The sequence below is a fragment of the Aethalodelphis obliquidens genome, unplaced genomic scaffold (assembly GCF_003676395.1).
Source record: "Aethalodelphis obliquidens isolate GAN/ISIS:26980383/991018 unplaced genomic scaffold, ASM367639v1 scaffold8, whole genome shotgun sequence".
Taxonomy (NCBI): domain Eukaryota; kingdom Metazoa; phylum Chordata; class Mammalia; order Artiodactyla; family Delphinidae; genus Aethalodelphis; species Aethalodelphis obliquidens.
In genome coordinates this window covers 22,376,918-22,449,006 of record NW_020837952.1, presented here as the reverse complement: position 1 = coordinate 22,449,006, position 72,089 = coordinate 22,376,918, and the positions used below count along the sequence as shown (strand labels likewise).

The following is a 72,089-nucleotide window of genomic DNA, read 5'->3' as shown; positions in this document are numbered from 1 at the left end:
CTGATGATTTTGCTTCATGAATATTTATCAGTTCTATTCCCTCCACCTTTATCTTCATTGCTACAGCACTTTATATAGACTGGGAACATTCTTGCCTAAAATGTTACAATAGCCTCTTAACTGGTTTCCTTATTCTTAGGTTTGACTCCTCAGATTTATCATCTACCTAAAATGAAATCTGACCACATCACTCCCCTGCCTAAAATTTTTCAATGGCTTTCCACCATCTCTAGGATAAAATGTGAAAATTTTCACATGGAATTCAAGGTTGTTCTCCATGACCCAGCCTGTCTTTCCTACCATTCCCCACTTCATACTCCAGGCTGAATGGTACTGAATTCTTCTAGTCCCTCACTCATTAGCCTTCAAAAATATAGCTTAAGCATGATATTCTGATGAAGTCTTCCACAGAATCATCCTCTTCCTCTAAGAGCCCATGACTCTTGATCATGTACCTCTAGTGTTACATCTGTCAAAACATAATCATTTGTTTACGTGTTTGTTTCTATGATTGGGCCATTCTTTGATCAAGAGAACTGTCATTTATTCTTGTGTTCCTGCAGTGAGTGGCACAAGGACAGTTACATATTTTATGATATAAAAAGAAAGGATTTTAAATAACAAAATTATATCAGTATTTTTAGGAGTCTTTACATTAAATAGACAATTGTGGAAATTAGAATTTTTTTTAAAACCTATTATTTTTAATGAGATAGACACTTTATCAGTGAAAGCAGGAGAAAATCTTGTCTGTCTCTTATTTACAAATGATATTCAACCAAAACCATTTATTCTCCTGGAAATAATGACGTGTTGGAAGCAATCCTTATTGGTTTACTTATTTTACTTCCAGTTACCTAAGACCTATGTTTCAAATATCTTCATAAGATGAACAGCTACTATAATGTATTATCAATACTTGTAGTATTACAATATAAATAGCCTTTCTAACACATTTATTTATGAAGAAACTTTGAGCCTTTTTTAGCTGAGAACCAGGATTTAGAGATGAACCTATAGGTCTGGACAGTTATTAATAAGCACGTGGTTGAGACTCTGCTTGTGTATACAAGTTATCTTAGCACTGTGGGAGAACTACAAAAAGTTTCACAAATGGAATGTTCTATGTAGTCTAAGTTTCCCTGTCTTTAAAAAGTTGTCAGCAATGCAGACCAACCTAGTATGGAACCCCTGTTGTTAAAAATAGATGGAAACGCTAGACAAAATATAACACAACCTACAGACAAGTCTGTGCACATACACTAATAAATACCTGATTTTTTTAAATTGAAAGGGAAATTCTAAGTCATCAGACGAGAAAACTTACATCTAGTGTGACAGCCTTGGGATCGGATACCTCAGGGGATCCTAGCTGGCAGTTAGGATTGTTCGTGTCCACATTATGACATATAGTAAATTTGATCTTTTGTTGTGAACTGAGATACTGTAACTGAAAATGCCTTGACATTTATATGGAACATTGGCAAGGCTGCTAGATGAGTGACAGGGAAGTTTGTACTAGCCTAAAGCTGAGTGGGAAGAAGGGTCTATTGGAAAAACTAAGAGCCTGTTTCAGACACAGACATGGAAGCCAAATATATGTTACTAGCTTTGTGTAGGATTCTTTAGGTTGAAGAATAATAATGATGTGATTCTGGACCAATGAACACCTTGAGGTAACCAGTAGAGACAAATATAAATCTTCTTGGAACCAACAGTTCAAAAACACGGAATGCTCAAGACTCCCAGAGGAGAAAAAAAAATTCCTTAATTGAAAATGAGTCCACAATAGGAAAAAATTACTAACTATACAAGTAACATTTGTTATGAGGGAAAGTTCGTAGATAACAACCATTAAGAGGATTAATACCTTGTAAGAATTTGAACCACTAGAACAATCTAAAAAGACAGTAAAATAAATATTTAATATATTTAAGAGATAAAAGAAGGACTAGAGACCAAAAGCAAAACATGAGATACTTAAAAGAGAGAGAAAAAAATAACTAAATAATACTTATAAAAATGATACAGCTAAAAAGGGAAATAGTGAATTGGAAGACATTTCTAAGGAACTGGTTTAGAATGAAGAATAGAGACACATAGAGATACCAAATATGAAAAAGTAGTTAAGAGAAATGGAGTACATAATGACAACCACAAAACTCTAATGGGAATTCCAGAAAGAGAAAAGAAGCAGTGGGGAAGAGATAATATTTAAGGAGAAAATAGAAGAAGAGGTTCAGTATTAATGAAAATATGAGTTTACAGACTGAAAACACACAGGTCTTAAGTTGAATAAAGAAAAATAATCCATATATAGATACACTGTAGTGAAACTACAAAATTCTAATGATAAAGAGAAAAATTTAAAAGCAACCAGAGGAAAGAGCACAGATTAGCTACAGAGAAACAATTATTAGCCTGAGAGCCGTATTGCTATCAGCAACAATAAAGGCAGATCTTACATTTAGGTCTTTAATCCTATTTACAACAGGCAGGACATAGAAGCAACCTAAATGTCCATTGACAGATGAATGGATAAAGAAGATGTGGTACATATATACAGTGGAATATTACTCAACCATTAAAAGGAATAAAATTGGGTCATTTGTAGAGATGTGGATGGACCTAGAGAGTGTCATACAGAGTGAAGTAAGTCAGAAAGAGAAAAACAAATATCGTATATTAACACGTATATGTGGAATCTAGAAAAATGGTACAGATTAACTTATTTGCAAAGCAGAAATAGAGACACAGATGTAGAGAACAAACGTATGGACACCAAGGGAGGAAAGGGGGGTGGGATGAATTGGGAGATTGGGATTGACATACATATAAAATGGATAATTAATGAGAACCTGCTCTATAGCACAGGGAACTCTACTCAGTGCTCTGTGGTAACCTAAATGGGAAGGAAATCCAAAAAAGAGGGGATATATGTATACATATAGCTGATTCATTTAGCCCTACAGCAGAAACTAACACAACGTTGTAAAGCAACTATATCCCAATTAAAAAAGAATAAAGGCAGAAAGACAATTGAAAAATATCCACAAAATGCTGAAGTATGTAAACCTAGAATTCTATACCCAAGGGAGTTTCGTCAAGGGTGAGAATAAAATAAAGACATTATCTAAAAAGGCTAAGAGGTGGGGTTTAGCGCTCACACACCCACACTGAAAGAATTACTCAGAGCTCTACTTCAGTGAGAAAGGAATTGAATCTGGAATGTGAGTGTGGCAGTAGTGAGCAAAGGAATGGTAAACATGTAATTAAATCTAAATGGGTAATGACTTTAAAATAAATATATATGTATGTATGTGTGTGGTGTATTTGGATAATTGGAGGATATTATAAAACAATGTGTGATACCTCTATTCAACATTATATTGGATGTCCACTCCAGCATGGTGAGAAAAAGAAATAGAAGGTTAAGGATTGGAAAGAAAGAAACAAAACTACCATTATAAAGAGATTACCTTATTGATTATGTAAAAATCCCATGAGAATCTACAAATAAAATGTATGAGTGTCTTGAATGCTTGCTACATACAATATTAATATGTTAAAATTAATTACATTCCTAACTATCTGCAATACAGAAAATGTAACTTTAAAAGATATTTAAAATAACACAGGGCTTCCCTGGTGGTGCAGTGGTTAAGAATCCGCCTGCCGATGCAGGGAACACAGGTTTGAGCCCTGGTCCAGGAAGGTCCCACATGCTGTGGAGCAACTAAGCCCGTGCGCCACAACTACTGAGCCTGCACTCTAGAGCTCATGAGCCACAACTATTAGGTGAGCCCACACTCCTAGAGCCCATGGTCTGCAACAAGAGAAGCCACCACAGTGAGAAGCCCGTGCACCGCAACAAAGACCCAATGCAGCCAAAAATAAATAAATAAACAAATTAACAAACAAATAAATTTAAATAAATAAATAAAATAACACAATTGCTAGATACCTTGGAATACCTCTTTAAATATGTAGAAGTGTAGGAAATATTATGCAAAGACCTTAAAGAAGACTTAAGTGGGAAGATTATACCATGCTTATGGATAAAAATTTCAATACATAAAGATGTCAGTCCCTTCCATTATTTTTAAATTCACTTCGATCACAATAAAATCCCAATATGTGTGTGTGTGTCTGTAACTAGAGAACTGATTCTAAAACATTTAATTTTTAGAATTAAAATGTGGCTAGCAGGAATAGCCCAGGCAAATTTTTTTTAAGGATTAAGATGCAGAAAATCTCACTACTACATATTGTTATTTATATATTTTTAAAAAGTACAGTGTTAGTACAGAGATAGCTAAGTAAACCAGTGAAACAGACTTGAAAGCCCGTATGTGGAAATTTGATTTATGACAGAGAAGGCATTGCAAAGCCACAGGAAAGGATAGTGGAATCAGTAGTCTTAGGACAAATGGTTTTCCATTTGGAAATAATACAATTTGATTCCCACTTTACATCACACAGAAAAATCAATTCAAGGTGAATTAAGACCAAAGTGTAAAAATAAAACCCGGAAAGCTATAGGAGAAAAAAATGAGAATATTTTATAATCATATTTTATGGAGAGAAAATTTTTAAACAAGACACAAAAATTGCAAATCATAAAGGAAGAGTGTTACAAATTAGATTGTATTAAAATTTAAATGTCTGTTCATCAAAGGATGACACAAAAAAGTGAAAAGAAAAGCTGTATACTGGGAGAAGTTGTTTGCAATGCAATGTAATACTATTTTGAGACTGTCTGATTGGTAAAATGGTGATGAGGATGCATATTGAGAAAAAAAGCGTGCTGTAAAATATGTTCAGTACAATACTTATGTTCATTAAAATTGCACTAAACAATACTGTATGATATTATGGGTGTATTTATATGTTATAAAAGTGTAAAGACATGCATGGAGAAGACACTTGCCAGCCTTAGGACAGTGATAATCATTGGGCGTGAAGGATTAGGAATTCCAAAAACCAATATGACAAAATGTTATTCTAGGTAGTGGCTAGTAGGTGACAATTTTATTTTTTCTGTATTTTTCTGCGTGTCTAAAACATTTCATAATTAAACAAAATCTAAACAGACATTGACTTTTAAATGAAATACATTTATACACATGTGTGCATATATTTGATTAATCAGAGGATGTTTAAAAACTGTGTGATACTTCTATTCAACATTATATTGGATTTTTTAAAGAAAGAATGGAAAAAATTATTCTTATAAAAGAGTCTTATGCCTTATTCTGGACATATTACATACATTACCCAAGAGTTAAAGCTATATTTGGTAAAGAGCTTTGATCAGTAGAAGAATAAGCAAACCATGTTTTCAGCCTGGGTGCACATCTGTGTCCCTGTGTAATGCTGTCTCTGAAGGTGATGAGGGTATGGAAAATCGTCAGAATGGAATTGAAAATTGGAGGTAGATAAATCTAGTTTCCTAATAAATTGAATTAGTGAAAATGTCAAAGGACACAGACAACTTATTGATATTAGCAAATTCAGGGTAAAGCAGAGAGTTATGAATGGCTGAGTTGAATTTATCTTTGGAGAGTTTTCAGTTTACTTTCTTCTTTTAAATGAGGATGCAGACGAGGGCATGAAGAACAGGGCTATTTCAGTATTTTTGTCTCTCTTGGTCACACCCTGCTGCCTCTCGTTTGGCAGTGAGGCTCCAGCCTTGCATGCTTGCTAAAGAGATGTTTGGCTGCTAAGCACTGATGGGCTTTTCCTATTCACTCCCCATAAGCCAGATTTAGGAATTCTTTCCTTGGGGGTGGCTGAACTGCCTCAAAGGTGCTGCTGGCAAAGCTGATTAAAGACGTGATCTGGCTGAATAAAAATTATGGCTGCAAGGTGCTCTGCCATTTGGCCCAAGACTCTCAAGCTCTGCCAGATCCCCTTCTCTGCAGCCCTTGTCTCTCTCCTATCACCTGGCAAAGAAAGCCACAAGCCCCTCTGGATTCCCCTACCAACCACCCCCCAATCCGTGTTTACTTCTGGGATAGCCCTTGCCACTTGGAACATAGCTTATGTCTTTGGAATTCTATGTTTATGATTTAGAGCTCCTTTAAGGCCAGTACTACATCTTAAAAAATATGCAGGTGGGGCTTCCCTGGTGGCGCAGTGGTTGGGAGTCCGCCTGCCGATGCAGGGGACACGGGTTTGTGCCCCGGTCCGGGAGGATCCCGCGTGCCGCGGAGTGGCTGGGCCAGTGAGCCATGGCCGCTGAGCCTGCGCGTCCGGAGCCTGTGCTCCACAGCGGGAGAGGCCGCAGCAGTGAGAGGCCCGCGTACCGCAAAAAAAAAAAAAAAAAAAAAAAATATATATATATATATATATATATATGCAGGTGACTTGCTCATTGCAGACCTAGGATGTTTGAAGGCAAATATATCTGTTGAATGGATACAATAAAAAAGAAATTGTAGGATCATATATAAAAAAATGTCTTTGTCTATTCCAATTTGTGGTCCAGGAACACACACACACACACACACACACACACACACACACACACACGCGCATGTGTGTGTCTGAACATATTTTTGAACCTGCTTTCTTTTTATATTAATGTCTCTGTTACATCTTCCCTAAATTGATATAGTATTCTATATTACTTTTTAAAAATATTCTAAATTGTGACAAAGTTTTGTTATTTCAGGGTGAATGTGAGTTTTGGAATTAGCTAAGAGCCACATAGAGTTCATTGGAATCAAAACATAGCAAAACCATCACATGGGATCACCCTGATCTGCCAAAATTCTATTTAAAATACACGAGTCTCTCCCTAGCCTTGGAGATAAATGTTTATCAAGAATATCTACTCCAATCGAGGAATGCTTGCTCTGGACCCCTTTACATGAAAGAGAAATTAACTATCTAGTTTAAGCTGTGACTATTTGGGGTTAATTTAAACTTGTAACCAAACAAAATTAATGCAATTAGGAATGTATATAGAGTACCTAAGAATATGTCCTATGTCAACAAAGTGGCAGACATCAACTTTTTATCTAATCTGAAGTTCAGAAAATTGTAATTCAGTATCTTCAGGAATTTCTGTTTTCTTCCTGTTCCGTAGTGACAGAATCTGAAATCATCATTTTATTGTCTCTTTGCAAGTTTCTGGCTAACCCCTGCATGACTAGGGTAATCAGGGTCAACAGTTGAACTCAGTCCTCTTAGTTTATATTTTCATCTACAATTTTAGACTGTGTTCATGAACAATGAATACCAACAAATATAGCCTAAAAACTTCATAGAAGGCCTGTGGCTAACCAAATAATTTTTCATGATTTTTGTTTAATTTTACCTTCAAGAGTTTCTGTTCAGGTTATTCTTATCTAAAGTATTAATCTATTGTTAATTAGGTGCCTAGGTTCTATGTATGGTGTCAGCAGAAACCCAAAAATAGCTTACTGAGAGTTGATGCAATTTGTCTCTTGTTTTGTGTTTCTGTTCTTCCCTGCATGAGAACATTAGATTTTAATGAATAATTCAGTGGCTTAAAGTTAATTCCCACACCACTGCTATCCCACTTGAACAAACCAAACAATGCTAATAAATAAATAACAAAGAGAACCCAGGCAATTTGAGGTCTTTTCATAATGCTAATAATACTGTAGCTGAAAACAAGTTCTGGGAACTCAGAAATTAGTACACAGAGACATTGCGGGCTTGATGCTTTAATGATAGCTCTTGTATTTGGCCCTTCAAAAATGTAATGTGATAAAAAGTTGCCCATGGGAATTCCTCTTACCTTCTTTCCTAGCATTCATTCAGTTGATTATTTAACAAATGTTTGTTACACGCCTACTATATGCCAGACACTATGTTTGACACTGGACAAAAATATTTTTTGCCTCCAAGGAGTTCCAATGACTTCAACAAGTGTAGTGGGCTTATATTTCATCTATTAAAAATATAACTGATGACCACATAAAGACTGATATACATTAAACACACACAAAGAAATTTTATATCAACTAAAATGAAATATAAACCTTCAAAGTAAAGCTTCTATCCTGACAATTATAATAATAGATAATACTTGGAAATTTACCTGCATACAATATGGCTTTGCCAGTTTGTCCTGCTGTAACAAACTACCATAGACTGGGTGGCTCAGAAACAACAGGAATTTATTTATTGACGTTCTGGAAGCTGGAAGATCAAGAACAGGATGTCAACATGGGTGAGGTTCTGGTGAGGACCCTCTTCTAGGCTGCAGATGGCCATCTTCTTGTTGTATCCTCATTTGATGGAAAGAGGGTTGAGAGAGCTCTCTGGGGTCCCTTTTATGAGGGCACTAATCCTCCTGAGGGCTTCACCCTAATGACCTAATTACCTCCCAAAGACCCACCTCCTAATACCATCACATTTAGGAGTGGGATTTCAACATATGAATTTTGGAGGGACACAAACATTCAGTTCACTGCACAATGTATACAATCTTAGGAGGTAATTGCTGTTATTACTCTTTTATACAAATGAGGAAACTGAGCATTGCTGAAGTTCCATTACTTGTCCAAAATCACACCACCAGTAAAAATTTAAGCAAGGATTTGAGCCAGGTAGTCTGACTCTAGAGCCTAGAGTGGAGATATTAATATTTTCAAAACACATTTTGTTTAATAAGACACAAGGAACTGCTCATATTCCTCAAATGTTTAAAGACCTGAGAAATGTCTTCTCCAGAGTGGAAACTTGTATTTAATATTTCCCATAATATGCAACTTGTGGCAGCCTTGCATTTTTAAAAACACATATTTCAAGCTCAGACTCTTCCTCAAAATGGGGCACAACACCTCACCGTTGAATTCAGAGTGGTCACAACTCTGAGCTTCTCAAAATTAAAAGTATTTTTATCTTCTTGTTGAGATAGGTTGGTGCTGGTAGCTTTGTTTCCATTCAGTTCAGATAATCCAATTTTTATTGACTAAAATCTCATACATAAAAGATAAAGTGCTATGAAAGAACCAAGATAATTTTACACCACCCAAACACATGCAAGCATGTTCTGATCAATTTCAGGCTCTTGCTAAGTACACCAGGCCGCTCTGAAGTTTCTATATATGACCCTTCTGTATATAATCGGCATTATTAGTAGATGTTGGTAAGTTAGGATGATATTAATATGTGAGAAACGGAACCCAAAAGACATTTAAAATATCAGGTTTAGTGCAGACTGTCCAAGGCTGAGGCAGCATCTCTAAATGTCAGCAAAGAACTAACTTTGTTCTCTTTCTGCTCCATCAACCTTAGTGATGACTTTCATCTTCATGGTTTCATGATGGCTGCTATACTTCCAGCCATCACAGGCATGTTTCGAGCAGGAAAAATAGGGGAAAGTAAAGCAACAAGAAGCCGTCAGTCCCCAGGGACTTCCATCTACATCTCATAAGCCAGAATTGAGCTACATAGCTACTCTTAGGTGAGAGAAAGGTTGAGAGTTGAACATTTTTGTTTTCTAGCCTCAACAATGGAGAAAACAAGAGAGAAGGGTTGGAAAAGGTATTGGAAGAGCCATACGATGGCGTTGACTACAGAAGTTATTTGCATGTTTACCTCAGAAACGATGGAGAGCATAGGGATGTTTCTTTGTCTCTGTTTGTGTGTATGACTCATTACATATTTTGGTAAATGAAAGGTCTAAGAAGATAATTTGGGTTCTTGCTAATCCATTTGGTTACTTCAGGGAGAAAATGATAGGGTGCAACCTTTTGAGGTGGCACCTTTGGGGCATGTGACAGCTCACTATGAACAGAAGAGAGTAGTGTCCCCACCCAGCTTGGTACATATACAGAAAAGGAGTCCTTTGAGAAACAGGAAGTAAAACCGTATGGGGTACCACAGGGACCTTATTCCCGGAACATTTCCACAAGAGGTTGTTGAGCATCTCAGGATTCTGAATTGGAGCTTCACAACTGCCACTCTAGGGATGACCAAAGACATAACTATTGTCTGTCGTTAGTCCCCAGGAAGTTCTCAAATTATTCTTTAAGAGAAAGACCTTGAGTATGCCGTTGGGATTGAAGAGATTTGAATAGAATTCTAGCACCTTTTCACTGGAAGGAACCTTTAGAATTCATTTAGTCCAAGCCCTCTTACTTTCATCTGAAGAAATTGATTGAATCCCATGAAATTATTTGCACCAGGATACCCAGACGAGGGTAACTTTGGTGTCCTTTTCTACTCTACCAGTTGGAAGAAGTGGGAACACTTCCACAGTGTATATGCAACACTTAACTGCAAACATCTGTTTAGTACCCAGGCACAGACTATGTCCATCTTATTAAATGCAGTATTTTTCTAGGGGCTGGTACAACTTTGGGGATAAAGTAAATACTTGATGTATTTTTTATGGAGTCAGTAAATGGAAGACTAGATGGTCTGAAGGGGCTAAGCAACACCTGATAGAGGTTGAAATCTTTTTTTCCCAAACACCAGTATTTTCAAGGACATTGTGATTCAGCTCATTAGCAGAAATTGGGTAAAGAGCCGACACAGTGTTAGACTAGGGAAGATTTTTCTACCTATTCCATTCCTGACCTTCCTTATCACCCACTTTCCCAGGACTGAGGAGCATTTAAGTACCCCCTGTTTGTGAATCTGTGAGTGAAGGGAAATAGAGAGATCTTCAGTAAAATGTTCCATTCTCTGAGAAGGTACTAGTTACCTGACAATGACACAGACCCAGGAATTCTGGGTAGAAATTGAGCCAAACATATACTTTTAAGTGCAGAGTTAAAGAGATTATAATAATGACTGTCACGGTAAATCCTAAGGGATCGTCATTGATCTGTGTGGTGTGGTACAGAACGCATGACCAGTTCACGAACTCTTCTAGCTTATACCCTGTATCCAGCTGGAGCCCAGTGACAAAAACACCTCATTTTATTTTTGCCATATCCTTGGGGTCTGTTGTTTATCTTATGTTTTTAACGGCTTGCTTTTGGAAGATGGCAAAGTGTTTTTAAGGTTACAGAGGTAATCGTTCTAATTTCATCCCAAACAGAGATGCCATCTAGAATACTGAGAGCCAGAGAAAACTCTCAGAGTGCAGATTGCCTAGTCAGCAAGGCATGCGAGTCGTTGGAAATCTTTCAGTCATTTGTTACCCAAGTAAGAATGCGTTATAGGAAGACAAATCACTTGTTGCGATCTCACTTTTTTTTAGCTTACATTTATTTAAAATTTTTATTTTATATTGGAGTATAGTTGATTAACAGTGTGTTAGTTTCAGGTGTACAGCGTAGTGATTCAGTTATACATATACATGTATCTATTCTTCTTCAAATTCTTTTCCCATTTAGGTTATTACAGAATACTGGGCAGAGTTCCTTTGCTATACAGTAGGTCCTTGTTGGTTACTTATTTATTGGCCATGCCACGTGGCTTGCAGGATCTTAGTTCCTTGACCAGGGATCGAACCCGCGCCCTCAGCAGTGGGCAGTGAAAGCATGGAGTCCTAACCACTGGACTGCCAGGGAATTCCCTGTTTATCTATTTTAAATATAGCAGTGTGTATATGTCAATCCCCAAATCCCAATCTATCCCTGCCCCCCACCCTTCCCCCCTGGTAACCGTAAGTTCATTCTCTAAGGCTGTGAGTCTATTTCTATTTTGTAAATAAGTTCATTTATATCATTTTCTTTTTAGATTCCACATATAAGCAATATCATGGGATGTTTGTCTTTCTCTGTCTGACTTACTTCACTTAGTATGATAATCTCCAGGTCCATCCATGTTGCTGCAAATGGTATTATATCATTATTTTTTAATGGCTGAGTAATATTCCATTATATATATGTGTGTGTGTGTATATATATATATATATATATATATATATATATATACCACATCTTCTTTATCCATTCATCTGTCGCTGGACATTTAGGTTGCTTCCATGTCTTGGCTATTGTAAATAGTGCTGCTATGAACATTGGGGTGCATGTATCCTTTTGAACCATGTTTTTCTCTGGATATACGCCCAGGAGTGGGATTGCTGAATCATATGGTAGCTCTGTTTTTAGTTTTTTTTATCTCTAAATCTATTTACAAACCTTTATGTTCATGCAGGATGAAGCACCATGGAATTAGCAATCATACAGATTTTGAAAGATCAGAATGCTTATTTCAGTAATTCCTGAGAACAGATAAGTCTTTCCCTAGTAGTTAGAGAAGAAAAGGTTTGAATCTTCTTAAAGGCTATAGTTTCTGCCACTTAGAGAGATTATGCCATAAATTGAATATCATCATTTTGTTTCCTGTTAAGTTACAGTCTAAAACAAGTGGCTTTTAATGTTAAGCTGATTGTCCTAGTCATAATTTTTTCTCATTATCATTCATTTTAAAATACTGGTGAATCTCAGCTCTTGTATGTTCTCACCTTGCCAAATAAAGCTTATAATTTAAAAATTATAATAATCACCTCATTTGAAATTTTCAAATTTTATATCAATAATTCCATTTTCACGTATTCCACAAATATGAGATAAACAAAAAAGTGACAAAAACTATTTATTTGTGTCATTTTTTCTCTTTAGGTAATAGCCTTTAATCGAAGACACATATTTCCAAAATATCTAGCTGGGTGTCTTTTTGGCAAGGATATATTGCTTATCCCATTAACATCATGGGACTTTACAGTGAGTTTCCTATGAACAGACATTTCAAGATTAGCTCTTCTGGTGTTAGACTGTAGTTTGTAAAAGGAGTCAAGTTTGCTGCTTTGTTTTTCTGTCCTTCCAACTCTTTTGCCTTAGCAAACTTTGATCACTACATGGTCAATTTAAAGCTTAATATTATTGTTTCCAAAATAGTGACTTGATAAATTATAATAGATACTCATATATTGCAAGTAGTAGCGGCCAAATAAGAAATTTATCTTAGGTGAAAGCAGAGTTTGAAAAGTCACCATTTAAATAAAAAAAAACCTCAAATTGAATTCTAGCAATAGTGATCCTTCTAGTCCATTTGGGCTGCCATAACAATATACCATAGACCGAATGGTTCATAACAACAGTAATTGATTCCTCACAGTTGCGGACGTTGGGAGATTCAAGATCAAGGCGCTTGCAGATTCAGTGTCTGGTGAGAGCCGGCTTTTTTGGTTCAAAGACAGATGTCTTTTTGCTGTGTCCTCACATGGCAGAAGGGGACAGGGGAGCTTTCTCTGGCCTCTTTTAGAAGGGCACTAATCCCATCCACCTGGTTAGACCTAATCACATCCCAAAGGCCTCACCTCTAATACCATCAACTTGGGGGTTAGGATTCAATGTATAAACTTGGGGGGTGGGGAACAGAAACATTCAGATCATAGCAGTGATCTCCACTTTTCCCAGATTTTATCTAAAGGCAAATACCCTCTTTGGGGAGGAACTACATTTAATTAGCTTCAACCACATGTAACCTCTGCATTAATTGCATTATGTATGTATTATATGTATGTGAGTAGTTAATTTTTATTACAACCAGTCATGTAAATATTATGTTTCCTACTTTACAATTGAGAAAATGGAAATATAGAAAACTTAAGTAACTTGACCAAGGTCACACTGCTAGTACGTTGCAGAGCTAGGATTCAAATGCAGATACTGGTCTCTTTATCCAATATCTGCTCGTTCAACAAATATTTATTAAGCATGTGCTATGGGAGGGATATTGCGTGAAAGGCTGAAGAAGCAAAGAAAGTAAGTCAGAATCACTGCTTTCGAAGGAGTCACTGCTAATTTTAAAAGAATAAGGAAGTGCCCGAGAGCAGACTCACAGGATAGCAGAGAGCCATGTTATGTATGAGAGAAGAGTGGTTTTTCCACTTGAATTCTCTCATGAAAAGTACCCTTCCTTTAGAAGAAAATCAGTAAGTTAAACCTTCCAGAAATTTTGGACTATCAAATATCTAGCTCCTTGTTTCTTTCCTAATTCAAACTTATTTTCTTTGAGCACAGAAGTGGCCATGGCTCAGATTGTGTTAATAGACCCGGCCTGGGCTTCACAGCACCTATTCCTTCAATGTTAGCACATCCCACCTGCACCTCCCCCAAAGTGATAAGGTAGCAGAAAAAACCCTTTCTTATCAGATCTATCTCAGTGTTAGCCAAGCTACAGACGTGAGGTCTAAAATGGGAAGGCCCTAAATTGTGAGTGTGTACCCACACCAAGAAACTGCTAATTAGGCTGCAGATAAACTGTATTACAAGCTTAGGGGGAACTTTTTCTTTATTTCTGTTTATTGCAGATACATGAGGAAGTGACCCTTGGAAAGATTATGATAATGCTATCACATTACCCCCTCTCAGATGCATTATCATTGGCTGCAATAATCTTATTTTGTAGTTGTTGTTTGTCTTCTCCAATTAGGATGTCAGCACTATATGTGTCTCATTTAGCACTATGTACTCCATGCCCAGAACTGTACCAGATATACAACAGACAATAAATTTATTCAACAAATATTTATTGAGTGAATGAATGCAGAAAGGAATAAATGCTCTATTATAACAGAACTTTTATGAGGCCAAAATCTATCCTCTAAAAAGGAATTACTCCCCTCCATTTTACCCAACTGAAACTTTTCTCATTGCATTTCTCTGAAAGAATATTCTATTTCCTTTAGCAAAGAGAGTATCAAGAGGTATATAACCCTATTTTAAATGGTGATAGGTGTTTCAAATATCTATCGCCAGGTGACAAACATCCTGAGAACAAAGTGGCTTCCCAGTACCAAATATGTATTTTTTTGTTGTTGTTAGGTCCCTCTCAGCTTTAGTTATTTATTTAAATTTATTTATTTATTTTTTTGGCTGCGTTGGGTCTTTGTTGCTGTGCGCAGGCTTTCTCTAGTTGCGGGGAGCGGGGGCTACTCTTTGTTGCGGTGTGCAGGCTTCTCATTGCAGTGGCTTCTCTTGGTTGTGGGGCACAGGCTCTAGGCACGCGGGCTGCAGTAGTTGTGGCATGCAGGCTCAGCAGTTGTGGCGCACTGGCTTAGTTGCTCCGCGGCATGTGGGATCTTCCCGGACCAGGGCTCGAACCCGTGTCCCCTGCATTGGCAGGCGGATTCTTAACCACTACGCCACCAGGGAAGTCTCTATTTATTTATTTTGAAAATTTATTTATTTCATTTATTTATTTTTGGCTGCATTGGGTCTTGTTGTTGAGTGCGGGCTTTCTCTAGTTGTGGCAAGCGGGGGGCTACTCTTTTTTGCGGTGCACGGGCTTCTCATACAGTGGCTTCTCTTGTTGCAGAGCACGGGTTCTATGTGCGTGGGCTTCGGTAGTTGTGGCACACAGGCTCAGTAGCTGTGGCTCACGGGCTCTAGAGCGCAGGCTCAGTAGTTGTGGCACACAGGCTTCGTTGTACCACGGCATGTGGGATCTTCCCAGACCAGGGATCGAACCCATGTTCCCTGCATTGGCAGGTGGATTCTTAACCACTGTGCCACCAGGGAAGTCCCCAAATATGTATTAATTCTCCTGTTTCTGCCGTCTGGGCTGGAGAGTTCTTTGGCTTCACATGGTGTCTACTGGAGCTGAAATGTTTAAGATTGCTTCTTCACTTCTCATGTCCATAATGTCAGATGTGATGTCTAGAACATCTGAGAGCTGGTTGGCATGTCTCTGTCTCTGTCTCTCCACTTGGCTAGCTTGAGCTTCCTCCTAGTGACTCCTTGCACTGCAGCTCTCTTCCAAGAGGGAGGAAGCAGAAGCTGCCATCCTCCTGAAGGCTTGACCTGGAATAAGCAGAGTCATAGCCAGAGCAACCTACTGGTCTAAGTCAGTCCAGATTCAAGGGGAGGAGAAATAGGCTCAATCCCTTGGTGTGACGTGCATATACATGCATATACGAGGAATGGTGTGCATGTACAAGGAGAGAAGCCATCAATGGTGGCTCTCCTTGGAGACTATATATCACAGTAATAAGGTGGTTCTTCCAGGGTTGTCTGCATGCCTGCCTGCCTTGGGACTGTTGTGACTGTGCACCAGTATGTACCAGGCAGGGATGGTGATCAAGCAGTGTGTGAGCTGGGCAGATATTGCACTCTTTTTGTTCCTAACTTGATGCACTTGACACGTTGACAGCGCTGTATTGCTTTGGTGTGGTGACAGCTCCAGCCAAGTCACTGCTGCCAGACATCTGCCCATCTGTCCTAAAATATGACTAATTACCATTATAATGATTCATCCGCTTTATTAAACACCTGTCTTCAGCAAAATCAATGAGATTCGTAAAGACTTCCTCATTAATCATCACAGCATCCCTGTTGAAAGTCTGAAGGAGGTAGGTGTATTCTCATTTTGGAAGTGAAGGGGGTGCAACAAAATGAAGCTCCAGGAAGGTTAACCAAGATCATACAGCTGCTCAGATAGAAAGAAGGGACGAGGCGAGGGGGGAGAGAGAAAGAGTGTGTCCTCGGGGAAGAAAGGAAGGAGAGTCATCAAAATTATTCTTTTCTTTCCTCTTTAATGCTATATGGCAACCACCTAAGTATCTTAACGTACTAAAAGATTTCCAGAAGCAACAAACTTCTGGTATAATCAAAGATTGAGTTGTCCCCTCACCCCTGCCAAAATTATTGTAGTGAGATTTAACTTGTACCAGATTCAGATTTGTTTTCCTTCTTTCTAGCTATATGTCCTTGGAAAATACTGTCCCTCATGCATTGATAAGTATAAGTTTCAAAGCTTTGTTGTGCAGATTAAATGAGAAGACATACAGTACATAAGGTCTGCTAAGTGGCTCGTAATAGGCACCCAATTATACATTTTTTGGTCTTAGGGATATTAATAGGTTAATTGAAATACAGAGGATTTTAAAAAGCCTTCTCTCTCTATTCTGTACCTAGCAATTTTAAAAAAAACAACAGAATTGATTAACAGTTACCTGGTCTACATGTTATTATATGCAACTGAGTTTGTACATTTAGACCTGAGTCTGTGTGACCTCGAACTAGTCAGTTTGTATTTCTGGGCATTAGAATCCTCATCTGTGACCTCACAGACTGTACCAGATGATCTCTAAGGTTTTTTTCTGTGTCTCTGACATCTGTAGTTCCATGGAAAGAGAAAAAGCCTTTCAATTCTTTCCTCAAGCCATCATTTGTGACTATTTTGCCCTCTAGTGGTAAGAATCAAGGAAAATTATTCCTCCTGAGAAAAAGTTTCACGTCTGCACTCCATCAAAATGTGGTGTTTTGATGAATGCTTAGATTTGCTTCAATATCGTTCTAGTTACGTCATGTAAAAATCCCCCCCCACCAAATTAGCAGCTGGAAACAATATTTATACAGTTTCTTTGAGGGTCAGGAATTCGTGAGCAGCTTAGCTGGGTGCTTCTGGCTCAGGGTCTCTCAGGAGGCTGCAGTCACTGGAGAGCTTGCCTACACTACAAGATGTGCTTCCAGTGCCTTTCAGGAGGCTGATGGCTGGAGGCATCAGCTCCTTACCATGTGGGTCTGTCCACGGGGCTGCTGAAGATACAGCAGCTGGCTTCCCCAGGGGGAGCACGAGACAGAGAGAGAGAGAGAGAGAGAGAGAGAGAGAGAGAAAGCCAGAAGCTGCAATGTCTTTTACAGATTAATTTCAAATGTAACATACCATGGGTGAATGTACTAGAATTACATAGCTTCAACATAAGTAAATCTCAAAACAAACTATTCCACTAAAACAGCAAGTTGTACAAGTACATACAGCATTTATATGTGTAGAACTTTGTATATGTATAGTAAATACTTTATATACCTATAACTAATATAAAATACTTATATGATTATATAATTAAATATAAATTTATTAATGTATAATATATAAATGTCATATATAAAATATTTATAGTCTACTTTATCTTGATTAAAAATTGTGTGTGTGTGTGTGTGTGTATGTGTATGTGTAGTAGCAGTAGTAGCCATAGAAACAAAAATAGTCATGGAAGTGATAAACACCAAACTCAGCGTAGTGGTTACCTGTGGTGGAAAGGGGGAGGAATGAGATTAGGGAAGTGTATACACAGGGACCTTAACTGGCAATATTTTATGTCTTAAGTTTAATTATGACTACAAAGCATCTGTTATATTAGTCTATCTGCTTTTTTTAAGTCTGAAATAGTTTCTTAAAAAATCAAATTATATAGTTATTGCTTCTAGAAAATAGAGAAATAGGACTATGGAGAGAGTGACTTCATTTTGCATTTATGTAAGATTTTATTGTATAAACATTTATGTAAATCTGGAGCAAAAATGACAAAATACTAACATTTATTAATTATAGGTAGAGGGGTCTTGGACGACAACTGCATCGTTCCTTGCATTTTCCTTTTTTATTCTTTTTTTTCAAAATTAAAGGAAAAAAATATAGTCATTTACCATAGGGAAATATGCTACATGGGAGAATAATCCTTTTATAGAAGTTTACACCAAGTCACCACAACTTCAGGAGATCAACCTTTCAGTATCACCACATGTACCTGGAGAAATAGTAATCAACTTATTAGACCAATCAATGCATTTTTAAAACCTCACAGCAAATATAGAGAATTATTATCCTCCTCCCCCAATAAAATTTTAGCAAATAATTCCTCCACCTATATGTGACTGAGTCTAAGTCATTCTTTAAGTGTGTGGCTTATTTTAATGAAATGGTGACATGAGAATGAGGGAAGATGATGGATAAAGCCTGACATTTTATTAATCCCTTGGTAACTTGCTCTCCGTATGGTAGCACACATTATGTGTTTGCCCCTCTGGCCAGCATCCATTCCCCTTCCTTTAGCAGCAGCTCTCAATCTCCCCTTAGCGATCATTCCTTCCTGTTCCCAGCCCACATGGTTTATGATCCACCGCTGGCTGCAGCATGTGATCTGGGACTGGTAACTGAGAGTCTTCCTGGGACTTTTTATGGAACTCTTAGGAAGAAAGAAACTCCTCTCTGGTTGAGAATTTAATCCTGGAGCTGCTGGTAGACATTTTTTGCTTCAGAATAAAGACAACAGAGAAGAAGCAGAGCCAAAAGATAAGGGAGGGAAGGAGGGAGGGAGGGAGAGAGACAGAGGTCTCAAGATCATGATTGAGAAAAAGCATGAATGTCTCCATGACATTGTTGAAGTCCTAGATCCAGTTCCCAGGTATGTAGGACAATAAATCCTCTTTTTCACTTGTTACTTTGAGTTTCTATGACCTGCAGTCAAAGGAAACTTGCACATACCTATATGCAAGTACTAAAGCATCCTAAAATTCTAACTGTAGAAGGTATGTGCCTATTTAAGGTAAAGGAGCCCCTCCAACCCCCTGCCTCTCCTGGGGAGCTCTAAGAGCAGGGAACTGGAGAGCGCAGAAGATCTGATCCAGGCTTCTGAGACACTCCTCCCATGCTGCTTTAAGGCAAGGGTCCTTAACTCAATAACCTGATCCTCTGGGGGTTCTATGAAGAATGTGTGAACATCCCATCAAATTGTGGTGAAATGTTATGTGTACCCAAATATATGTGCTTTCTGGAGAAAGGGTTTATAGATTTCATCACATTAGTAAAGGGACTGGTAAACCAAAAGAGGTTATATCTCTGATAGATGATCAAAGGCAAAATATAGTGTTAAAGTCTGAGTTTCCATGACTCTAAGTGTGTCAGGTAGCTAGACTTTTTAATTAGAGAATTTGAAAGAATGAAGAAGCAATGTCACCATCTTATTAACACCACGAAATTACCTGTTTAAATAAAAACCCATTAAATGTTTAAAATACTTCATCTAAAAGTTCATTTCATTGTGGGCCATCTGTAGTTTCCACTATCTGAAGGATGGAAGAGGCATATAGATTTAACAAATGACTAGAAACTGCATCCTAGAAAAGTTCAAATATCCCCCCAGTGTCATGTAAACAAATAAAAGATTGTAGTTTGCTTGTTCTATCTGCATAGAATAATAATTCTCAGCAGTATCAATTCATTCACATGCCACTGATTAGATCTTGAATATTCATGCATGCATTAAAAAGCCTTCTGTTGCTATGGTGGAACCTCATATCATGAAATGTGTTCCAGCTTTCCTTTAGGGAGAATATTATAACTGAACATTAAATCAAAAGCTGTTGCTTATCAACAAGAACAATCTGGAAGAGAAAGAAGGCAGATTGCCCTGGAAACAGTTGGAGAGGCTAGATTGGATTCCCAGTGAAATATTGATGTTTTATGGGGCTGGGGCCTGGACAGACTAATACTCAAGCAGTAATGAGTGGTTTAGACCCCAAGCATCTACTGTATGTACAAGTCCCATTGTTCATTTGGGTAATAAGACAACAGAATTCCAGAAGGACAGGGGCAGAGTTGAGGGAGATGGAGCAGGATTGTCTATGGAGGATCCCAGCATAATAATGAACAGCCATCTGGAAACTCTGGCTTTTGACCCCAGGCAAGCTCTGCCCTAGGTAGGTAAAAAGACTGGAAAAAAACTTGGTTTTCATTGTGCGCCTGATTAGGAGCGTAAAACCCTAACTGGCCCTTTGAGGTAGAATCATAGAAATTAAGAACACCTGTAGACCCGAGTGTTTCAACCTTAGCCTTATTGACATTTGGGGGTTGTATAATTGTTGTCAGGGCTGCAAATTCTTGGACCTGATGAACTGTAAACTTGGAGTGGGGTCACCCCTCCATGTGATTCTGATGTTGGCTAAGGTTTGAGAAACAGTAATCTAACTCAACTCCTTCATTTCACAACGGAAGAAACAGAGGTTGAGTGAGTGCCTACTCAAGATGCAACAGCTGGTTAGCAGCCCAGGCAGTACACCACAACTCTTATGCAGAGAGTTTGCTAAGCATGGCCTTGCAGGAAGAGGTGGAAATCCTGCAGATACTTCCCAGCACCCTGACACATGAAACATTCTGCTGCACAGCAGAAAACATTCCAAGACTGGATGAATATGTTTCTCTAATTTGGTCTCTCTCCTGGATTCCCAGGTTTCCTAGGTTTTCATGCAGAATACTTCACTTTTATTGACATTACTTTTTAAAAGATAGGGTAATAACGTGATTAGTTTACAGCTGGGCTGCTTTACTGTGTTTTTTCTTTTCAACTGTTATCATGAGGTCCCTTTTTAATATGCAATCACTTGGAGTTAGAAGAGGCCTTATTTTACAGCCACAGTTATTAAACTATTGTTTTTCATGTTGATGGATAAATGTTGATTGAAGGTTTTAAACCTTTCTGTGAGGTTGACTGGAATAGAAAGCAGCTTATCCATGTTAGAAAATAAAAATGTGTCAAAGCTTTGTATTTTAGAAACCCTCTCTTGATTGCTTATTTTTTAAAAATTAGCAAAAAAAAAACCACCCCACAATAGATTACTGTGAAAAAAATTTTTTGTCTCTGATAAGTGAGTATAGAAATGTTAAATGGAAACAAAATCACACTTATTTGCCTACTTTTTTTTTGCTTTTTAAAGTAAGAAATAAATGCACACCCCTGACATTAAGCCACACATCCTGAATTCTCTGCCCATTACCCTCTGGGTTAATTTTGTGGGAATTAAGGTCTCTAATTCCAAAGGAGAGTTGTGAAGCCAATTTGCTTTTCATGGGAAAATGAATAAGCAGGGTAAGAACTGGTGAAAGGTATCATCTATAGGAAGATAGCTGTATGTGGGTCTAGGTTGCTTAACAGTCCAAGGAGGGGAGAAGTCAAAACCAAAATGGGTCTGCCTGCCAGAGAGACCTTCCTAGCCTGATTTGTGCCAAGAAACTCTAGAGGCAGCGATTTTGCTTTCCCCTTTTAGTGTTGTTTGTGCAATTTCTGGAAATAACCTTGCAGCTCTGAGTACATATTTATATTCAGATTTCCAAGGAAGTTAAAATAAAATGATGTAAATTGTGACTGATTTACATTGTACTGCTATTTAAATTGCCATCCTTTGAAATGTCTCTATATGGAGAGGTAACATAGTCAACATTTTGGTGACCGTTTTTCCATAGACTTCCTTATGAGCACACAGGAGCACACACACATATGGACAGTTTTACATAAATAGATTCATATGCCTGCTGTTTTATCATGGACGTCTAGTTTTTTTAGTCTTTTTGCCTAGTTCCTTTTTCTTTTCTAATCACCTTCATCCTTAAGGTAGTCTTGAAAGCTTAATGTGTATCCTTCCAAATCTTTGTTCATTGTATAATCACATACACACACATAATTATTATTATGTCCAGAACATAGAACAGAACCAAGTATTTAAAAGTGTCTGCAGCATTATAGATGCTCAATAAATATTTGTTAAATGAATGAATGGTTTGCTTCATAAAAGTGGGATAATTATATACATGTATATATAATTATTATAATTATTCTCTCTATATATATATAATTATCCCATCTTTCTGTATCTGGCTTTTATCCCTCAATGCCTCTAGGTAATCTCTCCATATAGATTTAATTAATTCTTATGAATGGCTACATAATATCTCACAGTTATGAAGGCAACACCAATTTATTTAACTATATCCCTAATTGATAGTCAAGATGATTTTACTTTTTTGCCACAGTAAAGAAATAATAGCTAACACCTACTGAGTGTGTACCACATGCAAAGTATTTTTTTGTAAGCACTTTACGTGTATAAAGTCACTGAATTAAGGTTATTCTCTCCATTGCAGGAAACTGAACAGCAGTGGATAAGAAACTTTCCCAAGGCTGTATAGCTAGTAGATGGCAAACTAGTCAGTATGGCTCCAAAGTACCTTTCACAGAACTAGTTCTATACAAGGCAGTAATCAACACCATTGTACATACATCCTAATGGAATGGTGCTTTATTTCTAGTTGACAGTTTCCCAGGAGTGGAATTACTGTGGAACATTACCTGTATACTTTATATTGATAGTTGCTTTGCAAAAAGGCAGTAACAGTTTACCTTTCTACCAACAGTATATGAGAGTCCTCTTTCCTTCAGCAGATTATCATTTAAAAAATATTTTATATATATATGTATGTTTTTTTTACCAATGTAGTGGGTGAGAAGTGATATTTTATTGTTATGTCTCTGTGCTTTTCTGACAGTGAGGTAGAGTGTCATGTTCATCAGCCGTTTGGATTTGCTCTACTATAAACTTCTATATTTGTCAGGGTTCTCCAGAGACACAGAATATAGAATTACTTAGGTGATTATGGAGGCATGGACAGTCCAAAATGTGGGCTTTTGGCAGGGTGGGCCAGCAGGCTGGAGACCCAGGGGAGTCGATACTGCAGCTCAAGTCCAAAAGCTATGAGGCAGAAAACCGAGCCCTCCTGCTAACATATTTGCAACAACTAATCCTTTTGATATAGTAGCCTTTCTGGAGCTATTAAAGGTCAAACTGCTTGGACCTGAAGTCTAGCTCTCCACTTACTAGTGACTGAGTTCCTTAAAATAAGGATACCAAAAACCTGCCTCATAGGGTTTCTGGGAACACTGAAGCTGTTGCTTCTCACTTTATAACTTTCACCTGCTGTTATTTGTTCTATTTTAGGTTTTAGGGATTTGTCCTTTTTTAAAATTTTTTTTTTTAATTTTAGCAAATTGCTAAGAATATAGGGATGAAATCACTGCCTGTCATTTAGAAGACACACAGGATAAAAGCAAAAACCTTTACATAATTATGTGTCTTGTGATTTTCTGTCCCTAAGTAATTGTTTATTTTATTCATGTATCTTATAAAAGAAAATCTTTTATAGAAGATACAAGAGGGTGATTTTCAGATAAACGTTCCCCATTTCACTAATGCAAGAAATTCAGCCTATCAAACACTTTCCCTATTTGTGCTGCAGAAAAATTTTAAAACGGCAAGCAATAAAACCATTCATCAAAAGAAGTCTTACCTTTATCGTGTGTAAGAACTTTTAGGATCCGAGAAGTATAAAGATTTGTAGTAGAGATGAACCTCACATCTTGACGTCAGCTATATATGCAGTGTTGGGATACACAGGAGTTAGTCATTTGGGGAAATGTTAGGCTAGGTGAAAAACTTCAGAAGGGTCGCTTAGTTACTACACCTCTGGCTTAGAGAAATGCCACGATCCAAGAAAGTAACCATCAGAAGCAATGACTTTGAAAGCTTACTTTCCAAAAATAAATCAACCTTAGAGAGGTTTTAACTTTGTTTTTAAGGATTAGAAATAATGCAAATAAAGTGCCCGGCACAAAGTAGTCTCACAATAAATGGTAGTTATTACTGTCGCTTCTTGCCATCATGGACCGTATATTCTCATATCTGTACCACTTCCCAACGCCTAGCACATATTGGTCGATCATATAAATATTTATCGAATGAGTGAACGAGTGATATCAGTACGATTCAGGTTGCACTCCGGCTAAATGCGTTCCGCGTTAGACCCTGAGGCCAAGAGAAAATGATAGATAAAACCGTCTCCGACTCACCCCCAGTGCTAAACTACAATTCCCAGCATGCTGTGAAATTCCGTAGTTGCAGTGCGTCCGGGAAGAGAAGTCTCCGGCTCGCCATTGGCTCCGCGGGAGAAGCGTAGTAGTGTACGCAAATACACGGGCTCTAGCTTAAGCACACACGGAGACTGCGCAGATCTCGTCTGAGTTCTGCGGAACTCACTTTGAGCACGGAGATTTTAGCCGGTAGGATTTAAGAAAGGGTTCACTTCCGGTAGCCCGGGAAGCAGTTTGAAGATGGCGTCCTCCAAGCAGGACGGACAAGCTGCAGCGTCTAGGAAAAGTGAATTTCGTAGCCAGAAGCCGAAGCCGGAGAGCCGAGGTGAGGTTGTTTGAAAACCAAAGACTGGGGTTTGGGGGTTTTGAGTTGGGGTTTTTTCCTTTCGCTGGCTGGGAACGTGTAACGCCGCCTTGGAACGTGTAACGCCGCCTTGAAGTTAAGTACCTGTAATTGCTGAAGGTTGGGGTTGTTGGCCGGACTCGCAGGAACGACTGGCCTGTATGGCGCCGACGCGTGTTCCTAACTAATTGCTTTTGCTGGAAACCCCCAAAGTAGGGGTCTTGCTGGATGCGTCTTCTGTAGAAGAATGAGGAGGGCGCTTCCGGACCTTAAACTCGCGGCGGTGTCTGGAAATCGTTGGCAGAGTGAGGGGTGGGATGAGGTGGGAGTAGGAGGTCGTTATGCATATGAGTGAACGAGTGATAGAGTGATAATGAAGGACTGAGACAGACATGGTGATAGAAGGAGATACCAGGCGTGTTTTTAGTGCTAGTTTGTCAGCCAGTGAAGAAATTTTGGAACGTTTATTATTGTTGTTTATCGGGTTGCTGAAGTATTGCCAACACAGTTCCTGTTCTTTCAACTGCGTTAATTGCTCTCTTGCTTTGCAATCTTGTTTTATCCATTAACTTCTGTATGATTGACAGAAAGGCCAGAGAAATAGCCCGGGGCCTGCTCAACCAGACTTATTGGAAGTGTTAAAAACCTTGAACTCTCATTGTATAGGCATAAGGGAGATATTAAACGTGATTCGTTGTTGTTTTAATTAAGCGTATGGCAGAGAGGACAGTATATATGCAGCTTAAAGAATAAAACCAAAAGGAGCACACTCAGACCATTAAGTAGAATAGAGCATTACCATACCCCCAGAGCCCCCTACATGCCCTAAAGTAACCATTCTGAATCGTGTTGATTATTGTTTCCTTTCTTCATAATCTTGACCACCTATGCACAAAATGTTTTAATTTCGTCAGTTTTTGAATTTTATATGAATGAGAAAGGATTGTAGATATTCTTCTGTGTCTTGCTTCTTAGGCTAAACTTTGTTGTTATTATTCAATCAGGGCAGTACTTGTAGCTGTGATTTATTCTTTTCCCTACTGTATGATGTTCCCTTGTATGAATACAGGCTAATTTATGTTTTCATTTTCCTTTTCTATCACACACCCACCCCCACCCCTCGCCACTTTCCCCCATTGGTGTCCATACGCTTGTCCTCTACATCTGTGTCTCTATTTTTGCTTTGCAAATAAGATCATCTATACCATTTTTCTGGATTCCACGTATATGCGTTAATATACTATATTGTTTTTCTCTTTCTGACTTACTTCACTCTGTATAACAGTCTCTAGATCCATCCACGTCTCAACAAATGACCCAATTTCATTCCTTTTTATGGCTGAGTAATATTCCATTGTATATATGTACCACATCTTTATCCATTCATCTGTCGATGGGCATTTCGGTTGCTTCCATGACCTGGCTATTGTAAATAGTGCTGCAATGAACATTGGGGTGCATGTGTCTCTTTTTTTTAACGTTCTATTTTTATACTAAATATATTATAATATACAATTATAAACCCACTTTAAATCCACAAAAGCAATATAATTTAAACAACGTTTTACAGTCTCTTTTTTCTTCTTCAAACAGAAAGTCACAAAAATTATAATCATCCTCATCAGTTCATTCGGTCCCATGTAATTAATTTTTTTTCATCTTGATCTTTTGTTAGCACTTTTATGAATTCATCAGTTTTCTATTAGAGTTCTGAAAATGCTTATTCCTTCAGTTCAGCAGTATAGTCAGTTACCAGAAACCTGTACTTCTCAGAGTCTTTTCCATGAATTCCTTGAAGATGAAACCCTTTTATAGGAACATTTTTGCAAAAGCATCAGAGTACACCCAGAACTGTCTGTAAATGACAAAAGACTTAAAAAATGACCACGGTTAAAGATTTGATGAAAGTTCATAATAATGCAATTGACAGGGAAATTTAGTTATTTCTGAGGTATACATTTTAAAATAATAACTAGAATTATGACCTATAAATTATACCAGAACATATAAGATTTTAGGAATTTCATGTAATGTCCGAAACATTTATATTAACACATTTCCATACAAATAACCCGAAGTAAGTTTAGTATTCGTTTTTTTTAATTTTATTTTATTTATTTTTTTATACAGCAGGTTCTTATTAGTAATCAGTTTTATACACATCAGTGTATACATGTCAATCCCAATTGCCCAGTTCATCACACCACCATCCCCACCCCCTGCGGCTTTCCCCCCTTGGTGTCCATACGTTCTCTACATCTGTGTCTCAACTTCTGCCCTGCAAACCAGTTCATCTGTACCATTTTTGTAGGTTCCACATACATGCATTAATATACGATATTTGTTTTTCTCTTTCTGACCTACTCTGTATGATAGTCTCTAGATCCATCCACGTCTCAACAACTGACCCAATTTTGTTCCTTTTTATGGCTGAGTAATATCCCATTGAATATATGTACCACAACTTCTTTATCCATTTGTCTGTCGATGGGCATTTTGGTTGCTTCCATGACCTGGCTATTGTAAATAGTGCTGCAGTGAACATTGGGGTGCATGCGTCTTTTTGAATTATGGTTTTCTCTGGGTATATATATGCCCAGTAGTGGAATTGCTGGATCATATGGTAATTCTATTTTTAGTTTTTTTTTTTTTTTTTTGCGGTATGCGGGCCTCTCACTGCTGTGGCCTCTCCCACCGCGGAGCACAGGCTCCGGACGCGCAGGCCCAGCGGCCATGGCCCACGGGCCCAGCCGCTCCACGGCACGCAAGATCCTCCTGGACCGGGGCACGAACCCGCGTCCCCTGCATCGACAGGTGGACTCCCAACCACTGCGCCACCAGGGAAGCCCTATTTTTAGTTTTTTAAGGAACCTCCATACTGTTCTCCATAGTGACTCTATCAATTTACATTCCCTCCAACAGTGCAAGAGGGTTCTCTTTTTTCCACATCCTCTCCAGCATTTGTTGTTTGTAGATTTTCTGATGATGCCCATTCTAACTGGTGTGAGGTGATACCTCATTGTAGTTTTGATTTGCATTTCTCTAATAATTAGTGATGTTGAGCAGCTTTTCATGTGCTTCTTGGCCATCTGTATGTCTTCTTTGGAGAAAGGTCTATTTAGGTATTCTGCCCATTTTTGAATTGGGTTGTTTCTTTCTTTAATATTGAGCTGCATGAGCTCTTTATATATTTTGGAGATTAATCCTTTGTCCGTTGATTCATTTGTAAGTATTTTCTCCCATTCTGGGGGTTGGTTTTCATCTTGTTTATGGTTTCCTTTGCTGTGCAAAAGCTTTGAAGTTTCATTAGGTCCCATTTATTTTTGTTTTTATTTCCATTACTCTAGGAGGTGGATCAAAAAAGATCTTGCTGTGATTTATGTCAAGGAGTGTTCTTTCTTTGTTTTCCTCTAAGAGTTTTGTAGTGTCCGGTCTTACATTTAGGCCTCTAATCCATTTTGAGTTTACTTTTGTGTATGGTGTTAGGGAGTGTTCCAATTTCATTCTTTTACATGTAGCTGTCCAGTTTTCCCAGCACCATTTATTAAAGAGACTGTCTTTTTTCCATTGTATATCCTTGCCTCCTTTGTCATAGATTAGTTGACCATAGGTGTGTGGGTTTAATTCTGAGCTTTCTATCTTGTTCCATTGATCTGTGTTTCTGTTTTTGTGCCAGTACCATATTGTCTTGATTACTGTAGCTTTGTAGTATAGTCTGAAGTCAGGGAGTCTGATTCCTCCAGCTCTGTTTTTTTCCCTCAAGACTGCTTTGGCTATTCGGGGTCTTTTGTGTCTCCATACAAATTTTAAGATTTTTTGTTCTAGTTCCGTAAAAAATGCCATTGGTAATTTGACAGGGATTGCATTGAATCTGTAGATTGCTTTGGGTAGTATAGTCATTTTCACAATATTGATTCTTCCAATCCAAGAACATGGTATATCGCTTCATCTGTTGGTATCATCTTTAATTTCTTTCATCAGTGTCTTATAGTTTTCTGCATACAGGTCTTTTGTCTCCCTAGGTACGTTTATTCCTAGGTATTTTATTCATTTTGTTGCAATGATAAATGGGAGGGTTTCTTTCTCTTTCAGATTTTCCATCATTAGTGTATAAGAATGCAAGAGATTTCTGTGCATTAATTTTCTGTTTGAATAAAAAAAAAATCCCACAAGGACTCAGAGGCAAAAAATATACAAATCAATTTTCACTGCAAAGTAAAGGACCTGTTACAGTGGAGGATTACTGGACTGAAGGTCAATATTATGACATAATATGAGTGTGTTTCATGTTTGGTAATTGCAATCATTGTTGCTTTTGTTGTGGTCATCCATTTACAATGCTTGGTGTCAGTTTATTTTTCTCTTGTAAAAATAAAATACAGAGTGTGTGTGTGGAAAAAAAGAATATGTACAGGTGGCAAATAAACACATGAATAGATGTTTGACATCATTAGCTATTAGGGAAATGCACATGTAAGCTTCAAAGAGATATCACTGCATACCTATTGAAATGACTAAAATTTAAAAAAAATGACAACAGCAAATGCTGGAGAATATGTGGAGAAACTGGATCATTCATACATTGCTAATAGGACCTTAAAAATGATACAACCACTCTGGGAAAGCGTTTGGCAAATTCCTATAAAACTAAATGTGCAATTACCATGTGACCCAGCAATTGCATTCTTGGACATTTATCCCAGACAGATGAAACTTATATTCACACAGCAACCTGTATGTGAATGTTCACAGAAGCTTTACTTGTAATAGCCTAGAACTAGAAACAACCCAAATGTCCTTCAGTGGGTAAATTGTTAAACAAACTGGTTCATCCATACCATGGAATATTACTCAGCAATAAAAAGGAACAAGCCATTGGTACTTGCAACAACTTGGATGTATCTTCAGATGTACTTGCAACAACTTGGATGTATCTTCAGAACAAGCCATTGGTACTTGCAACAACTTGGATGTATTTTCTGAAGATGCATCCAAGTTGTTTCAAGTACCAGTGGCTTGTACTTGCAGTGAAAAAGCAGTGAAACTGCTTTTTGTCATAACTGTGGTGGTGATTACATGCATGAAACTAGTGATATCTGAATAATATCAAAGGATTGTGTCAATGTCAATATCCTGTACTATAGTTATGTGAGATTTTACCATTGGGGAGAACAGGGTGAACAATACAGGACTCCTCTGTATTTCTTAACTTCATGTGAATCTACAATGATCTTAAATGAAAATTTAATTTAAAAAGTAAATGGGGTCAAAATAAAAAATAAAACAAGAAAAAAAAATTTTGTATCCTGCAAATTTACCAAATTCATTGATTAGCTTTAGTAGTTTTCTGGTGGCATTTTTAGGATTCTCTATGTATAGTATCATGTCATCTGCAAACAGTGACAGTTTTACTTCTTCTTTTGCAATTTGTATTCCTTTTATTTCTTTTTCTTCTCTGATTGCTGTGGCTAGGACTTCCAAAACTGTGTTGAATAATAGTGGTGAGAGTGGACATCCTTGTCTTGTTCCTGATCTTAGAGGAAATGCTTTCAGTTTTTCACCATTGAGAATGATGTTTGCTGTGGATTTGTCGTATATGGCCTTTATTATGTTGAGGTAGGTTTCCTCTATGCCCACTTTCTGGAGAGTTTTTATCATAAATGGGTTTTGAATTTTGTCAAAAGCTTTTTCTGCATCTATTGAGATGATCATATGGTTTTTAATTCTTCAGTTTGTTCATATGGTGTATCACATTGATTGAGTTGCATATATTGAAGAATCCTTGCATCCCTGGGATAAATCCCACTTGATCATGGTGTATGATCCTTTTAATGTGTTGTTGGATTCTGTTTGCTAGCATTTTGTTGAGGATTTTTGCTTCTATGTTCATCAGTGATATTGGCCTGTAGCTTTCTTTTTTTGTAACATCTTTGTCTGGTTTTGGTATCAGGGTGATGGTGGCCTCATAGAATGAGTTTGGGAGTGTTCCTTCCTCTGCAGTTTTTTGGAAGAGTTTGAGAAGGATAAGTGTTAGCTCTTCTCTAAATGTGTGATAGAAATCACCTGTGATGAAGCCATTTGGTCCTGGACTTTTGTTTGTTGGAAGATTTTTAATCACAGTTTCCATTTCATTACTTGTGATTGGTCTGTTTATATTTTCTATTTCTTCGTGGTTCAGTCTTGGAAGGTTATACCTTTCTAAGAATTTGTCCATTTCTTCCAGGTTGTCCATTTTATTGGCATAGAGTTGCTTGTAGTAGTCTCTTAGGATGCCTTGCATTTCTGCGGTGTCTGTTGTAACTTCTCCTTTTTCCTTTCTAATTTTATTGATTTGAGTCCTCTCCCTCTTTTTCTTGATGAGTCTGGCTAATGGTTTATCAATTTTGTTTATCTTCTCAAAGAACCAGTTTTTAGTTTTATTGATCTTTGCTATCGTTTCCTTCATTTCTTTTTCATTTATTTCTGCTCTGATCTTTATGATTTCTTTCCTTTTGCTAACTTTGGGTTTTGTTTGTTCTTCTTTCTCTAGTTCCTTTAGGTGTAACGTTAGATTGTTTGAGATTTTTCTTGTTTCTTGAGGTAAGCTTGTATAGCTATAAACTTCCCTCTTAGAACTGCTTTTGCTACATCCCGTAGGTTTTGGATCATCGTGTTTTCATTGTCATTTTTCTGTAGATATTTTTTGATTTCCTCTTTGATTTCTTCAGTGATCTCTTGGTTATTTAGTAATGTATTGTTTAGCCTCCATGTGTTTGTGTTTTTTACGTTCTTTTCCCTGTAATTCATTTCTAATCTCATAGCATTGTGGTCAGAAAAGATGCTTGATACGATTTCAGTTTCTTAAATTTACTGAGGCTTGATTTGTGACCCAAGATGTGATCTATCCTGGAGAATGTTCCGTGCTCACTTGAGAAGAAAGTGTAATCTGCTGTTTTTGGATGGAATGTCCTATAAATATCAATTAAATTTATCTGGTCTATTGTGTTATTTAAAGCTTCTGTTTCCTTATTTATTTTCTTTTGGATGATCTGTCTATTGGTGTAAGTGAGGTGTTAAAGTCCCCCACTAGTATTGTGTTACTGTCGATTTCCTCTTTTAGAGTTGTTAGCAGTTTCCTTATGTATTGAGGTGCTCCTATGTTGGGTGTATATATATTTATAATTGTTATATCTTCTTCTTGGATTGATCCTCCAATCGTTATGTAGTGTCCTTCCTTGCCTCTTGTAACATTCTTTATTTTAAAGTCTATTTTATCTGATATGAGTATTGCTAATCCAGCTTTGTTTTGATTTCTATTTGCATGGAATATCTTTTTCCATCCCCTCACTTTAAGTCTGTATGTGTCCCTAGGTCTGAAGTGGGTCTCTTGTAGACAGCATATATATGGGTCTTGTTTTTGTATCCATTTAGCAAGCCTTTGTCTTTTGGTTGGAGCATTTAATCCATTCATGTTTGAGGTAATTATCAATATGTATGTTCTTATGACCATTTTTTAAATTGTTTTGGGTTCATTTTTGTAGGTCCTTTTCTTCTCTTGTGTTTCCCACTTGGAGAAGTTCCTTTAGCATTTGTTGTAGAGCTGGTTTGGTGGTGCTGAATTCTCTTAGCTTTTCCTTTTCTGTAAAGCTTTTGATTTCTCTGTTGAATCTGAATGAGATCCTTGCCGGGTAGAGTAATCTTGGTTGTAGGTTCTTCCCTTTCATCACTTTAAGTATATCATGCCACTCCCTTCTGGCTTGTAGAGTTTCTGCTGAGAAATCAGCTGTTAACCTTATGGGAGTTCCCTTGTATGTTATTTGTCATTTTTCCCTTGCTGCTTTCAATAGTTTGTCTTTAATTTTTGCCAATTGGATTACTATGTGTCTTGCCATGTTTCTCCTTGGGTTTATCCTGTATGGGACTCGCTGCACTTCCTGGACCTGGGTGGCTATTTCCTTTCCCATGTTAGGGAAGTTTTTGACCATAATCTCTTCAGATATTTTCTTGGTCCTTTCTCTCTCTCTTCTCCTTCTGGGACCCTTGTAATGCGAATGTTGTTGCGTTTAATGTTGTCCCAGAGGTCTCTTAGGCTGTCTTCATCTCTTTTCATTCTTTTTTCTGTATTCTGTTCCGCAGCAGTGAATTCCACCATTCTGTTTTCCAGGTCACTTGTCCGTTCTTCTGCCTCAGTTATTCTGCTATTGATTCCTTCTAGTGTAGTTTTCATTTCAGTTATTGTTTTGTTCATCTCTGTTTGTTTGTTCTTCAATTCTTCTAGGTCTTTGTTAAACATTTCTTGCATCTTGATCTTTGCCTCCATTATTTTTCTGAGGTCCTGGATCATCTTCACTATCATTATCCTGAATTCTTTTTCTGGAAGGTTGCCCATCTCCACTTCATTTAGTTGTTTTTCTGGGGTTTTATCTTGTTCCTTCACGTGGTACATAGCTCTCTGCTTTTTCATCTTGTCTGTCTTTCTGTGAATGTGGTTTTTGTTCCACAGGCTGCAGGATTGTAGTTCTTCTTGCTTCTGCTGTCTGCCCTCTGGTGGATGAGGCAATCTCTGTATTTTCATTTTAATGTTGCTGGACATTTTATTGTTCCCATTGTTATTATAAACAATATGGTATAAATATCTGTGTACATACCTCCTTGTTGACATGTTAGAGAGTTTCTCTGGTTATGTACCTTACATGGGATTGGAATCCTTGAATTGTAGGGTAGGACATGTGCAAATAATGCTAAATCTTCCCAAAGGAGTTGTGCTGCTTTACACTCCCGATGTCAGTAGATGAGCACTAACACTTGCTGTTACCTGAATTTTTCATTTCTGTCATTTTGTTAAGTGTGAAATCATATCTGATTGTGTTTTTAAATCACACTTTCCTGATTACTAATGAGGTTACACATCTTTACATGTTTTGGGGCTATTTGTACTTCCTCCATTGTGAAACTCCTGTTGATTTCCTTAGCCAGTGGGTTTTTTTTTTCTTTGTTTTTTTTAAATTCATAATCACTTAAGTGTTTAAATTGGGTAAGATCTTGGTCAGATATGCATTTTAAGTAATCACTATTGTAGAATTGGAGGGTTTTGGGGAGGGATATTGAGAAGTGAACTATAAATAAAGACTAGCTAATTCTCTGTGATTTGAACCAAAAGTAACAAAGTGGATGTGAGTATAAGAAACAGAAAGCAAGTTTACCTGACTGGAGTGGATAACATGAACTATAAGACCTGCTTCTTAAACTTTAGTATGCATAGGAATCTCGTCATGAGACTGTTAAGAAAGATTCCTGGGCTTCATCCCAGAGATGCACATTTAGTAGGTCTGGATGGAGCCCAAGAACTGCGTTTCTAACAAACTCTCAGTTTATGCTGGTGCTTCAGGTCTATGGATCATATCTTTGAGTAGTACTGAATTAAAGTACAGCTGTTGGATTTAAGAGGTTCTTAAAATCCAGGACCAGGAGTTTTGATAAATGATATGGGAAATAATTTATAGCCCTTAGGAGGCATTTTGTTCTAGTGAGAGGAGACCTAGACTGAGCTTCATATTCCCTTACAAGTCACTTAAAGTTTTTGAACTGAATATCTTTTATAAAATGGGAATAATAATACCAGTTCTTCCTACCTTTTGTAGTCGTGAGAGAATACAGAAATAACGCACGTGAAAGGTCTTTGGGAAACCTAAAACCCTGTACTAGTGAATATTAACTGAAAGGGTACACTGGGATCAAGCTTTTGAAAGTTTTATGTACACACACATGCACGTATATATATATATACACATAGGCTGCACTTCATTGAGTCTGAAAGGTTACTTATATTTAAAATAGTAATGTAAACAAAATGGTGTTTGGATCTTCAACTCTAAGATAGTGTGGTGCAGTAGAAGTTTGTAAGTGTTGAATATGTACCAGGTGTATGCCAATAAGTGTGGATCGAAGAAGAGTCCCTGCCCTTAAGGAACTTTGTCTTCTGAGGCGACTGAAATACATACAATTTTAATACAGTATTTTGGTGATAATGACAGAGGCACGTTCTTGGACTGTTGAATAATATAAAAAGCAGGGGAAAAGGAAATGCGAGGAGAGTATTGGGAAGCTTGTGAATGTATGCATACAAGTGTTCAAAAAGTGTCCAAAAGAAGTTAAATCTGATGTATAGATTTTTCCCCCTTTGTAGATGAATCAGAACTCCTCACTGTTCCTGATGGTTGGAAGGAGCCAGCTTTTTCCAAAGAGGACAATCCCAGAGGACTCTTGGAGGAGAGCAGTTTTGCAACTTTGTTTCCAAAATATAGAGAGGCTTACTTGAAAGAGTGCTGGCCATTGGTACAGAAAGCCTTGAGTGAACATGTATGCATATCTTATGTATTTCTTTGAGATTTTGTTTTTGCTTATATCTTTTAAGTAACTGAATGTGTGCTGATGGATTTTTTTTTAAAGGTGCTACCATAGCTGGTTAATTTGATTCCTTTGATATTTTAAACAGACTAGATAATTATCCTTACAGTTCATTTGTTTTTAGTTTTGTGAATAATAGATTACTTGGAAAAATTCACATGCCTTTAAATATTTAGGGGATTCACAGATGGTCTGAAACTCACTTGTGAACTCCAAATTTCAGAATGTCTGCTACTATAATGGTTGCCACGAACCTGTACAGTTTGAGCTGAGGCATACTCCTGGCATTGTTTAACTTCCCTCTGCCGTGCCCCTAGAGCAGTGTATTTGATTTTATTTTTCAAACTGGATTGAGACCCCTTAGTGAATCAAGAAGTCAATTTAGTGGATATAATGAGCCTTTAGAAAAAAATACATCAATGTATCACATGTGGTAAGGATAAGTATCATTTAATGAAGCTTTTGGTTCACCTGTGTGTGTATGTACACTAGATTGATAGAAAATGTATTTGTCAGCTGTGGCACTGCTCTAGAGTCATTTGTGTGCATTAGGTATGAGGGTGGTTTAGCAAACTGCAGGCGTGTTTTACAGCTGTCTACATCGGAGATTAGACTCAATTTTGGGGGTTTTTTCGTAAACTTATAGACACCTAACCTTAGGTTTAATTGTTTGTCATTCACTATATTGAAATATTCTTCAGATTATGCTCACAAGTTAGAAAACAGCATTTTTATTTGCTTTGTTGAAATCTGATTCTTCCATTTGAAAGTTAATGCATAGTTTTAATCACTGTAGTAATCATAATCACTGCTTTTATTTTTAAACCTATGATAATTTGTTTTTACTTTGTATTTAGCTAATACAAACCAGCTAGAAAAAAGTTTGAAAGGGAAAGTCCATTCTCACTCTAGGGAGCAGATTAGAGATTAGAGCTGGATCCAGCCAAGGTAGGGAAATTATATAGCTTTACATTTTTACCTTAATTTAAAAATGTAGCCTCATTTTGACTGATATATATTTTTTAAACTAGAGATAATCTTTATTCCAATAAGTATAAATTACTCTAAAGCCAATTATAAATGTTTTCAATTGCCTGAGTTTTTTATATTCTTTGAAGTCTAACAGTAATCAATTATTTACATTAACTTTCTAGCTTCTTCAAGGAGAGAGCTAATGAATTTTGAGATAGCTTAATAGCAGACAAATTATTAATTTGGTTAGGATCGGCTCTGTAATTATCTAAAATTGAATTCATTTTCAGACAACTGCTTGCTTGCTCTTTTTGTATTGTAGCATGTTAATGCAACCCTGGACCTGATCGAGGGCAGCATGACTGTCTGTACAACAAAGAAGACATTTGATCCATATATCATCATTAGGGCCAGAGACCTAATAAAACTGTTAGCAAGGAGTGTTTCATTTGAACAGGTAAATTAAGAATTACAGAGACTTTGCTTTATTTGCCTCAACATTAGAGACAACATATAACACTGCGTCTCCTCCTGCACCATAAAGTTTTCATTTTTGTGCTTAACTGTGCTTAAATTTCTTGGCTTGCAGAAGATATTTACTTGTCAAGAATATTGGTGGAGTTTTCTTTTTATTTTCCCAAAAGGCAGTACGAATTCTTCAGGATGATGTTGCATGTGACATCATTAAAATAGGTTCTTTAGTAAGAAATAAAGAAAGATTTGTAAAAAGAAGACAACGGCTTATTGGTCCCAAAGGATCTACGTTGAAGGTACTTTTTATTAGTGAAAAAGTATGTCTTCCTCTTTTGTTAGTTTTTAAGTGTACTGAATTTCAACTTATTGCTCTTTTGATGTAGGCGTTGGAACTCTTAACAAACTGTTACATTATGGTACAGGGAAACACGGTTTCAGCCATTGGACCTTTTAGTGGCTTAAAAGAGGTGAGAACTATTGTCTTCAGTTAATTTTCCACAGAGAATAAATGAAATAATATAATAGTTCATTGGATAATATATTGTTTTATATATATATTTTTAGAATATGCTTTGTTTGATTTTCCATTAGTAAATTCTTCATGTAATTTGAGGGAATTCATGTAATTTCCTGGACCCTAACATATTACGGCCAACCTTTGGTAACTGAAGAGAGATCCATTTCTGAATTAGGAGGTCTGCACATCATTACTCCCTCCACTCGAATTTTAAGTGGGCATTTAAGGTCTCAGTCTGTAGCAAACGTAAGAAACAGGAAGTAATTACATGCATTTTTTTTTTTTTTTTTTTTTTTGCGGTACGCGGGTCTCTCACTGTTGTGGCCTCTCCCGTTGCGGAGCACAGGCTCTGGACGCGCCGGCTCAGTGGCCATGGCTCACAGGCCCAGCCGCTCCGCGGCATGCGGGATCCTCCCGGACCGGGGCACGAACCCGTGGCCCCTGCATCGGCAGGCAGACTCAACCACTGCGCCACCAGGGAAGCCCCTACATGCATTTTAATGACTGGAGAATTGAACAGATCTTGTTCTTTGCAGTAATGTATTCAGCCTGTAGAGGTCAGGCTCAGAAAACTTCCTTTAAGATATATTTTCTTTGAATATTAATGTTTTTATGAACATCTTCTTCAGCTTGTCAGATGTTATGAGAAAATCTGTGGAGCAGATACTCTATTAACTCCTTTTGAGGCTTTTGTTATCTGTATCTGGCAGTGAGGTCTTACTTGCTTTCCAGGGCCTTTAACCTTAATTCTATTGGACCTCTTTCTCATAAGTTATCTGCTTTTTTCTCATGGGGCAATAATAACTTAAATATTTTGAATATTTCACAGTTTTGTAGAGTCTAAGTATATTATTTACTTCTTATGACAGATCCTTAAGGTAGTTTTATTTCCATATTACAAATGAAAAAGCTGGAATAGGAAAATTAAGTGCCTTTGTCGTATGAAGTGGCAGTCCCACTATTTGAGTGCATATATTCTAACTCTAAATCCAGCCCTCTTCCCCCTAAATTTTACAGCTCCAGAGTGTTGTGTTAATTCTGTGTATAGCTTTTTATCAGTAAAGTTGAGAGACTTCATTGTATCCAAGGGAGGTTGACTATTATGAAAGACCTAGAAGCCACTCAGAACAGTTGAAGGGACTTGGTAGCCATTGCCTGGTTCATAGGCTATTTTGTGATATATTAATCCTCGTCTACCTAGTTCACTAAAATCTTTATACATGACTGATTCATTTTTCTTTGCAAATTTCAGGTTCGAAAAGTAGTCCTAGACACTATGAAGAATATTCATCCAATTTATAACATTAAAGTGAGTGTTCACTGTATACTACTACAAAGTTGTTTTTAGCTACAGAAACCTTTCTTGAAAGTAAATCTTTTATGAAAGCCTAATATACAAAACAGATAAAGCAGAGCTATTTGGGGTAAATTGGGGTAGAGTTCAGCCCACTCAACTCTATCCCAGTCCTATAGTTACTTCTTTGGAAGTTTAGGCCTCTTTGGAGTACAGTTTGAAAGCTATTGAAGGGGACAGTGTAATGTAGTGATTCACTTCCAATACAAATAAAATAAGCTTCATAGGATTTGTAGTAGATGGTACCAATCCAGTTTTCTTAGGGTTTGAGCCCACATATTATATTTAAAGATGTGATCTTTTACAATTCTGCCTTTTTCTTTTTTTAATTAAGTTATTTAAAAAGATTTTTGTTTGGCTGTGTTGGGTCTTCGTTGCAGCACACAGGATCTTTCATTGTAGCACGCAGGATCATTTGTTGCAGCGCACGGGCTTCTCTGTGGTTGTGGTGTGCGGGTTTTCTATCTAGTGGCTGCCAGCTCCAGGGCGCATGGGCTCTCTAGTTGAGGCACCCGGTGGCATATGGGATGCCCAGTGGCATATGGGATCTTCCCTGACCAGGGATCAAACCCGTGTCCCCTGCATTGGAAGGTGGATTCTTTACCACTGGCCCACTGGGGAAGTCCTGAATTCTGCCTTTTTCTATAAGCAAAGTCTGGAATATTTGAGATTGCGTTAAAACCTATTTTGGAATTTAACAGTCAAATTATAGGCTCTTCGAGAGAGATCTGTTAATATCCGTGTATGCATAAAGTTCTTGATTATTCTTGGAAATGTAACCACGGTATAATGAGTTGTTTTATGATGGATATTTGTTAAACAATCCTTGAATTTAATGAAGTTAAGTTGAAAAGTCACTCTTAGATTGGGGTGAAAAAACGATTTTGAGTTACATTGGGACATCTTGCATCTGATGCCTCATTTGCATCCTCTGATGTTTCAGTGTCTATAAAATTCAGATGGAGTAGGGGAAGTGTGAAAACATTTCGTTTTGTTGATCATGAGAGACTTTTTTTCTTTCCGTCATATTTCAGGGTGCTAGCTTCCTGCTTGTAGGAAACATCACTAATTAAGAACTCTCCCTGCTAATTGTTAGGTTGAATTTTAAAGGTTTTAATGAAATAATGGTTGAAAAACTGAGTTAGTCTTATTTTCATCTCAGTTTATTTTAATAACTCTGTCTAAATTTCTAATGGTTTTCTGATGCTTGGTTAATTATGCATGTTTGAGATTATATATTTTTTGTTTCCAGAATTGGTTTAATCCTACTGAAGAGACTAAGAATTGTTCCTTTTAATTTTATTATTTATAGGAACAATGTTGATAATGTCTTAGGTTGCGAAACATATGACTGCTAAAATTAAAAATGTTTGGGACTTCCCTGGCAGTCCAGTGGTTAAGACTTTGCCTTCCAATGCAGGGGGTGCAGGTTCGATCCCTGGTTGGGGAGCTAAGATCTCACATGCCTCGCGGCCAAAAAACCAAAAAGCATAAAACAAGCAATATTGTAACAAATTCAATAAAGACTTTAAAAATGGTCCACATCAAAAAAAAAATTTTTTTTAAATTAAAAGTTTACTTTGTTCATATATTGCCATGGTTGAAGACCTTAATGATTAAACGAGAGTTGGCGAAAGATTCTGAGTTAAGATCACAGAGTTGGGAAAGATTTTTGCCACAGTTCAAGCACAAAAATGTGAATAAACGCAAGGAACCAAAGAAGAAAACTGTTAAGAAGGAGTATACACCATTCCCACCACCACAGCCAGAAAGTCAGGTCAGTATTAAATGTTGAATTTCTTTACATGAGGGGGAAACCATTTTAATCTATTTTTGTCGGAAACTTTGAGGGTGGAATTTCTGTGTATGTACGTTTGGGTGTGTAGCGATTTAAGAAACTGAAGGTAAGTGTGAATAGGCTTATTTTGAACTAATTGTATGGGGGTGGTGAGTGGAAGCTTCATACTGTGAGTGTGAACTCCGTCAAGGTAGGTGGTGTCAGTTGTGTATCTGTAGCCACTATAAATGTTCCATGGTTAAAAAAAATTCAACGATTTAGTCCACAATGCTTTCTGCTCTGCTTTAGCATCATTCATGTGACCATGTACTATAGGATTGCTCTGGATTTGAAATCTTAAGTCTAATATCTATCCTTTTTTTAAGACATGAATGCCTCTAATTTTGTCAACTGTCCTCTGGCATCATTCCCTTTCTAAAATTTCCTTTTCTCTCTTGCCCATCACTGTTTTCTTTCATACTCCCTTTTCTTCTATCAATCACACCTGCCCAACAAAACTAAAACTTAGATCAGTCCTAAAACTTGACTTGTTTCCCATAACGTGGCTACTGAACATAGCTGAAGAAAGTCGTATCTTTGGATTATATCCCTTAAAAATTCACGTTTCCAATCTCAGATAGGTCTTCAGTATTCTCTGGCATCTCTGTGTCCTCTTAATTCTTTAGCCACCCTCCTACTCCAGTAAAATAAAATGCAATGTCATCTACTAGAAGTATTTGAGACTACGAGGCAAGAACTCTTTCAACTTCCTCTTATCTCAAATTTTTTTTTCCATCTGCATCAATCCTTTCTTTTTCTGTTCTTTGAATTCTGTCGTCATCTGTCTTCTGAGGTGTCTTGCTTCATTATTCCCTTCCTTGGCTGTATGTTAAAGTCTTCCCTTTTACGAGTTCTTTGTGCTTAGCATGTAAACCCATCTCTTTCTGTGTACTATATCTTGTTTTCCCCATAGCCCTGTGTTTGTAGTTTTCCAGGAAGGTTTGATGAAAGGTCAAAGGTAAAAAAGGAATGATGATCATAGTAAAAATGGAAGTGTTGGATCTTGAGGTCTATTTTGGAAAACAAAGTGAAGCCAGAAGGAAAGTGTTAGTTGGGGGAAAGCGAGTATTCCAGTTACTAAACCATGCTTCTGTAACACCTGATATATTTTGTATAGCCCTGTACTGTAAGTAGTTGTCGTTTTATCTTTTTTTTTTTATGACTGTAAGCTTCTTGAATCAGCGATGTCTCATTTGACTTATTCTGTCACTTACTTGCTATGTAATTATGGGCATAATTTATTTAACCCCATCCATGCCTCAGTTTCTTTGTACAGAAAATAGGGATAATGATCATTCCTGTCTCAAAGAATTGTTAATGAGGATTAAGTGAGTTAGGAAGTGTAGAGAGCTTAGTATTAGAGTTTAGTAGAACATTGCCTTAGGTAGACCAATTAATTATATGTTGACTACTTAATGAATTTGCTACTGCAAATTAGTACTTAGTCTCCACATCCTGACAGTTCTTGCTTTTCATTTTGTATGCTGCAGCCTTTTTTTAAAAACAGCCTTTTACCTCTTCTCCTTTCTTCTGTACCTTTCATAAAGTGCTACTTTGCTCTCTTCACTCTTCTCAGGAACCTTTAGTCACTTCTCAAGTCATATCCCACTTCCCTTACCTGTCATTCATGTTTCTTCATGCTTCCCCAAAACTGTCTTTCCAGTTTCCTCTCACACTTTTCTGAATCATTGACCTTCCACCCCACCTCAAGCAGTCTGTTGTGTATTCCATGAACACATCACCTACTTTCCTACCTACATGCTTTTGTGCATATATATTCCCCTCAGCTTAGAGGACATTTCCTTCTTTTTATGTTGCTACCTTTATAGAGTAATCAGTTTTGACCCCACTGTCTTTACCTCAAGGTCACTGTTAATTTCTTAGGAATTGACTTCTCATCTACATTATTTATGATGTATTGTAAATACTGATTTCAACAGATTGATAAAGAATTGGCTACTGGTGAATACTTTCTGAAGGCAAGTCAAAAGAGGAGACAGAAAATGGAAGCAATAAAGGTAAGACCATGTCTAGCTTACAACACTAGTTGCAAAGTTTATAGATACTTGAATTCTTATTTAACTACAAAAGCATTTTTTAATGTAGTTTTTTTTCTTAATGATGTAGGCTAAACAAGCAGAAGCTCTTAGTAGGAGACAAGAGGAAAGAAACAAAGCGTTTATTCCACCTAAAGAAAAACCAGTTGTGAAACCTAAGGAAGGTAATGCTTGTTTTCCAACTCTTGGTATGCTGTAAGTCTGTTAGAGGAAAAGTAAACCCATAGTGGATTTGTCTGAAGCTCTTTGAGTGTTAAGAAATAACCATGCGTTTCATCAATTCTCTTAGCATTTCATTAATCACAAATCCTAGGGAAAAGCGGTGGTGACTGAGATAATTTATAATTTAGTAGCAGCTAATGCTTATTTAAGAGTATCCCAGATTGACAGTCCCTTCCTGACCGCTGTGCTGAGGAAGGACTCTGTTGTGAAAGATATAAACCAGAGCAGTGAATCTTCTGTAAAAATAAAACAGTAAGATCCCTGAGCTCTGCTATCATGCCCTTTAAAAAGAGCTTATCAAAAGTTGTACTTCCTTTACTTGTGTGATCTGTGGCTTCAAATTTGATTCCTGTATGGTTAACGTGGATTTCTCATCACTTGGGCTAAAAGACACCAACAAAATAGCAGGACGATCTTTCTTACTCAGGGACTTTTAAAGACACTCAGAGAAAACACGCTGATGCCTTTTCTTCTCATTCCTAGCCTCATTTTGATCCGTCTTCTCCTCTTTCGCATTTTCTTTTCCACTAGTAACACGTGTACTCCTCTGTAAGGTAACTCTCCAAAGTAGTCAGTGGCACAGTGAGGGGAGGGAGGTCACCCAGCAGCATTGCACATGACCTGTTGGTCAAAGCCAGATGTAACAGTACTAGTTTGTTAATTTATATCAGTGTTAACAGCTTTAAAAGTATTGTATTCTACTATTCAGATCCTTGGTTATATAAAAATATCATAAGCATTATACTTTCTAGTTTGTACAATCTGTCAGTTATGTACTCTGAAGGTATTCAATAGCTAGTTTAATCTCAGTTTATTACTGATTAAAGTGTAGCTATTCCACTCTAGTGGAGGCTTTAAGTCTGCTCTCAAGTTGCTGGGTTGTTTGATGACATTTTATCTTGTGGTTCTTTATGTCCTGAGTGCTGTTCTTTAAATAATAAGAAAAGGTTGTGTTTTTTTCCACTGCTTTTCTGTTTTGTTCACACTTTTTGTGTTAAATACATGGGGTTGGGTTCTGTTAGGAGGACCTCCAGATACTCTCAGATTATGGTCTTTATTATCAAAATCTTGTTAAATGAAATACTACTAGTCATTAATTGAATATTCGGAAAACTAAGTTTTTTAAGGAATACTCTAAAGTTCCAATATGGAAAAAAGAATCTTAAAACAATTTAAGGGAAAAAATGTAATTTTAATAGTTGAATCCAGTAATTGGTTCAAATAGTTAAAGTATAATGCCATTTTCGTGTATATTTTCACTAATGTATTTTTAAAGTACTTTGTTTTCTCCTAGTTAGAAGAAATTTCTAACTTTCCTTTAAGCAAGTGTTTTATATCTTATAACATGATCTTTCAATTGTAACAGTACTCTGAAATTATCGTCTTATATATGTATTCTTTGTTTTATTTGGTATAATCTAAAGAATTACATGTATTGTTTTTATTTAGCTTCTACTGAAACTAAAATTGATGTGGCAGCCATCAAGGAAAAGGTTAAGAAAGCGAAGAGTAAGAAACTGGGAGCCCTTACAGCTGAAGAAGTTAAGCTTAAAATGGAAGCAGATGAAAAGAAAAAGAAGAAAAAAAAGTAACATACATAAAACAAACAAAAATCCCTGAGCTAGAATTTATTAAGCTATCTCCTTTTGTAAAGGATTTTGAGATACTAGGGCATTAGTTGCCTTATCCCTGAGAAGTAATACCCTGATCACTTTTTTCTGAGTTTGTTTTGTTCTTTACATAAACAGCAATTCTTTATAAATTATTGTATTCTCCATGTTTTTTGAAAATTTTTATACTAGAAGGTGGTATATCTGTGTTTATATGCATTGCACCTAATCTATTCCAGGCACGTTTTATCTAGGCATGGTTTTAGGGGTAATTCTTAAGGTTGTTTATGTAAAGATTTTTGCAATGTAGCTACTGTAATTATCCATCAAATCCAATGTCTGAGGCCATCGGTTAGTCTTTAAATATAATCATGTCCCAGCATTTGGTTTTGAGGAAAATAGATTTTTCAGTGCTCTAATGGCAACAAGTAAACATTTAGGTTTATCCCTTTTTGTAATCTTATTTTACATTTTGTTCCAAGAGTAATCCATAATCCAAAAGTGCAAGGCCTTTTAAATTAATTCCATTACTATTCCAATATGAGTCTGAGGAAGTAGTAAACCAGAAAGACATCAAATTTGCAAGAGAACAGGGAAAACCAGATATTTGGAGTTGAAGCAGCAGGCAACAGGTTACATAGAAACGCTTTTTACTGACGAGGGCCAGGACTCGCCTAAATCTAGCTCACTGATTTTACATATTTAGAAGCTAAGGCACACGGGGAGTAGGTTACTCACTGAAAGTCACAGCTGTGGCAGCATGAAAACAATGCTTCTTCATAAAAAGTGGAAAGTAAAGATGAGTTTACCTTCTAATGTTAGGAAACTGAACCATTTCTTCTTTTGAGTAAGGGTTTGCTGCAAATTAGAAATAACACCCAATTTTATTTTTTAAAGCCATGTACGAATGAGGCTTTCCCCCCCCCCGGATTGTATTAGTTCAGAAGAACTAAATGAGGGTATTTGTGCTTGACCAAACTGATAATTATAACACTCAGTATTAGGATTGGTGGAGTAACAATGAGGAAAAGAGATGTGTATCTGTTACGTGGAAATATGGGCCAGTCTGGAAACACAACAGAGTAGTAACCTGTGAAACAAACATAAAATATACTCTTAAATGTTATTCCTCATAATGCAGTAACATAGCTCAGATAGATCTTATACAATTTAAGGTTTATATACATACGTGTCACTTTGTCTCGTTGTGGGTTAGCTATAAAATAAGAAAGAAAAGAATTAAAAGAATAGATACTGGTGAGGCTTTTGTTTTCTTTTAAAAAGCCAAGTCTCTTAATTATAACCATTGACTGTTTCAATCAACTTGTTTATATAACCTTTATATATAAACTTTTTATATACCACTACCATAAATGGAAAATCATTTTACATAATGTAACTGGCAGATAAAATAAATGCAATTAAAATAAAACAATTAAAAATAAGTATTAGTAATAATCAGTGTGAGCAATTTATTAAAATATTTTCCTGAAAGTAAGTTTCTCCTGAGAAGAATGATACTATCTATGGTCAGTAATGAAGAGACAGTGGCCTCTCTCATACATTCCAGTCTGTCATTAGTATATCAGTAGGGCATTTGGATATCAAAGTCATATTTACTCCTCTCCTTCCACTGAGCTTTATTAAGATTTTGACATTCAGAGCACTGGGAAGAGAATTCCACATCTGCCATAGCCTCCTTATACTTTTTAAATGGTCAGACACCTCTTTTACACCGGTTCTATGCCAGCTGCTGTTGCACTCCTATGGTGGAATCCATCAAGGAGCTGACCCTCTGGTACTCGTGAGCATCCCTGGTCATCATACCTGTGACTGACTGGGCTTTGCTGTGGTGAATTGCGACGAAGCTTCCGCTTCTTTAACTTTTCCTGGCAGTTATATCCATGAAATCAAGGTATGATATGCTTGCTAGTTATATTTTTTCTTACATATATATATTTTTAAAATGTTAAACATTCAACTTTTGAACATTGAAACAAATGTCATCCATGCACTAGCTAAAAATCCGCTTGTGTACCATTGGTGTGCCCAGCACATTTTGCAAAACCATCCTGATTTGGCCTCCATTGGTATTTTTTGAACCTACCAGTATCTAGAAGACCACAAAGGGATTTTTTTCCTCCAGTGTTTGCCACAATTTGTCAGAGACAAAATCTGATAAATAAAAGCTTTTATCCTCTAACCCTTACCCTCCTGCAAATTAGCGTGCGTTTTCCTTTGTCTCTCTTAAGAGCCCAGGGGCTTTTCATTATTGGACTACAGCCTTAATTTTCTGAATTTTATCCCACAAGGTTAGAGACCATTTCAGGCTAGATCTCTAAGATTAAAAGCTAAAACTCCAGCAGTTTTCTTCTTGTTATCATTGTGCTGGTGGTGGTGTTACTGTCTAGATTTTTATAGAGAATGATTTTTTTAAGGAAATATGCAAATTAGCAATTATTTGCTTTCTAGACTAGGCACTTTGGTTACAAAGTTGAATTAGATAGGCATAATTCCTGCCTGTTTGGAATTCAGAGTCTAGTGGGAAAGACAGCTAACCAGTGGCAACAGTTAAATTACTTTTTACATAATTTAAAATTATTGTCTCAGTTTTCATCACAGATTCTAAAGAAGCATGAGTGAGTCTTGTTCATGAGCATAAAAACATATCATCTAAAACTTGGGCACAAAGAAGACACCAAAATACCAAGAGTAAACTCAAGATCTGAGATTACAGGAAGGATGAATTTGGGGATAATAGATAATATTTACTGAGTGATACTGTATGCCAGGCACTTGGTCTAGATATAATTTTTTTTCATTCGTTTCACGAAACCTGTGAAGAGGTGCCACCGTCTACATTTCATTAATGAGGAAACAGGTCCAGACACTTGCCCAGTGTCACAATGGTGGAACTGGAAATTGAACGCTAAAATCTGTGGTTTTAACTCTTATGTCATACTGCCTAACTTGGAAAAAAAAAAAGACATGCTTTCGTAGTGTTGGAGTAACATGAAAAATTCAGTTAACATTGGTGCTCTGAGAAGGGATTTGTTGCACTATGGCTACATGTTAGTGAGTTCTCTAAACAAAACTAATTATGAGGGAAAGAATGGTTGAACTGGAGAGAAATGACTGGCTCAGAAAGCTGGTAGAAAAAGCGTCTCTGTAGCTGGAGTAAAAATGAGAACTCACTGTTTACAAATCAGGAGGAAGGGAAAAGCGGTTGAAAAGAATTTTATAATTTTAAACCCGGAAAGGACCTTAGGAAATGTGTAAGCAATGCAACACTTTGGCCAAACAAAAATTTATGCAGTTAAACTCAGTCTACTCTACCCTCCTTCTGCTCCTAGCACCCCGCCCCAGCCCTGCAGCCCTGAGGGGTTCAGTTAGTTACAGATCTGGACACAAAAGTCCTAGAGGATTTGCACAACTGCAGTAGCTTGATTGAGGTTTTCCTTCACACCATGGCAAAAAGTAAAGAAAAAACATACTGAGATGGAAAGGAATGTGTCTGGGACAGGAACCATAAATAGACTCTTGGCCAATTGTGTATTAATATTTCAAAGTTATGTAAAACATCCTTGGAAATGTAGCTTCATTGGCCTACACTGTTCCTCATTAAATGCTGTCTAACTAGTAAAAAGTGCCACATTGCAGCTTTATTTATCTGATTCTAAAGATGAAAATGCAAGTCTTGAGTGCTTGGACAGGTAGTATCACACAATTCAGAATTCTTTTGGTTAACTTTGTTGTACAAATTTTTGATCTTGCTGAAATTAGCAAATCTTGGGTCTACAGTTTCCCAGCATCAGAGTCGTTTGTTGTTTGTCTGATTAGCGCTAACTAAAGAATATTATTTGCTTCTTTAAATTTCTCTTGAACCATATATTCATTCCCAGGTTTGATTGCAACCCTGATGCCACTTTCCCTGAAAACAGCTGTTAGGATAAAGCAAACGTTTGCATTCTTAGCTCTGTAGAAAGTTACAAGAGTTTTGAACACATTGTATTATTGGTAGATTGCTCCTTTTACTCACCACAGAGATTGTCCAGACAGTTGTCGTTACTGGGGCAGGCACTGCATGTGGATCCTTTTTTATATGGCCAGGTTGGGTAATTGCCTCTGTGAAGTAGAGGAAAACTGTCCATTAGGAGAGTTTTTGGTTTCTTTTTTTTTTTTTTCCAATTGCAATTTATTATGGTCCTTGGCTAAATCCTAGGATGAAAGTCTGCAGATTCAGAGGGTTGGGAAGAGAAGAGGAGAGGGGGAAGCAGAAATGGAAGCCTGCTAATATTTGCAGAGTTCATTCTAGGTGCCTGTGTTTAGGAACCTATGTCTTAATCATCTCAGTTAATTCTTAAGACAACTCGGGGAAGAAGTTATTTTTATTTCTATTTTACAGATAAGGAAACTAAACCTCTAAAAAATAAAGTAACTTGCCAAAAATCACAAGGTACAGATGTCAGAGTCAGAACGAAACCTAGATTTGTCTGATTTCAGAGCAGTACTCCCTCTACTTACTGTCTGGCCTATGTGATCACTGCCATCCAAAAAACTGTCCGTCTTAGAAAAGCCATCATGACCCACATTTTTGTTCTCCTCAGTCTAGCAAACCTCCATAGTTTTTATTGGATGGGAGCCATTTGGCTGGGGAAAGGGCTTTCCAAAAGAATATAACAAGAGGGCTTCCTTGGTGGCGCAGTGGTTGAGAGTCTGCCTGCCGATGCAGTGCACACGGGTTCGTGCCCCAGTCCGGGAAGATCCCACATGCTGCGGAGCGGCTGGGCCTGTGAGCCATGGCCGCTGAGCCTGCGCGTCCGGAGCCTGTGCTCCGCAACGGGAGAGGCCACAGCAGTGAGAAGCCCGCGTACCGCAAAAAAAAAAAAAAAAATATATATATATAAAAAATAAGAAATATGGGGTAGTTTCTAAAATGCAATTTGTTTTCACATAAAAGATGTGATATGAATAATAGATAATAATTACTGAATACTCTTCGTGTCCCTTCGTGTTCTGAGTATCCTCGAATGAATCAATCTTCACAATAACCCTATGAGGAAGATACTATAATTTTTTTAATCCCCATAGCTAGAGGCTGAGGCACAGAATGTAAGTAATTGACCAAGATCACAGATTAGAAAATGAAATAATAACCAAACATTTTATATCCCCATGAATATCTCTGGAGTAGTAATGATGAAAGGCTGTACATTTATTTCAGTGAACCTGCCATTGCTCTAATCTTTTTTGGAACTCTACTTTTGGAAAGGAGTTCTTAACTTTTTCATGTCATGTACCCTGTGGCAGCCTGGTGGAGCGCATGGGCCCTTTCTCAAAATAGTTTAAAAATACCGAAAATAAAGTTCATAGGATTATAAAGGAAACAAATTAAGTTGAAATAGTTATTAACATGTTAAAAATATTCGTGATATACTAATATGTACTTCTCAAGTATTAGGTAAGAGCTAGCAGGGAGTCTAATAATTACAGTAATTTCAAGGTAGTGATAAAAACTATTTTGAGAGAGATGCAGCAACTACAAAGTGATATGAACATATCTGTGATAAAGATACAGGTAGTGCTGTACAGTCACAGCTATTGCTGATAATGATTGGAGTGTTATCTTCATAAACGTTACTTTCAATAGAAGTTACTGAAAAAGATGTAACTTTTTTCTAAACCAAGTTCATGGACACCTCTCCCTTAATACTATGCGTTAATTTTCAGAGTTGAGACATTACTTTTTATTAAAACCTCATTTCCAACTAAAAAGATATGTTCAAATCTCGTTTGGCTCCAAATTAATTTAGGTTGTCTCAAATTTACCCTTCTGCTTATGTTACCCTGTGGAAAATAGTCAAAGGAATATAGTAGAGATTCTGATAATTATAAAAGATATCCAAAATGGACATTAATCATTGGAGTATCTTTCATTGTTAAAAAGCACAGTACTCATTGAGTCGTTAAATTCTAGAATGTTTTTGATGCAGTCATTTATGCTGCTTCATACTTTAATTGTGCATTCCATACTTTAAAGAAGAGGGGAAAATTGCTACTTCAAAAACAAGCTAAAAACAAGGCAGTTGTGACTTCTAGGGAAATAGAATTCATCTTGGGAGAAACATGCTACTGGAAAGGCCTGACTTTTGTCTAGATGGGAATGATTAGGACAAAGATATCTACAGTCTCCCAAGGTAATAGAAATAAAGCAAAAATAAATGAGACCTAATCAAACTTACAAGCTTTTGCGCAGCAAAGGAGATCATAGACAAACGAAAAAACAAACCATGGACTGGGAGAAAATATTTGCAAATGATGCAACCGACGAAGGGAAGTTCATACAACTCAATAACAGCAACAACAACAAAAAAAACAAAAAATGGGCAGAAGATCTAAATTGACATTTCTCCAAAGGACACATGGAGATGGCCAATAGGCACATGAAAAGATGCTCAAGATCACTAATGATTAGAGAAATGCAAACCAGAACTGCAATGAGGTACCACCTCACACCGGTCAGAATGGCCATCATTAAAAAGTCTGCAAGTAATAAATGCTGGACAGGGTGTGGAGGAAGGGGAACCCTCCAACAGTGAGGGTTTACATTCCCTCACTGGGAATGTAAATTGGTGCAGCCACTATGGAAAACAGTATGGAGGATACTCAAAAACTAAAAATAGAGTTGCTATATTATCCAGCAATCCCACTCCTGGGCATATATCTGGACAGAACTATAATTCGAAAAGATACATGCACCCCAATGTTCATTGCAGCACTATATACAATAGCCAGGACATGGAAACAACCTAAATGTCCATCTATGATGAATGGATAAAGAAGATGGAAGATGTGGTGTGTATTTATGTATATGGAATACTTCTCAGCCATAAAAGAAGAATGAAATAATGCCATTTGCAGCAACATGGAGGGACCTAGAGATTATCAAAGTAAGTCAAGTAAGTCAGAAAGAGAAAGACAAATACCATATACTATCACTTGTATTTGGAATCTAAAATATGACACAAACTTACCTACAAAACAGAAACAGACTCAAAGAGAACAGACTTGTGGTTGCCAAGAGCCGGTGGGGATGTCAGGGAGGGATGGAGTGGGAGTTTGGGATTAGCAGATGCAAACTATTACATACGTGTATAGGTGAATCACTTTGCTGTACACCAGAAACTAATACAACACTGTAAATCAACTATACTTCAATAAAATAAAAACACAGAAAGACAAAGGGACCTAAAGTATTCTGCCCAATAAAGAAGTAGGAAGTTTTAGTTTCCTTGGTTGCCTGTCAGGGCCTCAGCTGTCTTATCTGCAAAACAGGGGTAATAGTAGAACTTACAGACATTTTATGAAGATTAAATAAGTTTAATATATGCGAAGCACTTAGAACTATGCTTAGTACATAGTAAGCTTTATACAAACGTTATGGCATTGTTTTTAATTATTGTAATCTGTTTAAAACTTCAGTGCCATGGAAAATGCTCATATGTAATTTTAAGTAAAAAATAGAAAATGTGTATTTCCATCATCTCAGTTTTCTAAGTATGTGTACGATGCATAAGTACACATATATAAGTTTAAAGGAAGTGGGAGGAGAATGTCATGCGTCTTCCCATTTTCCAAAGGGAGAAAAATGATGTCTGTTTCAAAAACAAAACTGTCAAAAGTAAATGAAATAAGTTATATAAATTGAGAAATTCAATTCAGAGTGGGTTTTTGTTCTGCTTTGAAAAGTTTTTAATAAGTTAATAAATATTAAATGGAATATTAATCTTCCCATCTTGTGGTGTTATTACAATATCCAATTAATCTATGTCCCTGAAAACATTTTAGTTTTCCTACTCTTAAAAATGTGTTTGTGTGTGTGTGTTTATGTAGTGTTTATAAAGGTGTACACACAGACACAAACACAAATGCACATACAAAGAAAAAGGTATCAGTGTAAATGGAGTAAATCTCTGGGCAGAGGAATTAAGGGTAATGTTAATTTTCTCTTTTAAACTTTTTTTATTACCCAGATTTATTTTCTATAATGAAGATAAATACTTTTAAAATAGTTTTTTTTTTCTTTTCCCAGAAAGAGGTTAATTTGGGCACTTACGCTGGTCCATAGTTGCATATAAAATGTGCTCCATTGCGAAGACTTTCAAAGCCAGCAACTCGAGAACAAAACTGTACTGCACAGCCAACTTTGTAACTATCTGCCCAAACAATCTGAAAGAAAATACAGATTGTTAAGAAGAGAGAGATACTAAAATGAACACTTGAGTATGATTAGGCCTTCGTAAACACAGGCATGTTAACTCTACTTAGGCAAAGCAGTTACCGCCAGGGAAGTTTTAGGTAGTCAGAATTTGGTTGGAAAGTGTGTGTGTGTGTGTGTGTGTGTATGTGTGTGTGTGTGTGTGTGTGTGTGTGTGAGAGAGAGAGAGAGAGAGATAAATATAAATAATAACTAAGCTAATTTTGACAGCTAGTGCAATGAAGAAATAAAACAGGCTAACAGGATAGAGAGTGACTGCTGGGGAGAAAGAGGGCTGCTTTCACTTGGATGTGCAGGGAAGGCGTCTCGAGTGTGGAGGCAGCATTTGAGATGAGGCCTGAATGATGAAGAGGCAGCGCTCAAAACATGCAGGAGACCAACTGATGGAGGAAGAGCATCCATGCAGAGGGAGCCCTTGGGGCAAAGGCCCTGGCGTGGAGTCTGCTTGCGTGCAAGAGTGGCAGAAAGAAGGCAAGCAGAGGGGCTTCCCTGGTGGCGCAGTGGTTAAGGATCCACCTGCCAATGTAGAGGACCCGGGTTCGAGCCCTGGTCCGGGAAGATCCCACATGCCGCGGAGCAACTAAGCCGGTGCACCACAACTACTGAGCCTGCACGCTAGAGCCCGCGAGCCACAACAACGGAGCCCATGTGCCACAACTACTGAAGCCCGTGCACCTAGAGCCTGTGAGCCACAACTACTGAGCCCACTTACCACAACTACTGAAGCCTGCATGCCTAGAGCCCGTGAGCCGCAACTACTGAAGCCCGTGCGCCTAGAGCCCGTGCTCCACAACGAGAAGCCACCGCAAGGAGAAGCCTGCACGCCACAACGAAGAGTAGCCCCCGCTCGCCGCAACTAGAGAAAGCCCACGCAGCAACGAAGACACAACGCAGCCAAAAATAAATAAATAAAGGCAAGCGGAGCTGGGATCCAGGAGTTGGGGAAAATCACAGGCAATGAGGTCAGAGAGGAGCAGCTCATGGGGAATCTTGTAGTGGAGGGAGGGAGAGTCCCTTTTTCAGGTCTTAGGAAGGTCACTTTGGCTGCTAAACTAGATGGACTGAGAAGAACAAGGGTGAAAAGAGGGAGGGAATTCGGGAGACTGCTTCACTGGTACTGGAAAGAGCAGATGGTGACTCTCACTTCGGTGATGGTAGTGGGGTTCCCTAGAATTGACCAGGTTCATGGTTCAGCTTAGGGGTAAAGCTGAAAGAATTTGCTTTTGGTTTGAGGGTGGGGTAAGAGGGAGAGAGAAAAATCAAGTTAATGTTTGGGTCTGAACAACATTTGCTGAGACGGGGAAAATGAGGGAAGGAGGAAGTGGGTGGGAACACAGACAAGGGGTTCTGTTCAGTTCCTGCTACTCTTGAGATGCCTGTCAGACGACCATCTGCCGGTCAGAAGACAGAGCATGGCTCGAGACACAAACCTGGAAGACGTGGGAATGGATTAGATCTTGTAAGCAAAGATAATAAACAACTAAATGAGAGCATGGGATACAGAAAAAAAAAAAAACAGCCAGCAAAACATTGAAAGGGAGTGGCTAGTGGCATAGGAGGGAAAGCAAGAACAGGGCCAGCTTCCAGGAGAGGGGTGTGCTGTCCCACTGGACCCCGTGATCAGAAGGGCCCCATACCTGGTTTAATTCAGTGCTGCACGCATTTTAGCACCTTCAGTGGCACTTTTCCCATGATTTTTGAACAAGGGGATCCACGTTTTCATTTTGCATTAGGCCACACAAATTACACAGCTCATCCTAACTAAGACTGTTTGCTGTAATAGAAGGCTGAAGAAAAAAGTAAAGTATTTTAAAAATCTAGTATGTGGGGGCTTCCCTGGTGGTGCAGTTGTTGGGAGTCCGCCCGCCCGCCGATGCAGGGGACACGGGTTCGTGCCCCAGTCCGGGAGGATCCCACATGCTGCGGAGCGGCTGGGCCCGTGAGCCATGGCCGCTGAGCCTGTGCTCCGCAACGGGAGAGGCCACAACAGTGAGAGGCCCGGGTACCACAAGAAAAAAAAAAAAATCTAGTGTGGATTTAAGCCAGCAATTAAATGCACTCCTTTTTACAGTGATACAAAATAGAATTTTAAATTATTTTTACATATATATATATATACACATATATATATATTTAGCAACTTTGTGACTACTTGTACCAAATACAGGGAGATGAATGAGCTGGAGCCAGTGGGTGCCTTCACAAAATGTAGAGAAAAGCAGTCAAGAAACCATTAGGCTAGGGTTTTGAGCTTTGTGAAGGGGAAGCAGAGGGCGCTCAGGGAGTTTACAGCAGGGATCCTGCTCTGAGTTAGTGAGGCCGAAGCTGAAAGTGAGCTGGTCCGGGAGGCCAGAGAAGGTTCCCAGCAGAGGGCACACCTGTGCGAACCAACCCCGAGGTGGGAAAGACTCACAGAACTGAGACAAGGCTGGTGTGTCTGCTGAAAAAGGTCAAATTTACTCAAAAAAAAAAAAGAAAAAAAATCAATTAAGAACAGCTCTCTGGGGAGAGAGTGTAGAGTAGGGGAAGAGGGTTAGGATGGAGGCAGCTCCTCCAAGGCTCATGGATGGAGTAGGAGGTGGGGGAGGAGCTAGGGAGGGCTGGGCAGTGTCGGGGGGCGGGGCGGGGCCGGGACACTTTCCATTCTGTCCTCCTCCTTGTGTGACAACTGGGGAGGAGCTGCGGAGGCAGGTACTGGTCTCCCACAGAGGATCAGTGCTCTCCTTTGGTGAAGGACGGCCCTCCCTGGTTGAGGTGGGGTGTCTCCCTTCCCATCTCACACCCTGGAATCCCCTGCAGGGAACTCCAGGTAACCAAGTAAATCAGGCCTCTATCTCCCCGAGAGCACCTAGTTTTATGGCCATTCATTCTCAGGTTTGATGCTTGTACTTTAATTTCCCAATCATTTTTGTATTTATTTTTATATTTCTTCATTTCTATTCACTGCATCTCAAAGTGACTTCCTCTGGGGTGCTTTGTTTAAAATGCAGATTTCTGGGCCCATCTCAGTCCTACTGCATGAGAGTCACTGGAATTGTCCTTGAAATCTGTATTTTTTTAAAACTGAGATATAACTGACATACAAAATTATATTACTTGCAGGTGTACAATACTGAATCAGTGATTCAGTATTTGTATATACTGCAAAATGGCCACCACAATAGCTAGTTAACACCTATTACTACACATGGTTACAAGTTTTTTCTTGTGATGAGAACTTTTAAGATATACTCTTAGCAATTTTCAAATACATAATACAGTATTGTTAACTCTAGTCACCATGCTGTACATTACATCCCCAGGACTTATTTATCTTAAAACTGGAAGTTTGTACCTTTTGACCACGTTCACCCATTTCACTCATCCCCCACCTCTGGCAACCACCAATCTGTTTTCTAAGAGTTCGTTTTATTTTTTTAAGATTCCACACATAAATGAGATCATATGGTATTTGACTCTGTCTGACTTACTTCACTTAGCGTACTACCTGTAGATCTACCCATGCTAATGACAGGATTTCCTTAAGGAAAATGTAGTATATTTATATACACACACATACACACAGGCACACACACACACATATTGGAACATTATTCAGCGAAAAAGTTTCTCTATTTTAACAAGTTTCTCAGGTGATTCTTATGCATGCTAATGGGCCATGTTGGGAGTACGATCGCCTGAGTCAATCATTTTATATTCTGATCCTCTGGTCTTTGAGCACTTTCCTCCAGTGTTGCATCTCAAGTGTCAAGTGCTCTTAATCTTTGGGTTCCTCCCACACACACTTAATGCTTTATGCTATTTCTTTTATTCTACTTTCTTTTACATTTCTGATCTCTCTTTTCCAAGACAGTGCAAATGTTAGTTACCATTCGTCTTGTGTTTTAGTTGGGCTCTCTTTAAATCAGGTTGTAATTAACATAGAGGCCATCCGTTTTAGGTTATGAATTTTGACAAAAGCATGTAGTTGTGCAGCCGCCACCACATTCAATACCTAGAACATTTCCCCAAAAGCTCCCTTGTGCCCCTTTGTGGTCAGCTCCCACCCCCAGCCCCTGGCAATCACTAATCTATTTTCTGTCCTTGTGGTTTCGCCTTTTCCAGAATGTTACATAAGTGGAATCAGTTTAAATGTAGCTTTTTCAATCTGGCTTCTTTCACTAAGCATAAGCATTTGAGATTCACTCATGTTGTTGAATTCATTACTAGTCACTCTCCTTTTCATTGCCGAGTAATATTTATTGCATGGATTTATCAGTTTATCCATCCATTCAAGTTGGCCTCTTTTTAATAGCTTCATGGGCATTCAGTTTCTGGGTTCAACTCTGTGGGCTCTGGGGTTACAAAGACCAAGTTTATATTTCAGCTCAGCCACCCACTGTGTGACCTCGGCCTCAGCTTCCTCGTCTATTAAATGAGGGTAACACCACCTACTCCACAGGCTTATTTTGACATTCTAAATGGGCTAATAAGAAAGTGATTAGAACAGCTTATGGAACATAGCAAGCTCTCAGCAGATGTTCATGTTTTATTCTCTTATGACTAATTTTCTTCTGCTTTAAAACTTTTGAAACTTCTTTTTAATCAGGTAGATTCCTGTTGCATGTTTTCATTTTTTCATATGGTAAACAAAAAGAATTTTAAAAAATTAAGAGCTACTCACTGAGAATTTTCCTAGTGGCCGGTAGTGTTCAGCATGTTACATGCAACATGTTTAACCTCATAACAAATCTATAAATACATACTGCCCCAATTTTTCCTAGATGAGGGGTGGAACTTAATGCTACTTGACCACAAAGTGCTGTGAGGACAGTCCATGCCCTAAGCAAGATGCTTCCAGAGTGCTCTCCTTTTTAGCAGAATCAGGAAACTATACCTAACAAAAACATTGCATCTGGGGAACCCAACCCAGTGGGGGCAGGCATGTCTCTTCCTTCTAGCTAACAACCCCTATACACCATCTTCCCCTTTCAATTCTCAGTATGAGTCCATCTGACTCATTATCAGTAATATGCAACATGTACAAAATCAGCTAGACAAACTGAAACATCGCACACTTCCGTTCGTTCTGGGAGGGTGTAAAAATAAAAATTTCAACGGGTGGGGATAAAAAGAAATGAGATCAATAGTGCCATCTAGTGGGCATTATTAGCACTATCAAACCTGAGCTGCTGCCCACCCAGCTATTTTTTTTTTTAATATTTATTTAGTTATTTGGCTGCACTGGGTCTTAGTTGTGGCACGCGGGATCTTTTAGTCACGGCACGTGGGATCTAGTTCCCTGAGCAGGTTAATTTCCAGCATGAATTTAAAATGGTCCCCTGCATTGGGAGCGTGGAGTCTTAGCCACTGGACCACCAGAGGAGTCCACCGCCCAGCTTTTTAAGTCAAACTATTCCCAAACTTTACAAAGATGAACTGTCGGCAACAAAATATCTAAGCTAAATAATCTTCCATATCAATACACCAGAATTCTTCCACAATTGAAATCTCTAGTGAAGACAGAACTAAAGCGTTGAGTTAACATGTCAAGAAATATCACACTTTAATGAAGTAATAATGCATCTGGGGACTTCCCTGGTGGTGCAGTGGTTAAGAATACGTCTGCCAATGCAGTGGACATGCACGGAGCAACTAAGCCCGTGCGCCACAGCTAGAGCCTGTGCACCACAGCTAGAGCCTGTGTGCCACAACTACTGAACCCTGTGCACCACAACTACTGAGCCCACACACCCCGACTACTGAAGCCCGTGCACTCTAGGGCCCGCATGCCACAACTACAGAGCCCGGGTGCTGCAACTACTGAAGCTCACACACCTGGAGGCCATGCTCTGCAACGAGAAGCCACTGAAATGAGAAGCCTGCACACCGCAGTGAAGAGTAGCCCCCACTCGCCGCAACTAAAGAAAGCCCACGCACAGCAAAGAAGACCCAATGCAGCCAAAAAAAAAAAAAAAATGCATCTGAATCTATTGTCTTTACTCTGTACAACCACTGCTCACTGGCCAAAATCTGAAAATAGCTTGCTTTTTATTAACAATTAACATGAGGGTAAGTGGGAAGTTATAAATACCCACTTGAGGTAATTTCCAGCATGAATTTAAAATGGCAACTGAGTAATCTTGGACCTCCTAGCAAGATTTCTTGCAAGGATAAAAACAAGAAGTCTTCAATCAAGCTGTCAGAGCCTTCTTCCAATTGATGGAAAAACAGCTCATGGAAGAAATCTAAACTTTGTTCAATGACTACTAAGTACTACTACTTTACTAGATAAGCAACATATCTTATATCTGAACCCCAACTCTTCCTCTTACTAGCTAAATGACACTGGGATAACAACTTCTTGACCCCTCTGGGCCTGTTTATTCATCTATGGATAATAGCATCTCTTAGAGGTGTGTGGTGAGAGTTGAATGAGATCTTACATGTAGAGAACGAAGTACCACATTCATTTAAAAAGTAGTTGCTGGTGCTGTCTCTTCCCAGACCCAGAGGTCCCTGGACATCCTCTCCCTCATTTGAGTTGGGGGGTAGACTGTAGTGGTCTCTTAAAGAGAACAGGTTAGGATCACTCACTTTGGCTCTGCTACCTGTCTGAAAGGAACTGGATTTTAGGAAATGTTTTATGTCCCAAATATTAGCCCTCTTTTTTTTCCCCTAAATGCAAGAGGAAGATTTACAAGTAAGCTCTGTTAATTTGGGAAGGGCCATCTCTGAGATCTCAGGCCTCTATGACATATAATGAAGTTTCCTCCTCTTGTTTTGACTTCCTGGAATGATGGACATAAAGTATCTTTTAACTTGCAGGGTTTAGGAGACTGTTGTCAATTTAACAGTCTTTGGATTACTGTGTATTTGGTGGGTTAAGCTGCTTGCCATTCTTCTGAAATGCCAAGTTCATTTGTACACATTGTACACCTTCTACACCTTGTTAATTTTGCCTGGAGTTCTTTTTACATTCCTTTTTATTTGACAAACTCTCACTCAGTTTAAGAACCAACTTACATGTCTCCTGCTGTATGAACAAGTCCTGTGTCTCCATACCTCCCTTTGGCCAGGTCAGTTGCTCTGTCCCCATTGCTCCCATGGCACCTTGTCAGTTTCTCCGAGCTGCACTAGCTATACGCTATAACACATCCACTTACACACGTCTCTTCCAAATAAAAGTCACCTCCTAAGGGTCAGGGGCCATTCCCAGCTGTGTCCCTCATTCCCTGCCCCACAAGCCATTTCTCCTCCCTCTCACTTCTCTGCGATCGTACTCCCGAGTAAAATCTTAGCACGTAAGCTATTATCTCAGGCTCTGTTTTTTCAGGAGTCTGGACTAAAACGCATGACCTGTACCTTACAAAGTGCCTAGAATAGGGGAGAAGCTTAAACACTGACTGAGAGTCAGCACCTTCAGACTGACAATTACTCCTGGAGATTAATACCATAGTGCATAATGGCACCAGATACCGCTTGTAGGCACTCTGGATTTAGCTTTCTTGCCCTTTAGGATTTGTGGGAATCCAATGAAATTTATTTTCTGGTTTATTTGTTAATATAAACCAAAACTGATGGCTTATTGGGCAAGTCTAGGGGAGACCTTACTTATATTTCCAAGAAAGGGACCAAGCCTACTGATGATTTCATAGCTCCTCCTTGATTACAATAACCTTAAGATGAAAATTTCACTGACATCAACCCTTTCCCTCTCATTATAACAATTTCCTGTAACTGTGCCAAACGTGTTTCATCTATACCACCACCAGTGAGGTCAGTATCTTTATAAGGCTGAACTATATTGAGTTTTTCTACCAACATTTTGCTCTTAAAAACACCTAATATTCCAAGTTAACTGGCTTGTTAGAAATGCTTTTGCTCTCAGACATCATTTCAACAATTTTTTTCTACGTTAAAACCAGTCAAACATAGGTTCACTACTTTTAGTTATTGGTTTGACAAGGACCGCCAGGAAATAAAATAAATAAAATGTGGCCAGTATAGGGAGGCAGCATATTAAGAAGATTATAGAAGACTTTTCCTAGGGATTTGTTTCCACCATGTTGCAAATGTGAGTTAGAGTTAGGAAGCCAAAAACAGCTTGAATTTTAAAAAAAAAAAAAAAAAAAAAAAAAAAAAATTTCTCGAGAAGACCTTAATATGGTTTTTATACACACTAATTATAGAGTTGTGGGTACAGGGTAGCTACAGGATTATTTGTACAAATTTATATGTTGACCTCTCCACTGGGTCTGGGACTTTTTTTTCGTCTTCATGTGGCACATCATAGATTCTTAGTCCATGTTTGAAAGACTAAGAGGATATGGAAGCATCAACTATTATTACCACAATTTTTTTACTTTTGGCCACACTGCGCAGCATGCGGATCTTCCCCGACCAGGGATCGAACCCATGCCCCCCTGCAGCGGAAGCACAGAGTCTTTACTACGGGACCACCAGGGAAGTCCCCTTCAATTCTTATTGATGCTTCTGTCTGAGAGGCTTATTTCTCCCAGTTTTATAGTCCCAGAACAACTGACTCAAATTTCCTAGAGAACTCGTACCTGGAATAAATCCATTTACTCATAAGGTCCTTTGATTGTTCACAAATGGCACAAAATACCACGGGAAGACAGGTGTGATCAAAATTATTCAAAGGCTGTGCAGATTGGTGGGCCTCACGTTTTACCTATGTCCATGTAACTACACTCTTCAAGCACTATCTCCTCTGGTATTGGAGTCTGTTCCATTTATTTATTTATTTATTTATTTTGCGGTACGCGGGCCTCTCACTGCTGTGGCCTCTCCCGTTGCAGAGCACAGGCTCCGGACGCGCAGGCTCAGCGGCCATGGCTCACGGGCCCAGCTGCTCTGCGGCATGTGGGATCTTCCCGGACCGGGGCACGAACCCGTGTCCCCTGCATCAGCAGGCGGACTCACAACCACTGCGCCACCAGGAAGCCCTCCATTTATTTATTTTTAAAGTAAGCCTGTAACCCCTACTCTCTAATATTTACAGGGACACTAGCTTACTCTATATTTTTCTTAACACCAGATTCCAGCTTTCTCCTCACCCTTGAAACGACAGCTTCCAGAGAATATAAGGCAGATACTTACCTGAGTATAATGGCCACAGACCTTGCCACATTTCCGAGTCTTGAAGTCATAGTACTGAATTTCGTTGTACCAGTCTGTGACGGCTGAAGACACAGAAAAGAGGTACAGAGACCCAGTCCAGAGGTTTTCTCCCAGTGAAGTGAAATTTGGGTGCAGCTTGTGGGGTAGCTTCAGCTGTATGTTGTGTGCAAACTGACAGTTCCTTGCCCATGCTTTTGCAATTTGGGCTAGTACTGGGTCCCAAGTCTGCAGAAAAAAATACGAAACACTAGGAGGGTCAAGAATGGAGCCTGTTACCCAACGCTGTAACCGCAGTGAGCAAAGTGGGAATTTGCATGGGAGGTGAGGCACGATGTCCAGAATGGAGAAGGACCACGAACATGTAGGTCCTCCGTATGTGGAGGATCATATTGTGGTCTTCAAGTTTTGACTAGCGTTAGTGGGAGACATGATAATCTAGTTTCGAGGAATTTAGAATCAAAGTGAGTGACACAGAACAACATTTCACTGAAGGTCTATTATGTTGCAAAATAACATGCTGGTTTCACATATTTTCTGTAATTTCATACCTACGATAGCCCCTATCGTAAGAAGCTCAGAAAGGTTAAAAAACCAGGCCAAAGCCACAGACCTAGGATTCAAACCCAAGCCTGACTGAATCAAAATCCTAGCCTTTCCCCCAGACGCCCTGCGGCCTCCCTGAGACAGTCAGTACTCTGCCGGCAACAAAAAAAAGTCAACTTAGAGACAAAAAACGAAACCAAAAAAACCTCACAAAAATTAACAGGCAAAAAAGAGACATAAATTGCACCTGAGGACGTGTGCAAAGGACGTGTCCAAAAAGAGAAGTAAAACATACTTGCTTTATAACAAGAACTGAGTAGGCAGAGAGAAACTGGGTTCGTTTTGATCGCAGGTGGTGAATTTAAAGCACACCTTCATCACCGCGAGAGCACTGGTCAGGATTACCAAGGATTCACCACCAAAATCAATCCACATTAGTTGTTTTTGACTGACTTCTGCCACAAGCCCTCATGTTTTTCTTACCATGTATAGCATATCACTGGCTTTTGGAGTCACTTCTGATCTGAACTTGTTGTGCATTCGAACACAGTCTTTGATGAAATCTTCATTTTCGATATCTGGCAAAGTATTTGCTGGAGAGGAAGAACTGGAGACCACAGAGAGCATCCAGTGTGTCACAGCAAGTGTGACTCGCATGCTCAGACTGTCTGGCATGGAGACCCGGAGGCTGGAATCCAGAGGCACTGCAGGTCCCGAGGGTCGGTGAGCCGGTTTTACAAAGCACAGTCGACTTCAGCGTTGAGAAAACGGAAAGCAGAACATGAATTCATCACAAGTGTGAAGAAAAGGGTTTCTCCATATATGGTTTGCAGCTCGTTTTGTGCCCTTAACCCTGTCTTTTCGGTGGTTCTCAGTGACACAGCACCTATTGCAACATGGATTTTTACGAGGTTACATCAGACTTTCTTTTGAGTTGGGGGATGTTTCCAAAGGAAGTTCTGGAATCTCCAGAAATAATAGTCCCAATTTTTACTGAGGTTCTGGTGGTTAAACAAAAACATCTCTTATTTCAATAAAGGTCTTGCCAAATACTTTTTAAAAACATTTTTTTTGGAGTCACATCAGCACACCGTGGTTAGAATATCTGGTTAACATCATCGCTCGACCTAGAATTCATTCACAATGGTGAATGTGATGGGGTTAAGTCGATTTTGTCCATTCCCCTCCCCCAAATGAAAAAAACAGTTACGTGGACTTTTGGAGGCAGCTGGCTACTGCTGCCAACGGATTCCTAATTTTGCAGCCTTTGCTAAACCTCTGTCTGCTCTTCTCCTAGATCACAACACAGAGCCTATTTCCTGGCCCTTCAGAGGCATTAATCAATCTCCTTTGAAGCTTTAATATTAGCTTTGTCCACACTCCAAATTCTTGGCTTACCTAATTTTGACAGACCTGTTCATCTATACCGCCATGAAAATAATGGGACTGCTGCAGGCATTCTAGGACAATCTTCTGCTTCTCAAGATACATCCCTGTAGCGTGTTTCTCATGCCAGTTAGCTCCTGCGGCATTAGGTGTGCCCCATGCTTCTGTGCAGTGGCTGCAGCTGCCGCCTTGATTGACACAGCCAGTGTGCATGTTAGGCTCCCCTATTCATCTCTATGTTCCCCAGGCGGTGTCAGCTATTCTACAAGTTCAAAGGATACAGCAACTCTCTACACGGTGACAGGCCACTTATGAGCTGACTTTCTCATCATCTTACATCGTTGTAACCGTTTGAATGAATCCAGCTACTTTACTACCCCTCCCTGATGGACAGCCCCGCTGTATCACACATGATTGCCTTGCAGCCGTAGAAATGGTCTCAAAGCCACGACAGGTTCTCTCAGACACCCCTTTAGGTAACCCAGCCTGACTTCTATTTTGTGATGGCTCCCGTCAATGAAGTTTCTTGGGAAACATAACTGGTTATGCTGCAGTTTCCCCTCGTGGGACGCCTGCTGTTCATTCTGATGCCACAGGAAAATCAGCCCAAGCTGCTGAGCTCATAGCTCTTACTAGAGCTTGTACCTTAGCAGAAGGGAAAACTGCCGCTATTTACACAGATTCCAGATGTGCTGCTGGAGTCTGCCTTGCTGTTGGCACAATTTGCAGATCCCGTGGCCTCTTAACTTCTGCAGGTAATCTTATTGCTAATGACCATATAGCAGCTGCCTTATTACAAGATATTCACCTCCCTTCTAAAACTGTTGTTCATTGTTCAGCCCATACCAAGGAAATGCTGTATCTTTAGGAAATGATCAGGCTGACAGAGTTGCTAAAATCCAGCTCAAAATGGACACCCTTGTTCCTTCTCTACCGAATTTTTAAACTTACTTGTATTCTTGACTGATTTTATCAACTGTTAAGCAAATGCCCCGCAGTCTGAAAGAGGCAAATGGGTGCAAAAGGGTGCTATACAATTACCAGATGGATACATCTGGCCAAATGGACTTCCTATAGCACCCTTCCCTTTAACCTCTTGGCTTATATCCCATCAAGTGGGATATATGTGCAGATGGGGGAGAATTAAGGAAATACAAGACAATTGGTTTTGCCCTGGCATCCATAAAATTTCTGACCAAAGTATTTCCCTGTGTACTACTTGTAAATCTCCCCAAATTTCTGGGAAATACCTGGGATACCCCAAGAAATCCTCCAAGGCCCGCATTCCCCTTTGTGGCACTCCAAATGAATTTTATAGATTTCCTCCCGCTTTAGGCTATTCTCACTGTTTGGCTGTTGTCTACATGTTTCGTGGATGGACTGAATCCTATTGGACTAGATGTGCCTCAACCACAACAGTGGTAAAGACATTAATAACTGAGGTTATTCCTCACTTTGGCATTCCTTTATGGACTGAATCAGATCAAGGAACTCATTTTACAACATAAAGCACTTGCTTGCAAAAACTCCAGGGTACTCATTACAATTTCAGACCCCATATCATCCTTAACCCTCAGGGAAAGTAGAACGTAAAAAATCTAGACATAAAAAAACTTTAGGAAAGATCTGTCAAGAAACTGGACTTAAATGGCCAGAAGCTTTGCCCTTGGCCCTTATAAAGATCCAGAATACTCCAAATAGGAGACATGGACTGACCCCTTTCAAAATGGTCTTTGGATACCCAATGTCCATTGGTATTTCTAAACCTTCCATTCCTGGGTTAAGTGAAGATTATGGGAACTTAGGTGAACAACCTGATGATATGACTAGCTAGATACAACAACAAATGTACATGAAGAAGGTAAAAGGGGCTTGGCTTCCATCAACTGATAAGCCTCGCCATCCTTTCGACCAGGAGACCAAGTGTACATCAAGGTCTTTAGAAGAAAACATGTGCTGTCACCTCCCTGGGAAGGACCTAATGAGGTACTGCCAACCACCTACACTGTCGTCAAAAGGAAAATCCTCCTGGATCCACGCAAGCCATGCCAACACAGGCCCAGAACATCCCTCTCAAGACAAGTGGGAGACAGATGCCCCAGGTGATTTTGAAAGATTTCCAGGGCCGATTCCCAGGCCCAGAAGCAGCCAGCATCATGAAGTAGACAGCTTTTCCCAAGATCACAGATCAAGAAGCCTCACTTTCACCTATCTCCCTTTCCCCACTTTTAAGACTCCCTATACACACACATTAAAAAACAGAACACTTTTTCTTATTAACAAATCCTTTCTCTGCATTTATTAATCATTTATTAGAAGGCTAGCTGGAGAGCACTTGTCTCTATCTTATTTCTCCTCTAAGTCTCCACTCTGGGCTCATTTTCAACCTGTGTTTTGTTCTTACTAACCCTCCCTTACCCCCTTATGCTAATTTACCAAACCCTGGCCACGCTAACTCAGCCTGAGTGTTGATTATGTCAACATGTGGATAGTGCAAAAGAGCCTGAACGAGTCTGGGTTCCTGCTGATGTGGACGTGGTGGGCTAAGTACGTAAGATGGATGAGCGGCAGGGTATGATATCCATGACAAGAAAATCATCACTCTGCATCTTCTTTTTTTTGCGATACGCGGGCCTCTCACTGTTGTGGCCTCTCCCGTTGCGGAGCACAGGCTCCGGATGCGCAGGCTCAGCGGCCATGGCTCACTGGCCCAGCCGCCCCGCGGCATGTGGGATCTTCCCGGACTGGGGCACGAACCCGTGTCCCCTGCATCGGCAGGCGGACTCTCAACCACTGCACCACCAGGGAAGCCCTCTGCATCTTCTTTTAGTGAGTCATTTGGGCCCCAGAAAAAAATCTGTAGAAGCCCACAGACTGTCCCTTACCCAGATAAATAGGTGAAAAATTTTCCCTTTGCATTAAAAGCAAACATGACACTGGACCTTTCTTGGGTGACATACCAGGACAATATTGCAAATCAAATTCTGTGGTTTGATTCCATAGGTGACATCTTTAAACCTCGCAAGGAAACTGCAAATGACTCTAGCACCACCATTTTGGGAACAAATGTCTGCCAAATCACCACATGTTCCGGATGTCTCAGAGGTCACCCTTGTACAAGTCAGGATATTGCAGCTGCCCCCATGATCAAGCTGCCCCAAACCACAAACTATATACGGGTGGATCAAAAATCTGGACTTACTTTGGTTAGGTGACAGAAATAAGCTTTACAGCTGCCAAAACCAGACAACCGATCTCCTATATCAGCTATTTTGCAATCTGTTTCACTCTCACATGTCGACAGGAGCGCATGGAGAATGGAGGCGTTTGGACACTACAGCACCACTGGCAAAAGTCATGGAATACCCCTGGGAATTACAGCTTCCATTCTAACCTTGTCTGTAAACCACTCTAGTCTTTTTATTTTGTGTGACAACCAAATGTATAAAGGGTTCCTGACTAAATGGTCAGGACCATGTGGATTTGGATACCAGTCTCCTTCTGTCACCAAATACTCCACCCTAAATACCAGCCAAATTACAAACATGAGTTCCTTTGTTCATAAAGTTGTGCCACATAGACATGCTTGCCGAGAAATCACAGGGAATCTGCTGCGTATCCCAGTCCCAATGTCTTTTCAGTACTGAGGGTCTTATTGCCAAGCTTTAAAGATTATGAATTGGAAAAAGGAATCTCTCTGCAGTAATGGAAGAAGAGTTCAATACTGCTGTGCAAACCCTGAAAATACTCCAATCAGAAGTTAATAGCTTAGGGCTTCCCTGGTGGCGCAGTGGTTGAGAGTCTGCCTGCCGGTGCAGGGGACACAGGTTCGGGCCCTGGTCTGGGAGAATCCCACATGCCGTGGAGCGGCTGGGCCCGTGAGCCACAGCTACTGAGCCTGCGCTGCTGGAGCCTGTGCTCCGCAGCAAGAGAGGCCGCGACAGTGAGAGGCCTGCGCACGGCGATGAAGAGTGGACCCCGCTCGCCGCAACTAGAGAAAGCCCTCGCACAGAAACGAAGACCCAACACAGCCAAAAATAAATAAATAAATAAATAGATAGATAGATAAAACACACACACACACACAAACCAAACTGCTTGAAGACGGGAAATGAAATTTAAAAAAAGGGGGAGGTATTAATATCTAATGGCAACTCTTAAAAAGTAAAGAGAGAAAGATAAATACCGTATGCTAACACATATATATGGAATTTAAGAAAAAAAAATGTCATGAAGAACCTAGGGGTAAGACAGAAATAAAGACACAGACCTACTAGAGAATGGACTTGAGGATATGGGGAGGGAGAAGGGTAAGCTGTGATAAAGTGAGACAGTGGCATGGACATATATACACTACCAAACTTAAGGTAGATAGCTAGTGGGAAGCAGCCGCATAGCACAGGGAGATCAGCTTGGTGCTTTGCTACCGCCTGGAGGGGTGGGATAGGGAGACGCAAGAGGGAAGAAATATGGGGACATATGTATATGTATAACTGATTCACTTTGTTATAAAGCAGAAACTAACACACCATTGTAAAGCAATTATACTCCAATAAAGATGCAAAAAAAAAAAAGTAAAGAAACATTACAGAAACCTAAGGTGGAATTATTGTTGCCACTAAGATAAGGTAGAAGGCCCGCTGCAAGAAGGGGCTATCACCATAGCTAACTATAGTATAATATAAACTAGGTGTGGTAGACAGGAAAGAAACTGGCAAGGCCTGGTGGGTCAGTCTTCTTTGAGTCCCACTATCTCTAGATGTCCCAGCAAACACTTGTCTACCAAGCATTAACTCTTTCCATCTTCTTGTGGATTATCTTACTTCCCCTAGAAGTCCCAAACCTCCACCTCCTTTCTCCTTGGTCCAGGACATATATACCTCATCTTGCCTTACTACCTTTGTAATTTCTCATGCTTATGTGAATTCCCCATATGTACATGTTAAACTTGATTTTCTCCTCTTAATCTGCTTTTTGCCATTTTAGTTATATGACCAGCCAAAAAGAATCAAGAGGGGAAGGGGGTAACTTTCCCCTCCCCACAGATGCATGTGTGTAATATATGTGTGTGGAAGGGGGTGACAGAGCGTGCCCGTGAGAAAGGGGGGGCAAAGAGAGAACAGTACAAAGAATACTGGTCTCAATTTCAGATTTCAGTTTAAGCTCTGTTGCTAACTAGCTGTAAAACTTCGGATGAATTATCCAACTCTCTAATCCTGCCTGTTCACTGAAAGAGACTAAGAGGACCTTTTCTGTTATACCTTCTTAATCAGAGAGGGTTTGGGAGGATCAAATGAACTAGCTAACATATTAATTCAACACAACTAAATTCCTGCTCTGTGTATTCAAGTTAGTAATACAAGATAAAAACATAGTCACTGCCTTCAACAAGCCCACAGTGGTAAGAGCTGTGAGCTGGTGGTGACAAAGACGGGGAGAGTTGAAGACCAGGGTAGAGGAGAACAAGGGCTAAGGACTCACAGGTGAGGATGCTTAACCCATTCTGGGAAAAGTAGAGATGGCTTCCTACATGTAGCAGTGAGGTCTTCACTGAGCTGGGTTGGTGTTGATCAAATGAAAAAGGGATGGAGAGATGAAGGAAATTGGGGGGATAGGAACTGGATTTCTAGTTGTGAAGTTGGAAACATGATGTCATGGCAAGAATAGAGAAGAGCCAGTTCACATTCTCTCTATAAAGATGACTTCAAGTATTGCTTATGTCTGGTAGGAAACATGGTACCTGGCCTCATGGAATTTAGAATCCAAATGGTGCTTTTATGCCAATCAGGAAGAGCTGTAAGACTCAGATTAAGGAGGACTTCTGGATTCTGCCAGTGATTTGGATTTTATCACAAAGCTGCTGGGAAGTTACAGGAGAGATTTTTAGCTATAGGGCTATAGGTGGGGTGTAATCTGGTTTTAGAAAACACCAGTGTTTTAGAAAATCAAGAGATATGGAGAATGGAATGGGGTGGGGGAGGTATTAATATCTAATGGCAACTCTTAAAAAATAAAGAAACATTACAGAAACCTAAGGTGGAATTATTGTTGCCACACACATGCACAGAAAATCACCTCACAAGGTACTCATATATTATAATTTCAATATGTCCAGGCTGCCTAATTTATACCAGCATTCCTTTCCATTATATTGACCTAGGGTAAGCATCTCCTTGTGTGGGGTTCAGAGGCAACCTTGATCAAGGGAGTGACAATCAACAGTTAGACCTTCCTCCAGCTTGAGTTGGTAACCAGGCCTGAAGCCTGCTTTCCATCTTGTTCTGGGTCTCTGAACTAGATTGCCTGGGTTTTGAACACAAGAACAAGAGAGGTGAGAACTTGCAAGCAAGGAAATTCAGTGATGTTTTGTGGTTGCTTGAGCAAACCACATTGTACATGTACAACTCCCAAGAATGAGCAATATTATCTTGGTGATGAAATAAACTAATTACTTTTCTCTAATTTCCAAAAATAAGCAAAATGGAGTCTGCTATTACTGAGACCAATTTTTACATGATTATGCAGAGCAATTTAGCTCCTCAAAGCTACAACCCTCAAATTTCTTAATTCATACTACATTCCCACAACAAAAGCCCAAAGAAGTCATTTGCTCAGAACAACAGGAACTTTTGCTGTTTCAACAGGCTCACAACTTTGCCAAGTCTTTCCTTTTCTTATCTTGGGTCTTCACCATGATCTCCTTGAAAAGTATGTGTGTGTTAAGAAAGATTTGTTTTCAGGGTTTATCTCTGAATAGTGGCACTTTTTTATTCCTTTCTGTGTTTACATTTTTTGGTTTTTTACAATAAGCATATACTATCTTTTATAATTAGAAAATAAACAAATTTTTATTTCAGAGAACCATGGGATCTGTGTAATTGTTAAAAAAAGAAACCACAGGCCCAAAATGGAGTCACTTATGTTGAGCTCACAAAGACTTAATACCTAACCTAACTGCAGTTAGAACCTCCCCCAGAAATGTACTCTTAATTGCTCAGTCTGGAATTTTCTGGTCAGTGCCAATGAAGTCATCTGCCACATAGCCCCTTTTCCATCAGCCAAAAGAAGATGAGCTTTCCCTTTTGTACAGCTCCTCTGAGCTTCTCTCTGTTAGATGGGTTGCTGCCCAATTCATGAATTCTTGGATTAAGCCAGTTAGACCTTCACATTTACTCAGCTGAATTTTTGTTACTTAACAGATTTGGTGGCAGTGACAGTGGGATCCAAAGTTATCTTCTGATGGCATTTAGGGACAAAGAGAAACACAGGTGTGGTACCCCATACAACCTTTGAGTTCACTGTCTTTCCTGTTATTTTCGAGGGCCATTGGTAAGTTCCTCTTGGTTTTAAGCTCCACTCTCTTTGCATGGAGCTCCCCATCTAACTGGTTTTCTGCAATTCCCTATTTGGTTGGAAACTCTGACCTTGGTTTTGTCTCCCAATCCCCAGATTCCATGGTGGTTACTGGCCAGAGTTGACTGGGTCCAACTTAAAAACCAAACTGAGTCTGAGGTTGGACTGGGTCCCACTTGAACTGGACTAAGTCCAGCAAAGTCTAGTTGATAATGGGAGAAACTTGAGAGTCACAAAAAGCTGCAAAAATGGTTGGCATGCATTGAGCATTTAACAACTGTTACAGCACTCACCACTTAACCTGAAAACTCCTGTGTAGGGTAAGTTGGTCACAGAATGGGTTAGATTGACACTAGGTCACCCGCCAACCTCTAAAAAATTTCTGTGCGAGAAGGTACACTGTGAAACATCACACAATTTCCAACTCAGCAGCATACTTTTTAGATGTTAGTTTGATGCTGAGAGACCCAAAAGTTTAACTAAATAAATCAAAAATGGGTTCCTTAAAATCCAGAGTTAAGTGCACTACCTTACGGCACACCTACCTATTTTATAGGTAAGAACTATTTGTCGTGGAAGCTCCAAGAATTTGGCTTGGTAACCATGAGGTTGGGGGTCAAACAGTTTGGCGGCTGGACAGAGATGTGGGTTAATCTCCATTTTCAGCCCAGGTCCTACCAAATTGCTGCCAGCTCTTGGGGAGTTACAACCTAGTTTACAATGGCTATGACAGAACATTCAGATTAGACAAGATCATTTAAAAAGTGCACTTGAAAGTAAGGGTTCCCAAATTAAGCAAGCAGAATGGGATACCTATTTTAATTAGTACACAGAGGAATCCAAAAGGCTTCAAAATTCCAAAATAGCTTCATGGGGGGAAAAAAAAAAGATTGTTGCCGAAGACAAATGAAGATTTAAAGACAGGAGATCATAAGTAAAAGCTCACCAAACCATTAGCTTTACAGGTACAACAGCTTCAGGGCCAAGCAACTAAAATACCTGGCCCCCCACAGGGCACATTCCTAGGAGCCCTGAATTAAAACACTGGCCTAGGGACTGTTGTTTTAGTTGTAATCAACTGGGACACTAGAGAAGAGGTTGCCCTTCAAGGGCCTATGATGATCTGTCAACATCAATTCAAATGCCTTCATAATCCACCCCTAAAGGTATGCCCCCTTTTAGGCCCCTTCCAGAACTGATGGGACTCCAA

General features: G+C 38.9%; 2 protein-coding genes across 5 annotated transcripts; one reads left to right on the top strand and one right to left on the bottom strand.

The window, feature by feature from the left end:
• The first annotated feature begins 24,619 nt into the window (after nt 1-24,619).
• KRR1 (KRR1 small subunit processome component) lies at nt 24,620-44,361 on the top strand. Of its 4 annotated transcripts, XM_027107060.1 has the most exons (10): nt 24,620-24,749; nt 34,933-35,105; nt 36,448-36,582; nt 36,770-36,895; nt 36,983-37,066; nt 38,369-38,425; nt 40,077-40,247; nt 42,248-42,325; nt 42,435-42,528; nt 44,036-44,361. In XM_027107060.1, exons 1-10 carry the CDS (start codon nt 24,665-24,667, stop codon nt 44,176-44,178), a joined length of 1,146 nt encoding a protein of 381 aa, XP_026962861.1. In that variant the 5' UTR covers nt 24,620-24,664; the 3' UTR covers nt 44,179-44,361. The 4 variants fall into 4 exon arrangements, with proteins under 4 accessions (XP_026962861.1, XP_026962864.1, XP_026962862.1 ...); XM_027107063.1 differs by lacking the exon at nt 36,983-37,066; XM_027107061.1 differs by lacking the exon at nt 38,369-38,425.
• Nucleotides 44,362-45,061: 700 nt separating this feature from the next.
• Nucleotides 45,062-62,897, bottom strand: GLIPR1 (GLI pathogenesis related 1). The gene is made up of 6 exons (XM_027107065.1): nt 62,624-62,897; nt 61,577-61,822; nt 52,313-52,425; nt 48,236-48,321; nt 45,386-45,412; nt 45,062-45,286 (listed from the first exon to the last, which is right to left on the bottom strand). The coding sequence occupies exons 1-6, from the start codon at nt 62,813-62,815 to the stop codon at nt 45,132-45,134; spliced, it is 819 nt and encodes a 272-aa protein (XP_026962866.1). The 5' UTR covers nt 62,816-62,897; the 3' UTR covers nt 45,062-45,131.
• Between the last annotated feature and the right edge of the window lie 9,192 nt (nt 62,898-72,089).

Excerpts from the sequence above, each read along its gene's own strand:
- KRR1 (XM_027107060.1), top strand. The coding sequence starts at position 24,665 with ATGGCGTCCTCCAAGCAGGACGGACAAGCTGCAGCGTCTAGGAAAAGT. Across the intron at positions 35,106-36,447 it reads AGAAAGCCTTGAGTGAACAT|CATGTTAATGCAACCCTGGA; the intron begins GTATGCATATCT and ends TTTGTATTGTAG. Across the intron at positions 36,583-36,769 it reads GGAGTGTTTCATTTGAACAG|GCAGTACGAATTCTTCAGGA; the intron begins GTAAATTAAGAA and ends TTTTCCCAAAAG.
- GLIPR1 (XM_027107065.1), bottom strand. The coding sequence starts at position 62,815 with ATGCCAGACAGTCTGAGCATGCGAGTCACACTTGCTGTGACACACTGG. Across the intron at positions 61,823-62,623 it reads CCAGTGATATGCTATACATG|ACTTGGGACCCAGTACTAGC; the intron begins GTAAGAAAAACA and ends TTTTTTCTGCAG. Across the intron at positions 48,322-52,312 it reads ATATGCAACTATGGACCAGC|AGGCAATTACCCAACCTGGC; the intron begins GTAAGTGCCCAA and ends TCTACTTCACAG.